We start from the raw sequence: 72,089 nt of genomic DNA on the forward strand, positions 1-72,089 counted from the left end.
ACCAGTTTTGAAGATAAAACTAATCACATTAGGTTTTCACCAATCTCCATCCCCTTCCACAGTTATATTTATATCTTCAAAAGGTCTAATCTACTTGCAGCAAGCAGGCTAAGACGTATGTAATCAGTTTGATTCCCAAAGGCAAATCCAAAGAGAACGGTATGTTTAGTAAACTTATGACTGCTGTCAAAGCCAAAATTAAAAGCACAAATAACAGATAGGAATGGACCAAGATACTAGATAAATTGACTTCACAATTAGATTTACGTGTTGGATCATCAAAATTTTCCCTGGCCTAACCCTTAATTTATGAAAGCCGTCTTCACTCGGGGCCAGCTCATCCCTTCTTATTGCTCTCAGCCTTCTCCACTGAAGTGCCTTGACTGTCCTGACACATAAATCCTCTTCCAACAATAACATAATAAATAGTAAAACAAAATTTATTGTATTTCTTCTGCTAAATTTTTGCTCTGCTGTGTTCCTGTCCCATCTTCCTAAACTTGATGCTGTGAGTGATAAAAAGAGTAAGTCTCAAGCCGATTACATTTATAACTATCTCATTTATAGCAGGCAGGATACAACAATGTATTTGTAAAAGTGACCAGCAAAGTGCAGTATTACACTTGATAGATTTACTTTTTTATTTAAATTTATTTTTCATTTTACATACCAACCTCAATTCCCCTTTCCTCCCCTCCTCCCACTCCCCCCCCCACCCCATCCACTCTTCAGAGAGGGTAGGGCCTCCCATGGTAAGTCAACCAAATCTGGCATATCAAGATGAGGTAGGACCAAGCCCCTCCCCCCTGCATCAAGGCTGAGCAAGGTATCCCACCATAGGAAATGGGCTCTAAAATGCCAGTTCATGTACCTGGGATAAATCCTGGTCCCACTTCCAGAGGCCCTACAAAAAGACCAAGCCACACAACTGTCACCTATATTCAGAGGGCCTAGTTTGGTCCCATGCAGGCTCCTCAGCTGTCAGTCCAGAGTCTCTGAGCTCCCACTAACTCGAGTCAGCTGTCTCTGTGGGTTTCCCCATCATGTTCTTAACCTCCCTTGCTCATAGAATCCCTCCTCCCTCTCTTCAACTGGACTCCAGGAACTCAGCACAGAGCTTGGCTGTGGATCTCTGCATCTTCTTCCATCAGTTACTGGATGAAGGTTCTATGATGACAATTAGGGTAGTCACCAATCTGATTATAGGAGAAGGCCACTTCAGGCACCCTCTCCACTTGCTAGGAGTCTTAGCTGGGGTCATCCTTGTGGATTTCTTGAAATTTCCCTAACACCAGATTTCTCCCTAATCCCATAATGTCTTCCTCTATGAAGATATCTCTTTCATTGCGCTCTCTCTCTCTCTCTCTCTCTCTCTCTCTCTCTCTCTCTCTCTCTCTCTCTCTCTCTTTCTCTCTCTTTCTCTCTCTCTCTTTCTCTCTCCATCCCTCCCCGAACTTGTCCATCCCCTTCCCTCATGTTCTTATCCCCCATGCCCTCCCCTTCCTCCCTGCCCCACCTCCAGTTTACTCAGGAGATTTTATCTATTTCCCCTCCCTAGGGTAATCCATGTGCCCTTCTTAGGGTCCTCCTTGCTACCTAGCTTCTCTGGGGCTATGGATTGTAGCCTAGTTTTCCTTTGCTTTACATCTAATATCCACTTATGAGTGGGTACATATCATGTGTCTTTCTTGATCTGGATTACTTCACTCGAGATTTTTTTTTTCTAGTTCCATCCATTTGCCTGCAAATATCATGATATCATTGTTTTGTTTTTAACTGCTGAGTAATTAATACTCCGTTGTGTATATGTATCATATTTTCTTTATGCATTCTTCAGTTGAGGGGCAGCTAGGTTGTTTCCAGGTTCTGGCTATTACAAATAATGCTGCTATAAACATAGTTGAGCAAGTGTCCTTGTTGTATGATTGAGCATCCTTTGGGTATATGCCAAGTGTGGTATTGATGGGTCTTGAGGTGGATTGACTCTCAGTTTTCTGAGAAATCACCCTACTTATTTCCAAAGTGGCTGTACAAGTTTGCACTTCCACCAACAGTTGGAGAGTGTTCCCCTTGCTCCACATCCTCTCCAACATAAGCTATCATTAGTGTTCTTGATTTTAGCCATTCTGACAAGTGTAAGATGGAATCTGAGTCATTTTGAGTTGCATTTCCTATGGTGGTATTCTATTTGTACTGAAATGTGATTTTAATTGTATGTTAATAAATAAAGTTGCCCAGGGGTCAGAGCTATTAGAGCCATAGAAAGAGCATGGCAGTGGTGGCGCATGCCTTTAATCCCATAGATCTCTGTGTGTTCAGGGATACAGCCAGCATTGGAGACATATGCCTTTAAGACCTGGAGGGCTGTACTTACAGGCAGTGACGAGGCAGTCATGTGTTTGGGTTTATAACCAATGAGAAGGCAGAACAGAAAGACTAGTTAAAGACATACACACAGGAAGTAGGTCTCTTTGGGAGAGGTAGGACCACTGCAGGAGGAAGGGAAAGATTTTAGCTCTGAACTCTGACCTCTTGGCTTTCTCTTTTACATTGGTTCTGTGTTTCTTATTTTAATAAGACGGTTGGTTACATCTACAATTTCCCTAATAAGTAAGGATGTTGAACAATTCCTTAAATGTCCTTTAGCCATTTGAGATTCTTTAGCTGAGAATTCTCTTTAGATCTGTAGGCCATTTTCAATTGGATTATTTGGTATTTTGATGTCTAATTTCTTGAGTTCTTTATATATTTTGGAGATTAGACCTCTGTCAGATGTGGGGTTGGTGAAGATGTTTTCTAATTTTGTGGGCTGCCATTTTATCTTACTTACAGTGTCCTTTGCCTTACAGAGGCTTTTCAGTTTCAGGAGTTACCATTTATTAATTGTTGCTATCAGTGTCTATACTACTGATGTTATATTTAGGAAGTGGTCTCCTGGCCAATGCATTCAGGGCTACTTACCATGTAACTGGATTTATGTGGAGGTCTTTGATCCACTTGGATTTGAGTTTTGTGCATGGTGATAGATATGGGTCTATGTTCATTCTTCTATGTGTCAACATCCAATTATGCCAGCATCATTTGTTGAAAAAGCTTTCTTTTTTCCATTGTGCCATTTTGGCCTCTTTGTCATAAATCAAGTATTCATAGATGTATAGATTAATGTCAGGTTCTTCAATTCAATTCCATTGATCCACATGTCTATTTTTATGCCAATACCAAGCTGTTTATATTATTACAGCTCTGTAGAACAGCTTGAAGTCAGGAATGGTGATGCCTCTTGAAGTTCCTTTATTGTATAAGATTGTATTGGCTATCCTGGGTAATTGTTTTTCCACATTAAGTTAAATATTGTTCTTCTGAGATCTGTTAAGAATTGTGTTGGGATTTTGATGGGGATTACATTGAATCTGTAGATTGTTTTTGGTAATATTTCCATTTTTAGTATGTTGATCCTACCTATCCAAGAGCATGGAATGTTATTACCTTTTTTTTAATTAACTACAGTGACTGCTCCTTAAGCAACAACTATTCTAGTCAGAGATTTCAACTCTGCTGCTACCAGCAGTGATTTGGCCTCAAGGTCCACAACCTGAGGGTATTCTGTTCCCACAATGTAACATGTATCCTGGTTTCCGTTCTGAGTTTAAGTCATCTTTAAAATATATAGGTTGATTTAATTCATCAGTTTTTTTTTTTCTATTATCCAATGTCTCCCTACAGCTGTTGTTCCTTTTTCATCAGCATTTAAGAAATTTAAAGTTAATGATGCATTGTGTAATCTCTTCCTGGTTGTTTTTGTTATCCCCTTCAGTGCATTAATCATTTATTTTAAAGTTTGGTTAGACCTTTCTATAACTGCTTGTCATGTGGGGTTGTATGGTATACCTGTTATATACTTTATGTTACAATATTTAAAAAAAAAAACTGTTTCATTTTATTAGACACATATGCTGGACCACTATCAGCCTTAATTTGTACAGATATCCCCATAATGGCCAATACTCCTAATAGATGTGTAATTACAGAGTCAGCCTTTTCAGGACTCAAAGCAATCACTCATTGATATCCTGAATTGTATCTATGGTATGATGTTTGAATTTTAATTTCCAAAATTCTGCAAAATGGTGCACATCTATTTGCCAAATTTCATTTTTTTTGAGTTCCCTTTAGAGTACTTCTTGCAGGTAGTAGAGTTTGGTTATACAAGGAGCAAGTAGGACATTTTCTTATTATTTCCTTGGCTTGTTGCCAAGTAATGGAAAATTCCTTTTGTAAACATTTGTTATTGACATGATTTTTTATGAAGATCTGAGACTTCCAGCACATTTCCTATTAATAACTGAGCAATTTCATCGTTATCTGGCAGACCTATATGAGATTTGATATGTTATATATATGGGATGATTCCTATCCCTGATTATTTCCTATAATTGTATAAATAATGAAGTTAATTCTGACTTATCAGAAATAAGTTCAGTGGTTTTAATACATAAGACAACTCTTTGTAAGTATTGAGAGTCAGTAATTATGTTAAGGGTTCTGAAAAATTGAATAATAGTATGAGAATAGCTATAATTCTGATTTCTGAACTGAATCATAAGGACTTTAATCCACTTTACTTATTTAACCTGCCTTTCCTGATTTATTTGCATCAGTATAGAATGTAGGGGCTTGAGAAATTGGGGTACCTTTTATGTGAGGTAAAATACAACTTTTTTTATAAACTGTAATCTCTCACTTTTTGAATAATTGCTACTTATCTCTCCCAAAAAATTACTGCAAGCTCTTTGCCAGTTTTCACTTTTTGTCCATAATGCATCAATTTCGGCATTAGTAAAAGGTAAATTTTTAGTTTTTAGTAAATTAGTAAAAGGTAAAACTAAAATTTCTGCTGGGTCCATTCCTGTCAATTGACAAAGTCTTAATTTTCCTTTTAAAATCAACTCAGAAACCTCTTCCACATATATCTTTAATTTTTCACTCTGTTTGTGTGGTAAAAATATCCACTCTAAAATAGTATTTTCCCTCTGCATTAAAATCTTGATAGGGAAATACATAGAGGGTAAAATAACCAGAATGCAATCAAGCTCCACATCCAAACAATCCACGTGAGCACCCTGTAATTTCTTTTCCACCAAAGCCAATTCTTTCTCAGTTTCAGCTGATAATTCTCTCGGGGTATTTAAATTCTTGTCACCTTTTAAGATTGGAAACAATTACTCAGTTCTTGATTTGTTACTCTAATAGTGGTCTGTAGATGGGCAATGTCTCCCAACACTTTTTGAAAGTCATTAAGAGTCCACAATTAATCTCTCCTAATTTGTGTGTTTTGGGGTTGAATTTTTTAACATATTTTATATCCTAAGTAATTATGGAATCTTCTTGTATTTTTTCAGACGCAATTTGTAACAACCAGCAAGGCAAATTTTTCGTTACCTCACCAAACATTTTCTCTAAGGTATCTACATTTGAATAATTTAGTAAAATATTATCCATATAATGGTAAATTATAGATTGAAGAAATTGCACAAGAATTATTTTCAATGGCTTTCTAACAAAATAGTGGCACAGGGTATAGCTGTTTAACATCCCTTGTGGGAGAACCTTCCATTAATATCTCTTTTGTTTGTTTGTTTTTGTTTTTTGAGACAGTGTTTCTATGTGTAGTTTTGATGCCTTTAGTGGGTCTCACTCTGTAGACCAGGCTGGCCTCAAACTCACAGAGATCCTCCTGGCTCTGCCTCCAGAGTGCTGGGATTAAAGGTGTGTGCCACTGTCACCCGGCTCCATTGGTATCTCTTGACTGACTGAGAATTATTATACGTAGTCTCTGTGAAGGAAAATTTTTCTCTATTCTTTTCTTGTACAGATACAATGAAATAACAGTCTTATAAATCAATATCTATAATTGTCCATCCTTTGGTTAATAGAGAAGGCAGGGAAATTCCAGACTATAAAGAGCCCATTGGATGAATCACCTTATTAATAGGTCTTAGGTCTGTTATCAGGCTCTATTTTCCAGATTTATTTTTTTTTAATTTTTTAATTTTTTTTTTTTTTGGTTTTTCGAGACAGGGTTTTTCTGTGTAGCTTTGCGCCTTTCCTGGAGCTCACTTGGTAGCCCAGGCTGGCCTTGAACTCACAGAGATCTGCCTGGCTCTGCCTCCCGAGTGCTGGGATTAAAGGCGTGCGCCACCAACGCCCGGCTCCAGATTTATTTTTAATAGCCAAATACAGGAGAATTCCAAGGACTGGTTGATTCTTCAATTTATTGAGCATTTAGCTGGTGCTGTACCAGCTGTTCTAAGGCCTGTAGTTTTTCTGTTGTTAAAGGCCATGGTTCCACTCAGACAGGTTTGTCAGTCACCCATTTTAAAGGTAGAGTAGTTGATACGTTTGAATTACCAACAGTTGTGGTATCCTGCTTATATTCAGCTTGAATGGTCTGTGACTGTCCTTGATAGTACCTTTTGATATTTCTTTCAGCAGCATTCTTTATTTCATAGTTTGTTTCTGAGATTGGGAGGATGTTATCCTGAGTATTCTATTGCTGTAGTAAATCATGTCCCCATAAATTCATTGCTCTTTTAGCCACATATGGTTTTATTTTTTCTCTCTGTTCCTCTGGGCCTTATAAACCCAACCCATCTTGCACTTTGTTTTCCTGGAAACAAACTTCCAGTTCATAAAACCTCAACATTTACTTCCTGAAGAGGCCAATCTGAATGCCATGATTTTGGTGCAATTATTGTTACATCTGCACCTATGTCTACCAAACCCTCTATTTCTGTGCCATTTATTTGTATTTTTAACTTTGATCTTTGATCATTTGTAGAAGTTTGCCAAAATATTTGCCTTATGATTTCTCCTGAAAATTTTGTTTTATCTTCTAAAGTTGTTCTGGCATCTAGATCAGTATGGTTTTTAACACCTGGCATTAAATCACTTAATTATTTTGTGGAGGATTTTCCCCAATGCTGGCAGGAAATGATTGAATTACATTTGATATTGGGGTCTGCAAGAAGCCCCACAGGGCATTTCCAAGTGGCAAAGAGTTACTCTGCTTTTCCCTTGTTGATCTACATTCATTAGTCCAATGCCGGCCTTTGCCACACCTTCTGCATACTCCAGAATTGTTTGAATTATTTCTAAAATAAACATTGTTTCTAGGAGTACCTTACCTGCACTCCCTTTTCAGATGACCTTGTCTACTACAATTAAAACACCTAATATTTGATTGTTTCTTCATATTTTTAGAAAGCAGTGCTCCTATCCAAGTATCATCATTCGAAGTATAGGAGCCAATATCAACTGTATTTCTGATCCATTCTTCTATGAATGCTGATCTTGCCCTTAGAGGCCTAATCACCCTTTTACATTATTAGCATTTTCCAAAGCCAAAGTGTCAATCTGGATCAGCTATCATTTTATTTACAGCTGATGTTAATCTGTATAAAAAATTAGTGAAAGCTTCTTTTAGACCTTGTATAATCTTAGTGAATGATTCAGTCCTCTTTCCTGATCCCTCAACCCTGTCCCAAGCATTCAAAGCTGCTATTTGACTTAGAATCAGAATGTTGTCATCTAACATTCCCTGTCTTTGCAAATTAGCATATTGACCCTCACCAAGAATTTGGTCTTGGGAAAATCTCATAACCTCTATCCTTACCTCATTGTTTCAAGGTCCTGGCTTCCTCTCTCCACCAAGTTCTTCATTGTAATTGAGGACCATCTTCTAAGACTGCTGAAACTAAATCCTTCCAGTCTTGTGGAATAATTTTAATCCCAGTTGCCCAGGATTTTAACATCTGTCTTACAAAAGGTGAATGCATACTATGTGAAACTACTGCTTCCTTAAGTCTCTTAAAGCCAAACATATCTCTAGGATTTCAATTAACTTATGAATAGCCTTGTAGATATGTATCATCTGGTGGTTGTTGCTGAACAGTACTTGAATGTCTGAAAGTTGGTGATTATCTCAAAATTTTCTCAGGGACACTAAAGATAACCTCATCTACAGATAGCAGGAAGCAGTATGGAGAAAACTATGTCTACATTCCCAAGAGTTGGGGATTGTGGGTTGTCTTTGGTTATTTGGTGTGCTATGAATCTTTGTTGTAATTTAGGGGAATATAGGATAAAAATACAACTATTAACTTCAGATATTTTGCCTTGGCATGTATTTTGGAATATTGACACAAATTTGAGGCTAATTTTTGTTACACTGTATATATGTTTCTACTCCTGCTTTAAATGAATTTTTGTATATTGATACAAAACTAAGGTTATTTTTGTTATAACATACTTATATATGTTTCTACTCTTGTTTAAAGGATTTTTATATATCGGTACAAACTTAAGTTGAGGGCCAATTGTTGTTATCTGTCTTTTTTACAGTAGCTGCTCCTTAAGAGATGGCTACCCTAGACAGAAATTGCAACTCTGCCACTACCAGCAGCAGTTTGGCCACAAGAGCTGCATGCAGCCTGAGGGGATTCCGTTCCCCCAGTCACCGACTCTTTCAAAGCTAGTAAGGGAAACTTTACCTAAATCTAAAAAACTCACGATTCAACAGTTTAGGTGAAATTCTGCTCATTCAGAGAGGCTGAATAGCAAGTAGCTAACCTTCTCCCTTTGCCGGTGTCTTCCAAAAAACCTAGCCCCCTTTTCTCAGCCCTCACTTAAAGAACCCTTGTGGTTCCTCCTTACTACTTCCTATAAGCTACATGCTGACTCAGCCTTCTGCTCACAGGTTAATTTTATTTAATCAAACACATCTTTGAATTGTTAACAAAAGCACTAGGAAACAAATGCAATATGCTTTAAAATAATATACCTCAACAATGGGAAATCTTTCCATTTTCTGGTATCTTCTTCAATTTCTTTCTTCAAAACTTAAAGTTCTTGTCATGCAGGTCTTTCACTAGTTTGGTTAGAGTTAACCCAAGATATTTTATGTTATTTGTGGCTACTGTAAAGGGTGATGTTTCTCTGATTTCTTTCACAGCCCATTTATCAGTGGTATATAGGAGGGTTACTGATTTTTTTTTTTAGTTAATTCTTATCCCTCCATATTATTGGAGGTGTTTATCAGCTGTAGGAGTTTCCTGGTAGAATTTTTGGGGTCACTTATGTATACTCTCTTATCATCTGCAAATAGTGAAAGTTTGAATTTCCAATTTCTGTCTCCTTGGTCTACTTTTGTTGTCTTACTGCTCTAGCTAGAACTTCAAGTACTATATAGAATAGATATGGAGAGAGTGGACAGCCTTGTCTTGTTCCTGATTTTAGTGGAATCTCTTTGAATTTCTCTCCACTTAGTTTGATGTTGGCTGTAGGCTTGCTGTATATTGCCTTTATTATGTTTGGGTATGTTTCTTGTATTCCTGGTCTCGCCAAGACGTTTATCACAAAGGGGTGTTGGATTTTGTCAATGGCTTTTTTTTCAGTATCTAATGAGATGAACATGTGGTTTCTTTCTTCAGTTTGTTTATATGGTGGATTATGTTGACAGATTTTTGTATGTTGAACCATCTCTGCATCTCTGAGATGAGGCCTACTTGGTCATGGTGGATGATTTTTTTAATGTGTTCTTGGATTCAGTTAGCCAGTACTTCATTGAGTATTTTTGCATCAATGTTCATGAGGAAAATTGGTCTGTAATTCTCTTTCTTTGTTGCATCTTAGTGTGGTTTGAGTATCAAGATAACTGTAGTCTCATAAATGAGCTTGGCAATGTTCCTTCTCTTCCTATTACATGCAACAATTTGAGGAGTATTGGTACTAGCTCTTCTTTGAAATTCTCATAGAATTCTGCTCAGAAACCATCTGGCCCTGGGCTTTTTTTAGTTGGGAGACTTATAATGACTGCTTCTATTTCCTTAGGCGTAATAGGTCTATTTAAATTGTTTATCTGGTCTTGATTTAATTTTGGTATGTGGTATCTATCCAGGAAATCATCCATTCCTTTTAGCTTTTTCAATTTTGTGGAATGCAGTTGTTTGAAATATGACCTACCGATTCTCTGGTAGTGTCTGTTGTTATATCCCCTTTTTCATTTTTCATTTTGTTAATTTGGATATTTTCTCTCTGCCATTTGGTTAGTTTAGATAAGGGTTTGCCTATCTTGTTGATGTTCTCAAAAAAACCAACTCTTTGTTTCATCAATTCTTTGTATTGTTCTCTTTGTTTCTATTTTATTGATTTTAGCCCTCAGTTTGATTATTTCCTATCCTCTACTCCTCCTGGGTGACTTTGCTTCTTTTTGTTCTAGAGCTTTAAGGTGTGTTGTTAAGTCGAGAATGTGATATTTCTCTAAATTCTTTATGTACTTAGTGCTATGAACTTTTCTCTTAGCACTGCTTAGTGTCCCATAATTTTGAGTATGTTCTGTATTCATTTTAATTGAATTCTAGAAAGTCTTTAATTTCTTTCTCAACCAAGCAGTGATTTGGTGAGCATTATTCAGTTTCCATGAGTTTGTAGGCTTTCTACAATTTGTGTTTTTGTTTTTGTTCTAACGTTAAGCCATGGTGATCAGATAAGATACAGGGGGTTATTCCAACTTTTTTGTATCTTTTGAAATTTTCTTTATTACCAAGTGTGTGGTCAATTTTAGAGAATGTTCCATGAGGTCCTGAGAAGGTATATTCTTCTTTGTTTGGGTGGAATGTTCTATAGATGTCTTTTAAGCCCATTTGAGTCATAGCATCTGTTATGTTTCTTATTTCTCTGTTAAGTTTCTGTCTGTCAGAGTTGTCCATTGGTGAGAGTAGAGTGTTGAAGTCTCCCACTATTTGTGTGTGGGGTTTGATATATAATTTACGCTTTAGTAATGTTTCTTTTACAAATGTGGGTGCCCTTGTATTTGGACCATAAATGTTCAGAATTTAGACTTCATCTTGATGGATTTTTTTGCAATGAATGTAAACTGTCCTTCTACATCTCTTTTGATTAATTTTAGTTTGAAGTCTATTTTGTTAGACATTAGGATAGCTACACCAGCTTGTTTCTTAGGTCCATTTGACTGGAAAATCTTTTCCCAATCTTTTACTCTGAGAAACGTCTGTCTTTGAAGCTGAGGTGTGTTTCTTACATGCAGCAGAAGGACAGATTCTATTTTTGTATCCATTCTGTTAGCCTGTGTCTTTTTTATATGAAAATTGAGTCCATTGATATTATGGGATATTAATGATCAGTTGTGGTGATATTTAGTTTGTGATCTAAAAAATAAAGCTTGCCTGGAGATCAGATTGCAGAGCTAGCACTGGTCAACAGGTAGTAGTGGCACACACCTTTAATCCTAGCACTTAGAAGGAGGAATCAGGAAGATCAGGAGTTCGAGGCCTCCCTGGGCTATACTAGGTTGATCCAGTCTAAAAGAAAAACAGAGCCGTTGATGGAGACTCACACCTTCAATCTCAGCACTAGGGAGGATCATGCCTTTGATCCCAGCATATGGGAAGCTCATTCCTTTAATCCCAGTACTAGATAGGTAGAGACAGTAATATAAGGAAGGAGGAGACAGTAGCTCAGCTCCCTTTGGTCTAAGGATTCAGTAGAGGTAAGAAGTCTCTCTAGTAGCTGGCTCCTTTACTTCTCTGATCTTGCAGCATTTACTCTGATATCTGACTCCAGGTTTTTATTATTAAGACCAATTAGAATTTGAGCTACAATCAGTAATTGTTAATTCCTGCTAATATTTGGTTTTGGTGGTGGTGGTGGTGGTAGTGTGTGTGTGTGTGTGTGTGTGTGTGTGTGTGTGTGTGTGTGTATTTCCATTCTTTGGGATTTGCTGACATGATATCTATTGCCTTTGTTTTTGTGGGTGCATCTAACTTTATTGTGCTGGAATTTTCCTTCTAGTACTTTCTAAAGGGCTGTATTTGTGAATAGGTATTGTTTAAATCTGGTTTTGTCATGGAATTACTTGCTTTCTTTGTCTTTGGTGATGAAAGCTTTGCTGGGTATAGCAGTCTAGGCTGGTATCTGTGGTCTCTTAGTGTCTGCAAAACGTCTGTCCAGGCCCTTCTGGCTTTCATGGTCTCCATTGAGAAGTCAGATTTTATTCTGATAGGTCTGCCTTAATATGTTACTTGGCCTTTTTCCTTTGCAGCTCTTAATATTCTTTCTTTATTCTGTATGTTTAGTGTTTTGATTAGTATGTGGTGAGGGGACTTTTTTTTCTGGTCAAGTCTATTTTGGTGGTCTTTAAGCTTCTTGCATCTTCATAGGCACGTCCTTCTTTAGATTGGGAAGGTTTTCTTGTATGGTTTTGTTGACTATATTTTCTATGCCTTTGAGCTGGTATTCTTCTCCTTCTATTCGACAAAGTCTTAACACAAAACATCCAGGAAATTTAGTCAGGTGGTGTCTGTGCCTCCACGGGCCTCTGATATGTGAGGGATTGTTGGTGGAGGTGGGGTAGGATGATAGGTTCTGTAGGATTTGGAGGCAGAGTGGGACTTGTAGGTTACAGGGTCCAATGGGTGGCAGAGGTGGTGGAGTGACCTGGCCACAGGAGTCTTAGCTGCACTTGATGGATTTATAACTTTGGTATTAACTTTGTTAGCAAGTTTACCTTATCTTCATGTATGAAGCCATGTTTTTGTTTACAAAAGTGCTTCCGATGATGAGTAAAATTTAAATCCTTTAGCAGTCAACTGTAGAAAATGTCATGTTTTCATTGGAATCCATATCAGTTAATCTGTTTTTTATATTTGTTCTTCATCAATGTGGACTTTTTGTAGCTCTTTTACTGCTCTCTGTCCTGTATTTCATACAAACATGGCTGTTCAATTTCCTGAGTTTCTTCATTACTGTGATTTTTTTTGTATAATTAATAAATAATACCCTTATTCTTTAAGTTCATACAAGTGATATGCAATGTAAAAAACATCTCTCAGTGTACTGTAGTTACTATCAATTCACATATCCTTGTAGGGCATTGTGCCCCATAATTGACATTGACTACAATATTTTGGTAACATAAATTTGTTTTCTATCCTCATTTTTTGCTTACCTACTTTTTAAATTACATTATTTTTCTTATTTTTCTAGCTTTGTGCTTAGTTTGCTCCATGTGTTCTATTTTCAGTATATTATGTGATTTTTGCAATTCCTTATTAAGTAATTAATTTTTTTCATGTGATTGTTTTTGGTTGCTTTAAGTATATACTGCCTAATTTCCACATATTTCCAATTTATGTTATCTTTATACTACTGACATCTACATTAACTCCATAGTGGTTGAAGAAATTACATTTGGATGATTTCACTTACAAGATTTTTTAGAATTAGCTTATGTTTTAACATAAAGTCTATGCTAGATAATTGTATACTAGCCTTTTATAGATTAGATGGAAAAATATAAGCTACATAATGTCATTCAAATCCTTCAATTATTTATCTCTTTTTTTCTTTCACTATTGAATGAAAGATGTTGAAGTCTGTAGCTATTATGGTAAAAGTGTCCATTTTGCTAAGTGGTGGTTGTACATGTCTTAATCCTGACACTCAGTAGTCAGAGGCCTGTGACTTCAGGTCCAGCCTGGTACACAAAGTGAGTTCCAGGTTCCAGGACAGCCAGAGCCTTTACACAGAGAAACCCTGCCTCAAAAACCCCTCCCTCAAAAATGTTCATTTCGTCCCTTGGCTTTGTATATTTCTTGAATTATATATTTAGAACTCCAGTATTAGATCTGTATATTTGTAATTAGTTTATCTTCTTGAGGATTTGGGTCTTTTCTCTCTTATCTAAAAATACAGTGCTCCTTTCTGTCTCTTCTAATTTCTTTTTATTTAAAATACACTTTCTCTTATGTAAGTAAAGCTACCCCAGTCTAATTTCACTTGCCAATTTCTTAAAATACTTTTTTCATTCTTTCACTTTTTGAGTATTTATGTCTGCAGGTCTAATGTGGATCTCCCATATACAGCATACAACTGGGCATGTTATTTTGCCAGTTCACCCAGTCTCTAGGTTTTATTTGGAGAGTTTGGTAAGTTTACATTCAAAATCAGGACTCTTAAGAATGTACTTCTGCAACACTTTTACTACTGGTTTGTGGATTTTGTCATTTATCTTTATGGTTCCTTAGTTCCACTATTAGCATATTATATTTAATTTAATTTTTGACATATTTAGCATTGAGATGTATTGTTTCTGCCTCATTTCCTTGTATATACCTATTTTCTTTTCTTTATTGTTATTATTATTACTCTGTGTGTGTGTGTGTGTGTGCATTTGTGTGTACGTGCGCGTGTGTGCGCACATGAGTTCAGATAGTGGAGCTCAGGTCACATTGCACTACACTCATGGAGAGGTCAGAAGAAAACTCTGAGAAGTTTATTCTCTCCTTAAAACTTGGTATTTGTTCCAAGGATGGCACTCAGGTTCTCAGTCTTGTTTAAAAAGCACTTTTATCCTGTGAGTCACCTTATCAAACCTGCATATCTCTCTTAGATAATTGGCGTGGGGGGGGGGGCGGGGGGCTACACGTAGATTTTTTCTTTGTTTTTAATTCTATGATTCAAAAGCATTCCCAGTATCTTATATGATTCAATATTAAAGAGATAAATGGTAAGATGATAAAGGAGCAACAATTTATTTAGTTACTACATTAAAAATCATTAATAATTATTTATAAACTCAATGATTTCATTTCTGTTTCTGATTTTCATTTACAGATATAAAACCATTTATAACTCTGATTTAAAAAAAAACTCTATGCAAAGAAAACCTGTTTCAGGAGAAGTTGAATCAGAATTAAAACTGTGGTTATATATAACTCTGTTGGTAAATTGGAGATTGATGACACATAAATAAATTAATGTTATATATAGACTTCCACACTCTCTGTCTTTGACCCTACATTTTCATACTGTAAGTCTAAAGTAGTGCACAAAAGTAGTGGGAATGAAGAGTTGCTCATACCACAGGAAAGAGATTGCTGGGGAGAACATGTGAGCTCTTCTCAAGAGAAAGACATTTCCATTACTCCATTATTTCACTCAAACATAAAGACTTTTACTCCAATTTTGTCCTTGAATTTCTACTTAAATACATTGGAAAGCTGACCATAAACTACTACTGTCACGGAGGGTAAAGAGTAAACATATAGATTGGTGGGCAAATGAGTCAGTATGGGCCAAGGAAATAATGTGTTGACAATTAGCAGTTGAAAGTGTCAAAAAGCTATTAATATCTCTTTGGTTCCTGAAATACAATCTCTGTACAGAAAAAAAATTAAAGCAGCAAATGCTGTTCCATGTGTAACTAGCTTGGAACTAGGAACACTCTGATGCTTAATATAATTACAATGTTGAATGTATCTTGTTGTGATTTTATCATTAATTCCATATACTTTCTCTCAAATAAAAATAAATTTAGCTTTGCTCCTTAAACTGCTTTGAAAAAACTTATAAACTGACCAACTTACATAAAACAATATGTAATGGTATTATTAGAAACTAAATACTATACATTTGTTAAAGAATTAAAGCTTCCTAGCTGTAAAATAAAGTATCTTGATTTGAAAGGTAGGAGTGAAATTGTAAAAACAATCTGCATAGGGAAAGAAGACTCATTCTAGTGCTACATTACAATGAAGTGTAAGTTTCTACATAACCATTATCTGTGTATGTCTGTCTCTATCTTATTTCTTTATAAAAAGTAATTTTACATGTATTGAGTTCTTTCCATGAGTTAGAGACTATGGTGATATAATAACACTAACAGGCAACCTATTTCAACAACACAAGCAAATAATATTGCGAATAATTCATTTTAAATGTTTGAATTTAACCTTTGGTTCTTGAGTATTTTGTAAAAACACTTAAAATCTTGATATTTTCTAGTGCCTTCTTTCCTCCAAGGGTTTCCAAGAAAAACAATATTCTTTAGAAACAGCCTGATGCTAGCTATTGTTTCCATGATGGTCCTGGATGGTACTGGATGGTACATGATGGTACACAATGGCACATAATGGTACATGATGACACATGATGTTACACAATGGTGCCTGATGACACATAATGGTACATGATGGTACACAATGGCACACAATGGTACTGGATAGCATATGATGGTGCTGATGGTACTGGATGGCCCATGATGGCACATGACAGTACTGATGGCACAGGATGCCTGATCTCAGAGTCCCAGTTATGTCTACACCAGAATAAAATCCTCTTCTCTTGAAGTGGGCTCCAGATAGAAATGAAGAAATACAAAAACTAATGGAAAACTCTAGGTAGTTATTAAGATAATCTTTCAAGGACTTTTAAATATTTCCTTTTTGTTGTTTCTATTTAATGTCTCTACTGGTCTTGTCCACTCCCATCCCTCCACTTTTTTTTTTTTGCTTTATGTATATCCTTCCTTCCTTTACTTCTCACTGGACATCAGAATGCTTGAATTCTTGTCCTCCTAAGTTGATTTAATGTAGTATAACATGTGACAAAACAGAATTCTATTTATCCATTTATAGGGTATCATGAAAATAGATGATATCTAATGTTACTTTTAGATCTAAGATTTGTGACTCAAGGACATAAGAAAGGCCACTTGGCATTGTAAAGCATCGGTATAATAAGTTTGTTTTCTATTGTTGCAATAAAATAACTGACAAAAACTTAAGAAAAGAAGTGTTTGTTTTGGTGTACATGCTAATGAGCTCTTTCTGTCTCATCAAGAGAGGTATGTTACTGGGGTGGGAGGCAGCAATGGACACTGCCATCTTCAATCAGGAAGAAGGGAGGAAGGAATGCCTGTGTCCAATTTGCTGTCTCTCATCCATCAGGATGAGATTTGAAGGACTTCACTCTTGGACTCTGAGCTGAACATTCTTGGTGCTCCAACACTGGTACAACATGAGCCCGTGCCACATCGAATCTTCTTCCTAACATGCTCCATCCCTGTTTGAGAGTGTGCTCTATGTACACAGGTTTGGATTAACTAGGGCTTAATCCACTTTCAAGAAATTATCTTATCTCTGATATTCATTATCAGACATCAGTGTGTTTTCTCTTATTGCATATTAATGATAGTGTAGTTAATAAGTCTAGATCATCTCTTCAAACTGAGGTTTTAGAAGAAACTAATTTTCCCCAGTTAATGTGGTCCAAAAAGAGAAAGGGAGAGAAGGAAGAAGGGGAGGAAAGGAAAGAGGGGGATGAGGAGGACAAGGACAAGGAGGGTGAGGAGACAAGATCTCTTTAAGGCACCCCATTCAGCAAAGTATGTGTGTTGCCTACTTCAATTTGTAATAGCTATAGCCCATGCAGATAACATTAAAGTTATTTAACACACCATTATTTAAGTGTAATATTACAAACAACAAAAGGTTGCAGTCATTACTGATGAGCCACTTACATTAAGTGAAAGACTACATTAATGTAACTAAGAGTAAAAATGAGAATGCACTTTGGTAGTTGGTAGAAATTTAATGTTTCTTCAATTTACAAAACTTGTAGATAAATCCTTAACTAAGGCAACTACTTAAGGAAATAAAAATGACAAAATAAAATTCCTACATCTCTTTGCTAGTTATATGTCATTAGCATAAATCCTCCATGGCTTATGTCAAGGCAAAGGTTAATCATAGCATTTCAGCTGGTGACTTTTCAAAGTTATGTGTTCAAAATTATTCATCTGCTTATTATTTTCCTTTACACTTTATGGTAAAGTACAAATTCAAAATTACGAATCTCTAAGTTTTAATTAATAGAAGAGGATAGACATGTTTGAAGAGAAATAGAGTTTATGTATTCTTGGGTTCATATCTTAGAGGTGACAGCTAGTTCAATATTTTCCTGTCAATAACAAAGATTTGTAAAGCATGTTCAAATAGCTACTTACAATAATTGTTTCATGAAAATATTTTGTTTATAAATGGATCCATTTAACTCGTATGAGACAATAACCAATTTTATACCCCATAAAGTATATACTATACCAGCAAAAGCTAAAATTGAGCTTGAATTTATAACCTATCTAACTAAGGGACTTTTTAGTATACACACTGTATAAAGACATGTATTATTCATCTAAACTGCTAACTCATTTGCATTTTCATTAAACTGTAAAGACTATGTTACTGTAATGTGAGTAGAATTTTAACTTAATTCTGCTTCATATATGAACACTTAAATTTCTTGAGGTTAGTAATCAAAGTGTTTATTCATAAACATCTACTTCTATATGCCTAGGTATACATTCAGTGTGCCTACATGTACACAATTGAAGAAAATAGCATGAGAATAAAACACTTAAACCTAGCTTTTCTGTTCTAATTTGAAATAACTTTTTTCCATGTAAGTAAATTTTCCAAATAAAATAAATATTCCCTTAAACACCAAATTCCTTTAAAAACTATTTTTTAAAATATGTTATAACTTCCTCCTTTTAGAATCAATTACATCAAATATATTTGCATTATTAATTAACCAAACACAAATTTTCATTAAAACCATAAGTACCTTTTCAAAAATAATAATAATATCTAAGAAATGAGATAGATGGTAGGTAGGCAGCAAAGCAGACTGACTGATAAACATCTTAGTGAGCTCTTCCTAACAGCCATGGTGAAGGAGCAGAGGAAAACAGCCATGTAAAGAAGCAGAGCCATGTTTGAAGGTTTCCCTCTGTAGTTTTAGTTTACTTATAAAATTTTGTTGAGTTTAATGACTAGGTATTTAAAATATTTAGATGGAAAAATATAGATTTCTTAGGGCAAAAGATAAAAGAAATAGTGAACACTAAAGTGAATAAAGATTTTTTTGACCTAAATAGTAGTTGTTTTATGCTGTTGCAAAAATAATAACATTTAAATGTAGAACACTCTTGATATGCCAAATACTCTTTTTTAGGTGGTTTCTGAATTCATGTGTTTCTCCAAAGAAAGTTTAAAGTTTCATTACTCTCAGTTACTCATAAAGACAATGAGGAGCATTGTCCTCTAACTTGCTAGTTCCCAATGAATTAATGCTGGGAATAGTTTATGCAAAGTCTTGCCAACTCCAAAACCTGACCATAAAAGTTAGAGAGAAAGAAATCCATTTCATTATTGAATAAGCACTAGACTAAACTATGATGCCCACTACAGGCAAAATGTTAAGAGACTTCAAGGATTATTACCCTTACGTACATCTAAGCAGATTTATTATACACATACACTCAAGAGGAACAATACTTAGTCCCCCAGAAAGAGGACTAGACAGCACCACTCATCATACACTATTGTCTTAGTTCATTAATGATTGTGGTGGCAATTTGTGTATTTGTGAAAGAAAAAGTAAAGTGAAGTTTTAATGACAGGTAATAGATTTTCAACTTGGAGGTGAACACCTGTCAAAATTAAGTCTCTGGTTTCTCATAGGAACTCTGCTGTAGGATGGCATGACACCTTCTTTGATGCTTACAATCCAAAGTGAAGGCTCAAAATTCTTGAGAAAGACATTTCTTGGGGTGTTAAGTTGACAAGATATGCCATTTAGTGTAGAAAAGATTTATGTGTTATTTTAAAGGGTCAGAAAGGTTATGTAGTTAGAAAATTTCTAAAGTGAATTCTTTCATGAAATGAAGTTATTTGCTTTACATTCACAAATCAATCTTTGTTATTTTCATTTGTGCTTGATTGCAAATGATCAAATGAATTAAGATTTTAGTTTTGGAAATTGGATCAAGCCCACACCTTAACCATGGCCTACATATATTCTGCTATGGATGTTCTTGACATTAAAATAACTGTTTTATTTGATATCTATATCATGAAAAAATATAGTCATATAGACTCCAAGGAAAGAATATTCTAAGTAAATTAAACAATAAATTAAAGAGTGTTAAGATAAAAGACAGTTTGAAGTTTTGATGGAACAAAATAAAAACTAGTGTAGTTGGATATTCTAGAAGAAGATCCTCAAGCTTGAATAGTTATGTTGGAATAAAAGATTGCAGTGATTGTAGGTCATAATGAAAGGAGTTTTAGATTTTATTTAGTGGTCATGGAGAGCTTTTGGAAATCTTTTTAAATCAAAGAATGGCTAAAATATTACTTTTGATTTGATTTACAATTTTTTTTTATTTTGTTAGGTAAAGACATTTTGATTTGGGGGGGAACTAAGATGGAGTCAAAATAGTAAATAAGAGATGACTGTCATAGTCAGGGTCCTTAATACAATAATAAACATTTAAGTTTATTTCCTATTTATTTATTGTGTACTTGTTTTATATTTAATTTTTATCAGAGGTCATTGACAAGAGTCTTTGCTAAACTTTTGAATGTGAAATGAGAAAAAAAGATTTAAAATAATTGCAAGAGTTTCATTTTACATTAAAGTAGTTATTTCATTACTGGTAGGGGGAGACTTTACATCTTTAACAGATCCAGGAATGGAAAGAGAAGTTAATAATACATATTTACTTTTTCAATTTGTGATTGTAAATATTGGTTCTCAACATTACAGAATTTCAAATCACAGAAAAGAAGGCCTTCAGAAACACCTATGAGGAATTTCACAGGTAGAATTAATTGATGTGGGAAGATGCTTTTTAAATGTGTGTGATGCCATTCCATTGGCTGGGGTCCTGAACTATTTAAGATTAAAAAAAAAAAAACCTATTTGAACAACAGCATTCATGTTTTTCTGCTTCCTGACTGTGATGGTTTGAAGTAAAATGCCTCCCCCCCACAAAGCAAGTGGCACTATTAGGAGGTGTGGCCTTGTTGGAGTAGGTGTGGCCTTATTGCACGAAGTGTGTCACTGTGGAGGCAGGCTTTGAGGTCTCATATATCCTCAATCCACACCCAATGAGACAGATGACATCCTATTGCCTGCATATCAAGATGTTGGTCTCAGCTATTTTATCAGCACCACGTCTGCCTGCATGCCACCATGTCACACCATGATTAGAATGGACTAAACCTCTAAAAATGTAAGCCACCTCAATTAAATGTTTTTCCCTTAGAGAGTTGCCATGGTCATGGTGTCTCTTTACAGCACAGGAATTCTAGCTGAAACACTGACTGCAGATGCAATATGACCAGCTGCCTCAGGTGTATGCCTTCATGACTTCCCCACTCTGATGAACTATACTCTCAAACTGTGTGCCAAAATAAGCCTTCTCTTCCTTAAGTTGCTTTGTCTGGTATTTTGTCACAATATACAATGTAACTAACATAGGTTCCTCTTACATGTAGATCGAAATGGAGAGCTCAAATTAACAGATGTAGGGGTTAGCGTTTGTGGTTAAGCTATGTTTCTACAGAGGCAACTTAGAGCATTTTGAATATGAACAGAACACAAATAACTATGTATTCAGAATTGCATAAAGTAACTATCTTGTGAGGATAGAGAGAGGAGAAGTCTGGAAATACAAAACTTTTTGGATGCATGTATCAACTATAATAACAAGCTTAAGCATTCAGACAGCATTTTGGCCAAGAGTTAATTATATGGAACTTGAAGGAAATATATCTGTATAATGATATAAAAAGACTGGAATAAATCCAGAAAGCCAAGATACACTATTGTTATAGTGCAGAAGTGAAGGTAGATGATACAACCCATAGAAACATCAAATTTGATAAGCATGAACCATTTTCAATGAGTTTAAAAAACAAAACATATTGAATGCTTTCTATATTTCATTTATCTAAGTACTTTGTGTTTATTTTGTAACTTAGTCTTCTTAACAACTTTCCTTCCTCAGAGGTAGAACTAACTGGTATCAAAATTTTAGAGATAATTGATTTGTTCTTGTTAAAAGAAAATTTTAGATAACACCATTTTGAGAGTTTAGTCAATGTAACATGAATCATAAACGGTCTTATTAATAAAACAAAAAACAAAAAACCCTGAGCCAGATATTGGGGTGAAAGTTGAAAGATCAGAGAAACAGAACAAGTCAGCCAAGTTCTTACCTCTTCAAAATCCTCAGCCTCAAGAGAGCCGGTTCCTGTTTCCTCACACCTTATATACCTTTCTGTGTTGTTGGAGCCCACTAGGTTTCCTAGAGGCTGTAGCCAGCAGGACTGTATAAAAGGTTGATTGGACCACAGGCTTGGGTACCCGGTGTTTGTAAGGGTCTAACTAGTAAGGTGGAAGTATTTTGCTCCACCTCTTGGCATCATTATAAATTGTCCTTTAGAATAAATTCTAGGCCAGTGGATAAGGATCCAGGCCCACCTGAGTCTATCCTGTGTTTTCTCTCTGTTTGTCTCTCCCCTATTTCTAACTAAGTCTTTTATCCCTCATTCCTCAAGAGTTCCTGGGGTAAATAATGTGGGGGCTGGTCCCCCACACTGTGTCCTGCCATATTACTTCCTAGGATGAAAGGCATGTGTCCTCCCCAAGCAAATGAGATCTCAAGTGCTGGGATTAAAGGTGTGTGCTACCATTGCCTGACCCCTATGTCTAATTTAGAGGCTGGCTTTGTCCCCTGATCCCCAGGAAAGCTTTATTGGGGCACACAATATATCACCACAAGTCAAATTTTAAAGTACTCTTGAATTAGACATCACTAGTGATAAGGCATTCAGACAGCCCAGCGCAACAGTGATGGCAGGGAGCCTTTACCCTCAAAGTAAGATCAAGAAAACACGTTTGATTAGTAAAAGTGGAAAATTTTTCCTTAAAATACAAATGATTATTTTCTATTGATGAAGTCTCTAGTTTGTGGTTATTTTAGTGATTCCTGATTGGCAGTTCTTAACTTTATTTTATTGTTTATATTTATATTCAGTTAGGTAACATAGAATTCTAAGATACTAAAGCCATTTCCCAGTGACCTACCAATTTAATTATTTTAATTAAAGATCCCTAATTTTTAAGCGATATAGTCAGATTTATGCTCAGAGAACAGGACTCTAGATCCTCACTTTTTATTATTTTCATTAGTTATTTTTTTAAAGTGATTATATTAGAAAAGTAGAAGAATTTGCTATTTTCCCTTTGTGGGAAACTCTTCCCCAATATCCCCACAATACACCTCCTTAGTATATTTATACAATGTTGTCTTATCAGAGATCTTTTCCCTAACACTCAACCCAGTCCCTTTCTCTTTATTCAAGTTAAACTTACTTTTTGTAGAAGTTGCCAACTCTTTAAATTACTACTATTATTTTTAGAAAGCCAGTCTATAAAAGCAGAATTTAATTTTTTTTCACCATCACATAAGCAATGTCTAGTATAAGGTTATGCCTTAATAAAGATTTATTGACCAAACGAACAATTGGGAATTCATGGGGAAATGGATGAGCAAGTGGAACATTGTTTCTGATATGAGTGTTTAGCTTACTTTAAAGACTCCAGTTCTGTGGTGTCACTAATCCTGAGATCTGTGTGATTTTCTTCAAAAGATCATTATTATTACCAGAGAAAATTACTGTGGAACCGAGTCATAGTAGAAGCAGCCTAAGAAGAGAGTGGAATTTTGTTTTTCACTTATCTATCTATCTGTCTGTCTTGCTGTCTGTCTATTTGTGTGCATATGCATGTGTGTGTGTGTGTGTGTGTGTGTGTGTGTGTGTGTGTGTGTGTGTGTGTGTCACATGTGTATGTGGTTGTCAGAGGATAACTTGCTGAGGTTGGTTCTTTACTTTCACATGTGTCTCCCAGCCATCCAGCCTAGGTGCCAGGGCTGGTGGAAAGGCCCTTTACCCATCTTGTCATTTCTCAGGCTCCAGGATTAAGACAATTTTATAAAAGGGATGATAACAGTTCAAAGTGGTTTTTAATGCATATGGAAGATAGGGGTTATGCAAGAGCATCAGTAAGCAATTATATTAGGGAAAATGTCTCAGATCAAAGCATGACAGAAATTTGAGAAGAAATCTGGGTGAGGAAGGGACTGTTAAGAGCTAAGAGAATGGAAGGTTGCAGTCAGATTGTGGAAGGTAAGAGTTTTATATTTTTGTTAATTGTTATCCATAATTATACTAACATAAAAATAATATAGACATATGAAAATGTCAAGTATTTCAGAATTTCCTAACAACATCTTGGCTAATAAAATTTTAATTGTATCCATTGTCTCTAAGCCTGTTGTGTTAATATATATCTCCAATCCTAGCACTTAGGAGTTAAGAGCATGGGTATCAGGGTTCTGAATGCAGCCTTGACTGCATCAAAAGAAGTCATCCCTCAGAAAACCACATGAGACCCAATCAAAGAACAGCAAAAATTCTTTCTGTAGGAAAGCAATAATAGTCAATTTTAGTAAATATTTTCTATTTTTAACTAAGTATGCATGGGCACAGGTAATATTATTTACAACTCATAACTTTAGTGTCTTGGTGTTTAAAAAATTTTTCAACATCTGAGTTATTCCAAAACCCTTGTTCACTATATATCTTTCTTATCAACCGGCTTATTTTATCAGCTAGTTAAACATATAGATAAAATTTGTGTTATTAATAGCCACCTTTCCCCATGTGAATCTAAATTGGCCTTTCTGAAAAGTACCAACTAGCAGAAAGCAGAATAAAACAAATAAATGTTATATGCTTTAGTATAAATGTAAACAACTAGTAACTGCAGGTGTCTACATTAGGTCTGAGACACACATACCATTCCTTGCTTTTTATGTAACTTCAAAAGAATTAATACAGCTGTATTTGATAGAAGGACTTAGAGACATTATAAGAAAAACACCCTGTGTTCAGTGGCCCTGGAAATATTTAATTTGTACATTGAAAAATACATATTTTTCAATGATATTTTTATACAACAGGAAAAGCGGCAAAAGTTATCTTCATTTTCACAAATTGAGAGGTCCATTTAATAGCAATTTTACAATGTTAATAAATAGGAAAACCTATTAAGATCTGATTTATTGGCATGTTCAGGATTCGTAGCATGGTTTATTGCAGTTCACTTAGCACATAAGGCATGCATATTGTGTTCAATTTTCTTGTACTCCCAGCTGAGTATAAAACTATTCTAAGTAGCATATTACTAACAATAATAGAGAAAAAGCTAGAGGGGTTTCTGAGATATCTTAAAAAATTTATTTCTACATTTATTTCACAACCACTCAAGGCACACAGTTCTTAATGTGCCACTTAGAGACTTCAAGGATCATTTAAAATCAAATATAAAACAATAAAACATTATCATTATTGTAGAACAAAAAATCCTGTTAAAAATCTCGATTCCTGTCTATATTTAAACATTCATATGTCACTTTCCTTCCTCAGCTACACCATTTCCTCTTTTTTATCAAATGGGAATGCTTAATTAAAACCAGAAGAAATTCCTAGTTAAGTCCATTATTGTGATTTTATAGTTCAATTATTTTTAAAGGTTTTAATTCAACAGTGTTCAAGTTCAAATTGAATCTTAAAAGAGCAGTGGTCTAAGAGCTTTATTCCTATATTAAAAGAGGATTTGGTGACTGCTTATCCCATCTGTCTGACATCTGTTCTTTCCACATCCTCACGTATATCTATGGGAGACAGTGCACCAGCAGATGTGGCAGGGGGTCATGAGAGGAAAGATTATGCAATCTTGATTGTCACAGAATAATATGAGGACTAGGTAGTTTACTTAGGTTATCCCTGATACATGTTTTGTAACCATTAATCCTTGAGGAGGAAATAAAATAACATAAAGTACTTTGAGGGTCAAGATTAATAAGCAATTGAAGCTTTTATTTACTCAGCAACATGTTTTTCCTGGTTTCTGTTAAAGACAAGGAGTAGATTGGGCCCAGTGGTCTTAGACAGTCCTGGTAACTGCTCCCTTCACCCCATTACAAAGATCATACAAATACAGAGCTGGAAACAAATATAAAGTCTCTGTGTCTATTGATCCTCATGGAGGAAGCTGATTTTTCTAAAGAAGAGATTATTCTAAATGACAGTCTGAATGGTTACTAAGGATTTTACTTTGGAATGATATCATGATGCTTCAGAGGAACTGTGCAAATGATTCAAAATAACACTAGCAAAGTAGCAATGATAATAAAGTCAGGACAGCAGAGAGAGAGAGAGAGAGAGAGAGAGAGAGAGAGAGAGAGAGAGAGAGAGAGAGAGAGAGAGAGAGTTTCATTCTATAAGTTCTGTGCCTCTAGAGAACAGTAAACAGATCAACAGTATAGAAATTGGAAAGGAACAATTCAAGGTATCTTTATTTGAAGTTGATATGATAGTACATGTAAGTGATCCTAAACATTCCAGTGGGAAGCTCCTATATCTTATAAATAATTTCAGCACTGTTGCAGGATGCAAAATTAAGAGACAAAAATCAATACTATACAAGCAGGAAATGGATTGAGAATGCAATCAGTGAAACAATTTCTTTCATAATAACCTCAAATTGTATAAAATATCTTGGTGTAACTCTAATTAAGCAAGTGAAAGGCTTGTACAACAGCAACTTTTAAGACATTTAAGAAATTGAAGAAGATATCAGAAGATGGAAATATCTCCCATGCGCATAGATCACTAGGATTAACATAGTAAAAATGCCCATCCTATCAAAAGCAATCTACAGATTCAATGAATTCACCATCAAAATTCCAAAAGAGTTCTTTGCAAGTCTTCAAAAAACAATTTTCAGCTTCCATATGGAATCACACACACACACACACACACACACACACACACACACAACCAAACAAACAAAAAAATAAAACCACCAAACAAACAAACAAATCAAAAACAAGATAGCTAAAACACTTCTGAATGATAAAAGAACTGCAGGTGGTATCACCATCCACAATCTCAAATTGTACTACAAAACTATAGTAATAAAAACAACATGGTATTGGCACAAAATAGACACATTGAAGACCCAGAAATAAGTCCACACACAATGTACACCTGAGTTTTGATAGAGAAGCCTGAAATATACACTGGAAATAAAATGGCTTCTTCAACAAATACTGTTCCTTAAACTGGATGGCTGCATGTAGAAGAATGTTAGTAGCTCAATAGTTACTCTGCTAAAAACTCAACTCCAAATAGATCAAATAACTCAACATAATATCAGATACACTGAAGCTCATATGGGGAGAAAATGAAGGGTAGTCTTGAACTCTTTGGCACAGGAAAAGACTTTCTGAACACAGGAACAAAGAACAAAAATTAATAAAGGACACCTCAAGAAACTGAAAAGCTTCTGTATTCAAATGGCACCATCATTTGGATAAATCCTCAGTCTACAGAATGGGAAAGATATTATCAGCTACATATTCAACAGAGGGCTAATATCTAAAAATACTGGACAGCAAGAGAGCAAATAACCCAATTTAAAATGAGGTACAGATCTAAACAGAATTTTCAAAAGAGGAAACAAAAATATCTGAGAAATAATTAAGAAATGTTCAATGTCCTTATTCATCAGGGAAATGTCAATCAAAAATACTTTAAGATTTCATTTTATACAACCCAAAATGGCCAAGATAAAAAACAAACAAACAAACAACAACAACAACAACAACTAAAACAAGCTACAATTTATGCTGGCCAGGTATGTGGAGTAGAAGGAGGACTCACCCATTTTTGTACAAACTTGTTCAACCATTGTAGAAATAAAAAATCAGTGTGTTGTTTCTCAAGAAGCTGAGAATTGATATATGCCCAGATCCAGCTATATAACCTTGGGTATTTTCCCAAAGGATTCTTTATCCTATAGAAAGACACTAGCTCAACCATCATCATTTACTTACAGGCTGCAGTCCAACAACCCCTGGTTATGAATGGAAAGTCCAAGAATCCAGTAGTTGCTCAATCCCATGAGCCTTAACCAAGAATAGAAACATATGTATGGTATAACAAAAATAACTTTAAATTTGTATCAATATACAAAAATCCATAGCAATGTAAAATATTTTAGATGAATAGTTGTCTTTTTATCCTGGATCTCTATATCCCCATTAGATGATGAGAAACATCTACAACCCACCAAATAGCCAAAGACACGCATCCTACCTCTTGGGAATGTGGGCATTGTGTTCTCCAGATTGCTTCCTGTTGTCTGGGTGCGATGTCATCCCCAAGGGACCCTGAGAAAATTTAGATAATTGTCAAGTCTGAATAAAACTACCTATAACATTTGTTGTCCAGTCTTTGTGTAATGGGGAAAGTGCAAGGCTTATCTGAAGTCCCAGAAAGAATAATCTGTGAGGCTGGACCATCTCAGCTAGCAGCCTTGAAGTTGCTCTGAATGCATAAATCTGAGATGACTATAACGCTGAAAATCTGGATTACCTGGGCCACCCATTTTCATTGGTGTCTTGTCTTTTTACTTTGAAAACAAACAAACTTTTAAAGGTAACATACATATCTGTATTAATAAAATATGGACTATGCATTTTACACACACCAGCAAAAGACAACTTTTTGTTTTATAGTTGAGTAGGTAAAAGACATCTGGCAACTTTATGTTTGTTTGGACTGTATAAACAAACCTTTATCCATGCTACATGGAAAGATGGCATGTAATAATAAGTCATGACAATTCTGTAACCAACATGATTTATCTTGTCTCTCCCAGTCTCAGAGCTATTCTCATGTCAAGAGATCAGCATATACATCACCTGTCTTATAGTTTTTCTAGTTATATTTCTTTACTGCCATAGCCAAGATTTTCAGGGTATCTCTCCAAATCAAATCTGTTCTCTATTAATTTTGAAGGAATACACAGTCTTTCATTTCCTATGGAAACAAAAGCATAAACTCTCCCGAACACAATATATTTTCTGAATTCAATTTTAATGTTAAGACATCCCTAAAATATCTAGGCTAGCTTAATTCAGCAATTCCTTTTACAGTCCCATGTTTCTCAGCAGCTGTTGTTTTCTCATTAGCATTAAAAAAAATTCAAAGTCAACAAAACACTATGCAGGATCCAGACTCCCTGTGTATTTCTCATCTTTATGTAGCTTATTTTTTTTTAAATATTACTTTACTCTTTCTTTAAAGACTGGCCAAGAGCTGCATTTAACTGGGAGTTGCACTTAACCAAGAGCTGCACTTAACTGCCACTGCTCTAGGAAGGTGATGCCCACACTATGGCAGGAGTTTTTACTTAGCGTGCTGTTTCTACTTGTGTGCCAGCTGCTCAAGTGCTCTGTTGCACAGCAATGCCTCTTAAAGAGACCATATCCTTTTTTCTTTTTTTTTTTTTTTTCAGAGTTCTCAGACCTTATGTGGAAATTTGGGTTCCACATTGGGCACCATAAGTAGTTGGAATTTTCTTTGGAGACTTGTTATTAATTATGAATGCTCAGCCTTAGCTTAGGCTTGTCCCACCAGCTCTTTTAACTTAATCTATTTTTAATTCATCTATGTTTTCCTTCAGGGCTTTTTACTTTTCTTCCATTCTGTACATCTACTTTCCTGCTTCCTCTATGTCTGTCTGTCTGGCCCCAGTGTCTCTTTATCATCTCTTTTTTCTCTTTCTAAACCTAAATTCCTCCTCCTACTTATTCTTCCTGCACGGAAGCTCTGCCTATACCTCCTCCCTCACTATTGGACATTCAACTTTTATTAGACCAGTCAGGTGCTTTAGGTAGGCAAGATAAAACAGCAGCACATCTTCACATACTTAAACAAATGTAACACATTTTTACATTGTTGAAAAATATTCTACAACAATCTATTGGTGAAAGTGGGATACAGAATTACCCACTATCAGTGTGTAAGGGTCAATATGTGATTCAGGTATTTCTTTTGTGGACTTGGATGCCCTGGTGCTTGGTACATAGATATTTATAATTTCATTATCCCTTTGACTGATTTCTCCTTTGATGAATATGTACTGTCATTCCTATCTGTTCTGATTAATTTTTGGTTTAAAATCTATTTTGTAAGATATTAAAATGACCAAACCAGATTGATTCTTAGGTCCATTTGCTTAGAATATCTTTTTCATCTTTTTACCAGGGGATGTGTATTCTTGATGTTAATTTCTTGGATGCAGTAGAAGTGTGGTTCCTGTTTTTGAGTTGATTCTGTTAGACTATGTCTTTTTTACTTTTATTTTTTATTTATTCTTCTCTCATATATTACATCCCTTCCACAATTTCCCCTCCTTTTTCTCTTCCCAGTCCCTTCCCCCATCTTCCCACATCCACTCCTCCTCCTGCCCTTCAGAAATGGGCAGGCCTCTCATGGATATCAAACAAATGTGGAATATCAAATTTCAATAAGACTAGGTACCTAGGAGGAAAGGGTCCCAAAAGCACCTGTTCCCATGTTAGGAGTCACATAAAAAGACAAAGAACTCTTAAACCAGTGACTATTACATCATTGGAATCCTAGTTTGTATTGGAAAAGAACCAAGGATGCATTCAATAACAGTGTACTAGAATCACATAGCTATTGGATGAGTCTGTTGTGATATTTTATTTGTGTTCTAACAAATAAAGCTTGCCTGAAGACCAGAGGGGAGACCTAGCCACTGGTTAACCATAGAGGTCTAGAGGTCTGTACAGACAGGAGACAGGAAGTGACATGGCTGGGCAGAGAGAGGAAGAGATAAGGTGGGATAAAGAGGAGCTGCGCCCTTTTCAGTCTGAGGAGTCAGTTAGTTAAGAGGTGACTGTGGCTGCTCCTTTACTTCTCTCTAATCTTTCATTTTTCATCCTGATATCTGACTTGGGTTTTTATTATTAAGACTAATTAGGATCACACATTCATCTGGCATCCAACTTTTGAGGCATGAATCCATGAAAATGTCACTTGCCTGTGGCTTTGCAGCCACCAACAGAGGCCAGAGCTGCATGTGGCCAGAGTCACCACCCTGCTGGCTAGATTTCCCTTTTCTTTTTCCCAAACCCTCTGAGCAAGTCTGGGATTTTTTTCTGTTGCAGCCCCTCTGCAGCAAACTGCACAGGCTCTTGGGCTCCAAATGCTGCTGGAGTTAGCCCCTTACCACCAGCCAGCTCTGCCTTTAGACAGCTCTCACCTAAAGTACTTCTTTCCCACAAAACCCTGTGTGCCTTTTCCAGACAATGGGCTCCCTCTCCTAGTGGGTTATGGGTTTTCTCTGGACCTGCTTTTTGGGCTGCTGCCAAACTAGGTAGCTGCCTTGAAAACCTGCTCAGGATTCTACTGTTCTGTGCAGCAGCAATCAGCCTCACATCTCCACCATCATTTTTAGCAGATTTGGTGAGACAGTTGAGATTTCTTAAATGGGTGAATTAGTTTTAAAAAAAGACACAGAGTTTTTTCCCATGTTAAAAAATGGGAACACTATTATGATGGAAGTAGTTATGTCTCTGTTTAATTACATAATGGATGGTTTAAAAATGGAACAATTAAATGAGAGAATAATTAACTTAGATGGGATTTACATAATTTCAACTATAAACATTATCGATTTGATCATTCTTGTTTTATCCCTAAAAAAGTTAGTCAATATGAGTGCCAAGATACAAGTTTTAGAAAAACTTATTACAGCAGATCATAGAGATATTCAGACTGAGACAGAGTAAATTTAAAGAAGAACAAATATCAGCATTGCATTATAAGGTTAGAGAGGAACAGCCTAAGATTTTCAAACAACCAACAATAATTTAGCCAGCCACCTTACAAGAATTGCCAAATGACAGTTATACACAAGGCTATGCAAGAGCTGAATGAACTCCCGTGGAAATGTTAGATTTGAGATTTAAGTCTCATATGGTATGCATTCACCTATTATGAAGCAGATGTTAAACTTGTGGTCAACTTGTAACAGAATTATCCCACAAGACTAGAGATACTTGATTAAAGTAATATTCAAGTCTGGTCCTCAACTACAGTGGAGGACCTGGTGGAAAGACAAGGCTAGGACCATTGAATAATGAAGTAGAGCTAGTGGTATTGAAATCTTCCAAGACCAACTTGGAGATGGCAATTATGCAGATGTACAGAGACAGTCATAACATGATGACCACACCCTCCTGGCTCTATGATGTGCAGCAACTTTGAATTCTGGGGACAGAATTAAAGAATTTGGAAAGAGGACTGAGTCATTTACTAAAGTTATACAGGGTCCAAAAGAAACCTTCACTGATTTTTTACAAAGATTGACTTCAGCAGTGAATAGAATGATACCAAATTCAGAAACTAGACAAATAATAATTGAGTCTCTGGCTTTTGAAAAGGCTAATTCACAAAGCAGAAGGGTAATTAGGTCATTGAGACAAGATTAGCCCCCATAGAAGAATGGATCCAAGATATAGTCAATACTGAATCTTATAATCATGATGATCCTTGCACAGGAGGGGTGATTTCTAGAGCCTGGAAGAAAAACAAAACTTTCAAGTGTTTTAATTATGGTAAACAAGGTCACCTAAAAAAGGATTGTTGGCAGGGTGTTAAAAGCAATGTTTGTTGTTGTTGTTGCTTTGTTTTGTTTAGTTTTTGCTTTGTTTTGTTTTGTTTTTAATAATTCAAACAGAACACCCCTCCATTCTGGATTATGCAGAAGGTGTGGCAAAGGCCGACATTAAACCAATGAATGTAAATCAACAAGGGACAGACAAGGTAACCCTTTGCCACCAAGAAACACCTTGGAGAGCCTCTGGCAGGCCCCCTTGTCAAATTCAGTTCAGTCATTTCCTGTCATCACGGAGGACACTCCTTCCCAGGGCAATTAAAGGATCTAATGTTTATTTAAAAAACAAAACAAAAACAACAACAAAAAAAACATACTGCTCTGGATGATAGAACACTTTAGAAAATAAAACAAAAATTTCAGGAGAAACCGTAAAACAAATACTATAAAGATTAGATTTTAACAAGAGAGACCTCATGTTGAAAAGAGGTAATAATTCATCAGCCAGAGTGACCATCCAATCTAAACTAACTTATAAAACTAACAAAATCTTTTCATTTGATCAGATATAACTTACCAAAAGGGAACCTCCCCAAAATTAGGGTTGGAGCAGGGTTTTGATTTTGTCTTTTCAGAAGAATGAATGTATCCAACTAAGGAATCTGAGGCCCACTGAACAGATGAGATATGTGAAGAAAAAGGACAAATCATCTAGAAAAAAAGTCCCGAGAAAAAGAGTAAATTGGCCTATTAGTATATCACATCTCCAGCAGGATAAAATTTCATAAGTCTTCCCAAATGTTTCTTTTTGTTGTTCTCTACAGACATTTAATGTAAACGGTCTTTTTGTAATCCAAGTTCAATTGAAGATTAATGCTGGTTATGGAATTGGAGTGTCGCTCTCTCCTTCTCTAGAGCCAAGCATGCTTGTTAAAGTAAAATCAAAAATCTCTGTCTCTGATCACCAGAGTAGGTCAGTTTCAGGCTGTCTCTCGACCATTGGCAGTAGTCTATTGTGGAGGTATTTTTGTGGATTTCTGGTGACCTTTCTAGCACTTTGATTCTTGCTATTCCCATGGGATCTTCATTTATCTTGGTATCTCTTTTCTTGTTCTCCCTCTCTGTTCTTGATTCAGCTGGGATCTCCCACTTCCCAAAGCTCTCTTTCCCCCGACCATTGCCCTTCATTATCCCACACACACATCCAGTTTGCCCATGTAGATCTCATTCATTTCTCTGTCGTTGGGCGATCCCTGTGTCTTTCTTAGGGTCCTCTTTACTAAGTAGCCTCCCTGGAGTTGTGAGTAGCAGTCTAGTCATCCTTTGCTTTACATCTAGTATCCACCTATGAGTAAGTACATACCATGTTTGTCTTTCTGAATCTGGGTTAACTCACTCAGGATGATTTTTTCTAGATCCATCCATTTGCCTGCAAACCTCATGATATCATTGTTTTTCTCTGCTGAGTAGTATTCCATTGTGTATATGTACCACATTTTATTTATCCACTCTTCAGTTGAAGGGCATCAAGGTTGTTTCTAGGTTCTGGCTATTACAAACAATGCTGCTATGAGCATAGCTGAGCATGTGCCCTTGTGGTATGTTTGAGCATTCCTTGGGTATATGCTCAAGAGTGGTATAGCTGGGTCTTGGCAGAGATTGATTCCCAATTTTCTAAGAAAGCACCATATTGATTTCCAAAGTGGCTGTACAAGCTTGAATTCCCACCAATAGTGTAGGAGTGTTCCCCTTGCTCCACATCCTCTCCAGCATAAGTTGTCTTCAGTGTTTTTGATCTTAGCAAACCCTAACTATCATGATAGAACTCTCATACAGTGACTAATGGAAGCAGATACAGAGATCCACAGCCAAGCCCCAGGTGGAGCTCCAGGAGTCCAATCAGCAAGAGAGAGGAGGGATTATATGAGCAAGAGATATTGAGACCATGATTGGAAAAAGCACAGGAACAAACAGCCAAACTAGTGGAAACACATAAACTATGAAACAATAGCTGAGGAGCCCCCATGGAACTGGATCAGGTCCTATGGATAAATGAGACAGTCAATTAGCTTGAACTCTTTAGGAGGCCTCCAGCCAGTAGGACCAGAACCTGTCCTTAGTGGATGAGGTGGCTTTATGGAACCTAGGGCCTATTCTGGGACACTTTGCTCAGCCTAGGTGAAGGGAGGAGGGACTGGACCTGCCTCAAGTGAATCTACCAGGCTGAGCTGAATCCCTAGGGGAGTCTTTGCCTTAGAGGAGGTGGGAATGGGAGGTAGATTGGGGGGAGGGTGGGGGTGGGGTGGGAGGAGGAAGGACAGGGGAATCTGTGGCTGATATGTAAAATTAAATTAATTATAAAATTAAAAAAATAAAAACAAAATGCATACTTAGAAAAAAATCTCTGTCTCATATCAGAAAAGCAATCTGATTCAAGACAGAAGAAAAACTAAAATTTAGGGACTATTTTATTGCCACTATTCTCATAATCCTTTGGTTTTATTTTGACTCTTCAACACTTTTCTTAAGGTATAAATAGTATCTCTAAATGTATAAGATCAATGTGCACACAATGCACCCATACAAACACACACACACACACACACACACACACACACACACACACAACACACATATTAAATTTTTTGACATGATATTGATGGTCATAGAGATTACTAATTCTAGAAAAAGGCTTCTTCTAGCTACCTCCTATACATGATCTTGTGTTTTAGTCTCTCAGGCAACTAGGAATTAAGTTTTTGTACTCTGGATGTATATAACCAATATTGGTCCTTTAACCTTTTTGAGATCTGCTGCATATGACATTTAAAATGTGTAAGTTTTCTGTAGTGAGCCAAGACCATGCCTAACGGTGACCTTTGAAGTCTCCAAAGGGAGGATGGGGCCCCACAATGACCATTCCACCTTGACTGTGGTAACTCCACTAATCTATCAAACACCAACTAGAGATGGGCTTTGGACTATAAACTGCTCGGGACAATTTCAAGGTGGCTGGCTGAGATGGTCCAGCCTCACAGACTACTCTAGTTAAGACTTGAGATAAGCCCTGCATTTTGCCATTACACAGAGACTGGACAACAAATAATATAGCTAGCTCTCCCAGAACTTTATAATTATCCCAGTTTTGTTTTCAAGGTCCCCTAAAGATGCCATCACCCCCACACACAGCAAGAAGTAATTTTAAGAAAATGATACCCAAATTCCCAAGAGGTGGGGTGGGTGACTTTTGTAATTTAGTGGGTTATGGATATTTGTCATTATTTAGAGTGGTTGGTTACAAGTTATTATTGGAAATGGTCAGGAAAAATGCTGAACAGAGGAGATTATATTAAGGGTTTTGTTTTTTTAAGAAAAAAGGAGGATATATAAATGATAGGATAAAAGGGTAGATTATTGAATCTACTCTGAAAATAAAATGGGGGGATATAGATATGATAGGATAAAAGGGTAAATTATTGAATTTACTTTTGAACCAAAAAAGCAACTGCTAATTATAAATATTTTAAATTTAGTTGGATTTTTGGATATTGATATAAAATTGAGTTTATTTTTGTTATTTTGTACACATATTGAGAAAGGATGGATACTACTTTTAAACCAAAAAGAAGCTGCTAGTTTTAAATATTTTATAGTAGTATAGATTTTTGTATTTTGATACAAATTTGAAATTATTTTTGTTAGAACATACTGTACATACATTTCTAATCTTGTTCAAGGTATTTTTACCTATACAGTTTATTTAACAATATAATGTAAATCCAGTCTTTGAATGTTTTTATTACAAACTATCTAGGGTAATAAGAAAATGCAAGATAGTAGTTAGTTACCTACTGCAATTAAACTTTTAGTCATGTTAGGTATGTTTTCAAGGTGAAACAGATATACGTTAGGCAGATGGTCTTCAAACATTTCAGAGATCTATAGAATATGGCATATAAGATGTTTTAATAACATAGTTTTTTGAGTTTTTTTATGAAAATGAGACATGTCTGCTCCTGGTAGCACCAATATACTTCAGAGAAGATGATGAGTATTGAAGAAACTTCATATGGAGTTACTTCCTTGTGGCAAAAGTTAGACACTGGGCAAGAAACTGACTGCCTAGACTGCTGAGAGTATGCTGTCCAAATTGGACAAGCAGGGCACAAAAGAAAATGACTGCTGAGCTTTGCCAAGACAAGATAGACCTTCAGAATATCCTTCTTCACAGAAAAGTCTGTCAGTATTTCTAGACCTGCCAAGTGAAGATGGATGTCCCAATGTTACAGAGGAAGCTTGGGTGACTGTCCAGGAAGTCAGCTGTTTCTGTCTTGTCTCACATTCTTTGGGAGCTGCTTCCTTGCACTTCTTACTTACTCAGGTAATATTATTTCCTTCTTGGGTCTCTGAGGGAGTTGAAGACTAGATAGTTATAACTTTCCTTGTTAACAAATCCAGAAGAAAAAAAAAACCTTATTAAAGAGGTATGAAGTTTATAGGATTGAGAGACATCAAACGATAGTTTAGGGTTAGTAATGCAAATTAGGATAGAAGGTAAGTTAGGTACAACCCTTTGGACTCACCAAGATAGGATAGATAATGGAAAATTTTCTCTGAATTTGTCAAATGTTAATGTACTAGACATTGTTGATGGCAATCATTGCCTGTATTTAATTGTGCATAGTTATTGTATATAGTTTTTCTATGTTAGTTATAACCCCTTTTTATTTTAGACAAAAAAGGAGAAATGTTGTGATATATTGTTTGTGTTCTGACAAATAAGTTTGCCTGAAGATTAGGGGGTGGAGCTAGGCACTAGTTAACCTTAGAGGTCTGGAGGTCTGTACAGACAGGAGACAGGAAGTGATATGGCTGGGCAGAGACAGCCTTCCTTTTCAGTCTGAAGAGTTAGAGAGGTCAGAGGTGACTGTGGCTGTTCTTTTACTTCTCTAATCTTTTAGCTTTTACCCCGATATCTGAATCCAGGTTTTATTATTAAGACTAATTGGGATCTTGCATCATGAGTCTATTACTATAATGTTTCTAGGGGGAAAACAACAACACACTTTTATGAACAAGTGAAAAACAAAATAGTCATTGACAGGCTTTGGTACTGAAAAGAGCCAATGTGAAGGAATTTAGGAGTGATAGCAGTATATTTTGAATACAGTGGCACATAAACAGTTGCATTTATTTGTGTAAACTTATGGAACTAAATATGAAGAGTGAATTTAAAAAAATGCAAATGTGAATGAAATCACTAAGTCATATAAAATCACAAATGATTAAAATAATTTGACTTTTTCAGTTTTTCCTTTTACAGATAAATTAAGTTTTAAAGTGGGACCGAGATAAAAGAAAGAGATGGCATGATGGTTAACATCAGTTGTCAATATTATAGAATCTAAAATGATTTGGGAGCAAGACTCCGGGCATGTCTGCAGTGGTTTATAATTAAAGTTGGTAGAGGTGGAAAGACAAACCTTCATTCATGGGCAGAGGTCCTAGAGAGAATACAAAGAAAACAGTCATTGAGCACCAGTGTTCATCTCCCTCTTCACTGACTGAGCTTGAGGGTGCTATTTCCTCAAACTCCTGCTGCTTTAGCCTCCCTGTGAAGATGGACTGTAACTTAGAACTGTCATCCAAACATACCCTTCTTTTCTTATGTTTCTTCTTGTCTGGTACTTTGTTACCACGTAAGTAAAGATAAGATACAAAAATTAATAGCGCTGTGCTAAGTTTGCTAGTGTAGTTTTGATGCAATTCATCCTGATTCTCAGAGGGAGGATTATGGAAGAGTTTGGAGATGCTTCAATCAAGTAAAGCCCCTAAAAACTGTAATCAGAGCCTAAAGAGACTTTCTGTTGGGAACCCATAAGATAAGACTCCTGGCAGACAGGTAGACAGTGAGGCCTGGCTCATGAAGTTTGAGAAGGGAATAAGTACTCTATGAGGAACTAACCAAGGGAAGTTGGTGTGATGTTCTTGCAAAGAGTCTGGCTGTGAACTTCCCATGTTTTGAAAATTTGACACTGAGTGCAAGAGCAATAAATTAATTTCTCTTTAGTGTAGGGAATTTCAATATAACAAACCTTCAGCATGGCTACTGCTCACTTTTCTTACTCAAATCTACAATAAAAAAATAAAAATACCTTTAAAGTGTGGAATTTAGCAAAGAGTTGTGTGAACAGGTTTAAAGTTGTAGGCAAGAGTACAGAGGAAAAACATCAATAATTGTGAAGGAGAAACCTCATTCTCTTCATAGAGATGATAAGACAGGGCCCCATGACAATACCTCATCTGCCATGGTCCACAACTTGTGACAAAACAGATTCATTTCAAAGGACAAAACTCTAACAGAAAATGCTGCCAAAGGGGTTACCTGTTGGAAAACAACAGCCCAGGTCAGCAGTTTTGCAGATTTTTCCACCAAGACACACAGAAGCTGCTACAGCTGTGGTCCAAGGGGACCAGGCCACTGTTAATCCCAAAAATCGGTGGAGAAAGATCACCAACCTCAATCGTTACTGTCAAACTAGTTAAAGGAAGCAATTAATTAAAACAAGCTTTTTTATTCCTGTACATGGGCTGCCTCCCCTAAGTTGGGGTTCAAGAGGTCAGCCTTGGATGAGAGGAAATCAAGGCTTTTATAGAGCTCAGGGTTAGGGGTTTCTAAGTGGGGGGGAAACAGGTGGAGTTGCAGGAGCAGAGCATAACAGGTGGTGAAAATAAGGAGAGATTATCTAGATTAAGTTAGTTGAGTTGGGAAAACTCACCTTACCTCTGGGCAGCATGATTCCATGATTGGGGTACTGGACTGAATGAGAAGGAGAATGTGAGCTGAGTCCTAGCCTTCAAACCACTCTCAATGAGAAGGAGAAAGTGAGCTGAGTCCTAGCCTTCAAACTGCTCTCAATGAGAAGGAGAAAGTGAGCTGAGTCCTAGCCTTCAAACTGCTCTCAATGAGAAGGAGAAAGTGAGCTGAGTCCTAGCCTTCAAACCGCTCTCAGCTTCCTGACATGACTGACTTCCTCAAGCTTTTGCCCCATTTTCCCACCATGATATACTCCATCTTTAAACTGTGAGTGAGAGAATGCCCTTCCTAGTGTCGTCTGTCATACAGCTTGTTACAGCGATAAGAAGAGTGACTCATTAGCTCACAAACATCTAAGTACTCCATTGCCATGATAATAAGAAATGGTATATACATTTCAAGTTTCATCTAGTGCCCACACTTTAGTCCCTCCTTTACCTAGAACTCTCCAAAACAGTGAAATGACTTCCATCCCTCAATACATTAATAATGTTTTTATGCCCTTATTTTTAAATTTATTTACTTGACTATAATATGTATATGAGTATTTTGCCTGTATAAATACCTGTGACGGCCTAATACTGGCAGAGATCAGAAAATGGTATCAGGTCACCTGAGACTGGAATTACAAATAGTTGTGAGCTACCATATGGGTGCTGGGAATTGAACCTGGATCCTCTACAAGAGAGACAATTTCTTTTAACCACTGAACCAAATCTCCAGATCACATGGCCCTTATTTGTAATGTGATTCTCTCTTATACCTACTTGAAGCCAATAGCCTTTAAGCCAAATACTGCTGCTTTTTCTTCATAAATCTCTTGGCAGTATCTTCAGTTAAATCAGGACTATCATTTATCTGGGATTGAATGGCAGCATTAATTCACAGCTTTTAGTTACAATTTGGTATTTGTTACATAGATTATAAATATAAACTTACTGCCTGATTTATAACAATCACAGTCTACAGTAACATCATTAAAAATAGCATGCTATTCCCTTTATAAGAAGACATTAAATAGTAGTTCTTATTTTATTCTTTTTCAATTGACAAAAGTTAAATGTTTATTATGTGCAATCTGAGAACTTGAATATGTATCCACTAAAGAATGGTTCAATTGTACTAATCTAACATGTATATATGGCAGCTCTTTATCATTCCCCAAATCAGGCATAATGCTTAGACAGTTTACATTCTAAAAATAGGTATAATATTCATTTAGAAGTATAAATGCCTTTTGTTATGATGATGACCTATTAGCCATTTCCATATAAGCCAACAAAATTGAATGAAATATTTGACACTGTGATTTCTAAATATTGAAAAACAGACATAAAAATGACTTGTGAGGAAGGAGAAAACTACCCTCTGCTTGTATAATATATTGACCTTAGAATAGTAGGCTGTATCCAAGGCAGGTGAGAATCAGCCCACTGAGTGACAGGTACAGGGGCATGCAAATGGAAAAGTACAATGCACAGGATGAGGAAATGTAGAAAAGACTTTGTGGACATGCTAGGCATGTATCACATCAGACATCTCAATGGAGGTCTTCTGTAAGAACTTGAGTAGGAAATGGGTTCCTGAGAATACCTAAAACAACAAGCCTACAAGATGTGTCACACAACTTGATTACTCAAGAGAGAGAGTTAAACAGAACTTCAAGTAGGTTATGGAAGCAGAGATTTCTGGTCTAATAAAGTAAAAAATGTTTAGAGAGTCATAGTTCAGACATTCACACATTAAATGCTTGCATCTCTGGGCTGAGTTTGATAATATTTTTTTTTTAAGATTCTGACTTTGATGAAACAGACTTTAGAAGAATCTGTGTGTTTATTTTCATCTGCAGTTTTTTCAGCATAATAATCAAATCCTGGTTCTGATTGTCAGTTATCAGCCCTGTCATCTATGTGAGCCATTAGGTTTTCCTTACTCTGTTAAGCTACCAACTGGGATATTTAGTGCATTTATATTTATTTAACTTATGTTGGGTTTTATATCTCTGATGTATGCTTTTACTAGTTTTTTAAATAATAATTTATATATTTATGTAATATTACAGTGTAAATCCCTAACAAAATATTTTAGTAGTCATATCCCTTGTTATTTCAATAGTTTGCACTGTAACCTATAAAAATTACATGATTTATTTAGTACTGCTACAATAGTAGCATATTCTGAACTTAATTTTGTCTTTGATTTTTATCACTGAGCTTTGAACTTTGATACTTCATTTCTAACTGGCATCTCTTCCTTTAGTAAATAAGTCGTTTTAGCCTTTCTTGTAAGATAAATGTGGTGGAGATGAATAATGAAGTCCTATAGTCAGAAGGTTTCTCTGGTCCTACCCAGCCCTGTGATTCCACAGTCACTTATAAAATAAACACTCAGAGGCTTAATATTATTTATAAACTGTATCGGCTATGGCAAGCCTCTTGCTACATAGCTCTTATATCTTAAATTAACCCATTTCTATTAATCTATGTTTTGTCATGTGCTCTGTGGCTTACTAGTCTAAGGCATGTTGTTCCTTGGGAGGCAGCTGGTGTCTCTCCAGACTCCACCTTTCTCTTTCCTGTCTCTCTCCTTTGATTTTCTGTCTGCCTCTAAGCTGCCTTGCCATAGGCCAAATCAGCTTATTTATTAACCAATAGGAACAATATATATTCACAGCATACAGAAAGAAATACCCCAGCAAATTCCTTTGGATTCTCTTTATCTAGAAAAGCCTTTATCAAGATTTCATTTATAAAGGACAGCTTTTCTGGTACATTACCTGTGTTTATCACTTTTGTTTTTCTAATCCAGATTTTTTAGTATAGAATCCTTTTCTCTCCTAGCTTGTGATGGGTCTGTAGAGAAAGATGCTGCTTTGCTTACTATGATTCTTTTATGTGTGATTTACATTTTTCACTGTTGCTATACAAAGACCTCACTTTGTCTTTAATTTTCTAAGTAGATTATGTTTCATGATAGCCTTCAATTAAATGATTATTCTTGTTTCTAGATATTTGTATTTTCCAAAGATTTAAAGGTTTTTTTTTTCTGTTTATACTTTTCACTTTCTATATCTCTGAATGAGGTGGCAGGTGAAGGATTTTCCTTGAGGTAGGGGGACAAAAGAAATAAACAAATGTCTGTAAAGACTCCAGTGAGTCCCTTCTCCAAAGATACAGACACCAGTGCATACACACATGGTCAGAAAGAAGTAAGGCAACAGGATATCACAAAGAAGCAGTACAAAGACCAGTGTCTGATGCCAGAGAACTGCAGATACATTAAATGCTTGACAATTCTAAGGGTACTCAGTGAATTTCAAATATACAGAAAGAAGCAATTCAATAAAATCAGAAAAATAACATTGTTCAGGCTGAAATATTTATCAGAGATCCTTTTTTTAAATTAATGTAAAGGAAATGAAAAATTCAAAAACTGAGTAAGCAAAATAAAGAATTCATGGACTCAAAGATAGTTTAACTGAAAACATCTAGGAAGAGAAAACAAAGGAAAATATGTAAGTAAATTAAGAAATCTTCAGAGATTTATTGGCCATTTATTGGCAGATTCAATAATCTACTCTTTCATTCTATCATATCTATACTATCATCCCTTTTCTTCTTTAAAAAGAGATTTCATTTATAATCAACCTTCTTTAAATAAAATAAGCATTCATAAATAATATTTTGGGAATTTGGGCATAGCTTCTCATACTTCTTCCTACTGATTATCTTATGAAGATCCTGAGAAAATTAAGAATTATGGTCAAATCTTGACTGGAATAGTCTGTGATGCTGTATTCTCTGAACCAGTTGCCTTCAAGTTGTTCTAGATGTTGGCTCATCTGGAGACCTCTCAAGGCATCTTGGCTGATCAAACCATATTGGCCTAGATGTAATCCACAGGTTCTCATCTTCTGTGAAAACAAAAACAAAACTTCTTTTCCAAAGCAACGTATCCTTAGACACAAATTTTGAAGTCAAGATACCTTTAAAATATACATATTGGTTTAACTTAGTAGCTTTTACGATCAAACGTCTCTCTGCATTTAAAAATCCCAAAGACAATATAATCCAGACTCTGTATGATTTCCATCTTCATGTGGTTTGTTTGTTTATTTATTTATTTATTTATTTATTTATTTATTTATTTATTTATTTATTTATTTATTTTTCAAGACAGGGTTTCTCTGTGTAGTTTTGGTGCCTGTCCTGGCGTTCACTCTGTAGACCAGGTTGGCCTCAAACTCACAGAGATCCACCTGGCTCTGCCTCCTGAGTGCTAGGATTAAAGGCATGTGCCACAACTACCCAGCCACATGATTTATTTTTTGTATTATTTTTACTGTCTCTTTAAAGACTTTATTTTTTGAAACTATTTCTTTATATAACTGTCTATATTCATTTTTCTCTCTCTTCCAAGCCTACGTACATTCTCACCCACATTGTAAACCATTTAAAGTCTTATTACATCTGAATCTGACTTATTGTGAGTCTATAATCTTTCTCTGATCAGGAGAGATTTTTAAACTGCTAAACTGCATTTTTAGGACTGAAGCAGCAGCCTTGGCTGCTGACTCCACCCATTTCAGCTTTTCAACATGCCAGAGGTAATTTACCTCCAGTTCTGGGAGTCATGTTCTTCATTGCCTCTGGGAGACAATGGGTCCATGCCTCCATCCAGCAGCGTGTAGCCCAGAATCCTTTTTTTTCCTCTACTAGCAAAAGCTAAATCCAGCACACTGCATACTGTACAGCTTGGAGACGCCTTTGTGTACTGTGGTAGGAATCTGTTATGCTGCAAGTCAAGACCTCATGCTGCTGTGAACCCGCCATACTGTAGTTCAAGGCTTGCCTGAGAAACACAAGTAGGAAGCTGTTTTTAGCTCCATTTTAGAATTTTTTTAAAGCTTTCTCAGGTTTTAGGTGGAAACTCTTGCCCCACATTGGGCAATCACACACATGCTCAATTTTATATTAAAATCAACAAACATGCAATATTTCAGGAGTGGAGAATCAGAGACTGTACTGTAGTTCTTCATGGACTATGATGGCCACCTTTCTGTCATTATAATAAAATGACTTAGTTCACAGACTTTATTAAGGAAAAGGTTTATTTTGTTTAGAAACTTGAGAGTTCAAAATTCAAACAGTGTAACAGTCAGCAACCACTTACCCTTGGACTGATCACCTCAAGGGACAAGGCAGATATCACTTTTAGAAATATGATTTAAGAGACCATGATTACATCTGAATATAGAAGAGAGAGATTATAGAAATTTCCCTGGATCACGTTCAGAGTCATGCATCAGTGACCAAAAATTTATCCACAAAGGCCCTAATGACTCACAGCATTTCTCTTGTACCACCCAAGGAACCAACTTCTAGCATGTAGACCTTGGGAGACACTAACCATATTTAAATTGCAGTATATTTATAACAATGTACATAAAACAGGCAAAGAAGAAATACTGAGAGACAATAAAATCAGTTTCTCTACCAGAATAATATACATAATTTTATTTAATCCACTTAGACCTTTCTTGATCTAAAGCCTAAATAATTTCTCATGGTCTTTCTTTATCCCCCACATTAATGATAATTCAGTTAACAGCAACTAATACAAATTTAATAAAAGACAAGTATAAACTATATTTTGTGTATCTAGAATAGTTGGTTAAATAGTATTCATAAAAAAGTGCATTTATACAGCTGGAAAGGTGTCTCAGTGTTAAAAACACATACTGTTCTTCCAGGGAAACCAAATTTGGTCAGTTCTGGGTACCCATGCCAGGCCCCTAACACCTGTCTTAACTCCAGCTTCAGAAGATCCATCACCCATTTTTGTCCTCTGAGGGCACCTGCACTTATATGCATATACCTCCACACATACATGGATAGACAAAAATTAAAGTTGAAAATAAAATTTTTAAAAATTACATTTTTTTATTTAGAATTCTGGAGCTAAATATCCCAGGAAACCTCAAATAATTTAACCTGTAATGATGTTATAAAGCACAGGTTGTTTCTATAGTAAATAAACTGATAAATGTTCTGAAATACCAATTCAACTTACAAATTGAAAAACAAAATTAGATGATAGGGTGCAACAATTGTACTTGGGATTAAGACAACTGGGATTCCTAAGACTCTTTTCTATATTAACTGTCATTTTACTTGTTAGTATAACTTGTTCTTACCCTATGGCTGTCAAACAATCTTAAAGGGAATATTTGTAGAAGAATTGTATGGCCTTAATGTTGACCTTATAACCTATACCTGAAATTATTTTGTAGTAATGGAGAGTTTTCCATTTGATATGACTTTTATTTTAATCATAACCAGCATATCTGTTAAGGGATGGAAGCAGAAGACTGTTGAGAATTATTTTATCTGTAAGCATTTTTTGTTTGTAGATACATTAATATTTTTTAAAAGACTGCAATGTTAAGGATAAACTAAGGAATTTTGACTCCAGACATACTGTTTGCAGATATTCTCTGGCTAATTGTGTTTCTTGTATTTTTGGAGTGAATTTCAATTGCTTCTGGATCAGAAATTATGGTGCTCACATTCTCCTACTAAATATCTCCCTGAAGAACTTAAAGATAGTATACTTTTCTACTTGTCTTTCCCTTTAAACCATATCGAATTCTAATAGTATATATCTAGGAAATATTTGGATATAGATATTCATATGATCTCAATTGATAAGAGGACAATAAGCTATTAAATCATAGTACCTTTAGTATTTAGAATATTTTAGAAGAAACTTAAGGTAAACCCTTTCTCTTTGTAAAACTTGTGCTGTTTACTCTGAGAATAAATATTTAAAACTGGTTTAGTGTGACATTTCCCCATTGCTACCCTTGAGCTGTTTCTGGACAAAGACATTATGTATGAAGCAGATAAAGTTCTTTACATCTACTTGGTGGCCCTGGAGATGTACAGATCAGATGGAAGAATAAAATGTAAGTTTAGAAAGATGAATTTGACACTCATGGTCAAGAGATAATCTGTTCATTCAGTTTCTCCTGAATAATGAATGTTAATAGTTTCTAAGAGATGAACGTTAGGCTTTTATTAAGATCCTTGACATATTCTTGATTATTTGGACTTTAAAATGTAATGACACGATTGAGCTAAATTTCAGCTTAAATGTCCTCAACTCTAATTTGACCTTCATCACAAAAGTAAAGAACTCATGATGCTCTGAAGGTCTAGAAACCTGTACCTAGGAGGGCAGATTTCAATTTTAAAAGATTATGCTCCCCAAATGCCAGAGCTGCCAGCAGCTATCTATGGGAAGCTGTTTTGGGACCCTGTTCCTAAAATTATTGCTTCTAGCAGATGGCTTATCCACAGTGAGAGTGATTCAGTACTTAAAGTGATGAAAAAGATGGGACTTTGGGAGGGGGTGGTAAAAGACAGTCACAACACCCAGCTTCTTAAAAACCTTCCACTGATATATAATATCTCAGCAGTGGTGTCACTCGCGTGAAATGTGTCTCTTCCTCACCACAAATGATTTTTTTCCTCCTCTCAAGTCTGGCATACATCACCAATCATTGAGGACATTGTGAGCCAGGATTGAAATCATTTTCTAAGTTTTTATCAAATGCTACACTTTCTGTTCTCATATGAGTACCAATTTATTAATTTCCTGTTGTAATAGATTCCATGACAAATGATTTTGGATAATGGCTTGCTCCCTGCCGACTGGGCAGGTTATTGAGACAGAATCACCCTAATTAAAATGCACCTAGGAAAGTCTCGCTGTGACCAGGGCTTCAAAGACGGTTAAGACAAATTAATATTGTTGAACCCAGGAGATACATTATGAATTCCTCTTTATGCTTCCTTTCTTCCTTTCAAGGACAATTTACTCCCTAAAGACTGAAAAGGTCTCTGAAGTTTCTTACAGTCTCCTCCTGAAAGGAATTGTAACCCCTTGTTTCACAACTTCACATTCATTTTTTGATATTTTAATTTCTGAACTCAATCAAAAGAAAATAACCCAAATTTTGAGAAATTATGTTGAGAATTAGAAATGAGAGCTAATGAGGTAAATTTTATTTTAGAAAGAAAAAGTGTAACAAGGTAACAATAATTATGACTTCTAATAATTACATTTGATAAATGCTTTAAAAAATAAATTGTTTGCAACATTTTCCTTGTATTAGAAATTCTCATTTGAAGGAATAACTCTGGGCAGAGAGCAAAGTGAGGTTAAGGATATGGGATTATTTTCCATAGTCTTGAACTGCTTTTATGTTTACTATAGTTAGGAAGAGCTCATAAAGTTTTGAATACTCATTCTTTTTTGGAAAAAAAGCACAGTTTAAAATAAAACAAAGAAACAGAAATAAAACATGTGTTTCCTAATTTCATAGCTTACCATGAAGGGTAGTTCATGCCCCCATATTTAAAGACAATATAGAAATGAGAAAGAAAAAAGAGTAATTTAGGAATTGGTTTATGAAAAGCATATTTGAGTTATTAAAGTGCCAGTGTCGTCTAGTAGTTTTGGGGGCGTGGGAATCACAGTGTCTTGTTCTCTCTATCAAAAGTCAGTTCGGATCACTGAATTCTACTTGACTGTGATAAACCATCTCTCAGCTCTGGTTTATTTGTTCTTATCAGAAACTTAATTTTGGAAGTTTTCATTGAGCAAACTGAAGGTCAAAGTTATAAAACTATGAATACCTTGAAGACTAAGCCTTTTACTCTCCTTTTCATATAAGGTAGACTATAGATCTGTTAACAATGAACTGCTCCCCGGAAGTGTTTTATTACAACTGGGAACTTGCTGTACAAGAAGGAATTGACAGGAGAAGCTTGAGTAGCTTGAGGGGCTCATCTGTAGCCTTGGCAGGGCTGGTTTTTGAAACTTTCCATGGGGATGTTTGTGTGCCTGTGAATTCTGTTGTCACACCTGTTTACAATACATACAGACAATGTAATTGATGGTGAACACTTTTCTTCCGGGAGTCAGTAGTTCTTACGAGTGCCTGGTAACCTAGCAGAGTATACATGGATGGCTAGCCCTCAGAAAACAACTAACTGCTAAAATAATAAAAAGCCCACTTATTTTCTTCGTTTCAGTTTGGTAAATCTAAGCAGAAATACTGCTCACTGCTGGTAAGGAGCAGTATATACAAAGTGGGTTTTGTTGTTTGTTTTTATTTATATATTTTTTCCTAGCTGACTTGTACAATAAACTGTACTTATGAGTAGGTATGATGACCACAGAGTACTAAGAATCCTTTTAGATGATTACTGATACTGTATTTGGGTCATAGGGATCTTCAAATGTATGTCCTCAAATATATTAGATAAAATAGCAAGTAGTTGGAGTGTATGTTGAATTTTACAGGATAGAATAATGACTTGTTGCTTATTATGAGGAAGTTTTTCCAAGCCTGCCACAAGGACAGGTAGATGGAGACTGAGTGACTATGGGTCATAGAGTTCAAAGAGGGACATGTTTATTCTTCTATCATGAGTTTTTCAACAGGGCAGTCATGTTTAGAAATGGCTTGTAGCTATAATGCCAAGCAATAAAAATCTACAATGCTTGATACAAATAAGGTTTTGCTATTGATTTAGCAGATAACCTCATGTCTAAATCTTTTGTAAGTAAAAACATTTGCACTAATTTTAGAGCAGTGTTATACAACTTTGTGTTTTGAAGCACTGTGATCAGTAAATCATTTAGCATGACACTTGGTCCCCAGTTGACAGCACTTTTGGGAATCTTTAGGGGGTGGAACCTTGTTGACCCTACTTGCTCTTCTCTTTGGGCTCCCTGAGTGCAAATGCAATCCATTAGTCACTTCCTGCTCCAGCTGCCCTGCATACCACTGCCTGTTACCATGTCTTTCCTACTATGACAGACTACATCCCTCTGGAACTGTAAGCCAAAATAAAATTCTCTCTCTCCTTTTAGTCACGGTATTTTGTCACAGCAGCAAAAGAAGAAACTAATACACATATATTGCTGAATTAATGATATAAAAATCATATTAAAAGATAATTTTAAAGTGTTGGGAATCTCCGCTCCAGCCCCACTCCTCCCATTCCAGACCCTGCCCGTCTGAAAGCCGGGCCAAGGTTTGGCTCCTCCCCCAGACATGCTCAAGACTACACCTACAGGGTATTTAAGATGTAGTCCCTAGACCTGCCACTTCTCTCCTGCATACTTCCCCTGAGAATCACCCAGGGGTGGTTTACTCATTAAACCTGTACTTTTAATTTGGCCTGATCTGGTTTATTGCATCATCTGAGAAACCTAATATCGGGTATGGAAACCTTTCATAAAGAACAAGTAAAAATAAGAATAATTTGTAGAATTCTTGCTTACATTTCAGTTCTTGCTTGAATACCACTTATCTGGAATATGAACCCAAATTTGAAAAACCTTTTTCTCAATCTCATTCTCTCCTGAAAAGAATTAAGTATTCTTTTCAGAAATATATGTTTGATTCTGGTGCTGCAAGGAAAATGAAAGGTGATCTAGCATCATGTTTTGGTATCAGAAAATAAGAACATACTGAAGAATGTTGCTGACCTACCCTAATGTTTATAAAGGAGTTGGTTTGAGAAGATTCCTTCCAAGTCTAGGAAACATTGAATCATAAAATAAATATTCATCTCTTAAGTTTAAATCGTTTCATCAAAATAGGCTACCGGGAGCCCAGACATCTACAAATTAATAATCTCAAAAATCTTCTCAAAAGAAAATCTCAAAATATCTCTATGTAAAATAACTTTTACACATTGGTTATCAAGTATAAGAGTCATTATTAATTTTTAAGTGGGAAACTTGACAGATAGCATCTTAATTTAGTAACAAAATTTAATACTAGCAATGAGACATAGCAGCATCAGATATTCTCTGAGGTGATGTGATTAGAACAACATAACTTAATTTCTTTGTTTTTCCTGCTTAAAAAAGGAAATAATCTCTTCATGAAGAAAAATATAAGAAACCCTAAAATTAGAACTTTCTACAAATTTGCAAACCTGCATTCAATAAAAACATGAAAATCATTGCTGTGATTTAGATGTGTCCTCCAAAATTTCATGATTTAAAAATTGAGCCCCAGATATTCATTAATGGAATTTGGACATGGGATCTTTGGATGGCAATTAAAATTAAATGAGACTGTGAGGGTAGGCACCTCAGGGTGGCATTAGTGGCTATGTTTTTTTTTTGTGGGCGGGGGAGGGATGTCTCACTGTGTAGCCCTGGCTGACCTGGAGCTCATACAGTTCTGCTTCCCAAGTGCTGGGTTCAAAGACGTGTGCCATCATGTATGACACACATCATGTATGACACACATCATGTATGACACACATCATGTATGACACCTTAGTGCCTTTTAGTAAGAGGAAGATAAATCCAACATATCATGCTTGCTCTATCTCACCATTTTAAGATGCAGCAAGCAGACCCTATAAGATGCCAATCATATGCTAATATAATGTTCTTGGACTTGCAGCATCCTGATCTGTAAGCTTAATGTCTTCATATATGGACTGGCCTCAAGTGTTCTGTTACAATAAGAAGTAGATTAAGGTGGTCAAAAAAGGAAAAAACAAAAACAAACAAACAAAAAATGTGACTGAGGAGATGATCCATGGCTGAGGAAACTGGAGGTGTATCATAGGTCAGTAAGGTCTTCGCTGGTACCTAGGTAAAGAAGAAATGAATCTTGTTAAGTAATAATTTAACATGAGAAGAGCTTGTTTTTGTGAACATGATGGGAGTGAGCTCAATGATAGATCCTTTCTCAAGAAGCTCCTGGCTGAAGTGTTGGTGTTTGTGCTCTCCATAGGAAAGGTGTTTAAATGTTTTTAACATGTTAGACTTCCTCTATGAGTACTGCAAACAATTAAACACACACATATGATTTTGTAGTCAAGAGTATCTTTTGATATAAGTTCTTAAAATTAGGAGATCAAATCCTATTTAGTCACATTTTGTAGAGGTAAAGGTCTACTCTCAAAAATATAACATGTTGATTAAGTACATAGCTAGGTAGGTAGATGGTAGACATACAAAGTAAATTGAAAGGAATAAATATAGTCTACATTCATGAGCTCTGTGCATTCAAGTGTCAGGAGTGACTCACTGTGGTCACAACCCTCATGTATTCTCTTCCCTCAGATCAGGGTGATTCTTGGCTCTCCCTTATTCAGATGTGAATATGTCCTCACACGTCTGTTGTGTGATTCTAACTGGTTTAACTGAAAGAAAATTACTCTATCGTCCTTCTATTTGGAAGTGCACAGTTCAATTTGCATGTTATATTTTTCCTGCTGTCCCAAACAATAACAATTCTAAGCCAGGTCATTTGCAATCCTACTCATCATCAGTTCTTTACTGACTGAGCCATTTCCTCAGTGCCAATATTTTGATTTTTTTTAAGTGTGCTATGGATGTGCAGTGATCGTGCCATAACATTTACCATTTCAAAGTATACTGTTCACTGGTTTTTGTAGTATTTTCACTGGTGTGTGTAATCATGATAATACCTTGTTTAGGGGCTGAATTCTTCACTCCCAAAGAAGCCTTACACCTTCTTCTATGCTACTTTCAATCGCAACTGTAGATTGGAGAAACCACAAATTTTACCAGACTTCTATTCTCTTTTAGGTTCTTATAATCTGGTCATCTTCTATAAGTAGAATTATGCAAAGTATAGTCTTTTGATACTTTTCACTTAGTATAATGTTTTCAAGGTTTATCCATACTTCAGTATCTACTTATGCTTCATTTCTTTTTATTGCAGAGTAATATATCATTATATGCATATGTCACATTTTATTATTCATCCATGAGTGGGCAGCTAGTAAATTTTTTGTACCTTTATTGGGAACAGGCAAAAACACTTTGTCCTAAGTACTGCCATTTTGACTTCAGACTACATTGTACCTGTAAGGTGAAACAAAGTTCAGGTTCCCAAGCCCTAGGAGAGCTGAGAACCTTCCAATAGCAGAACCAGCTCATTCCTCACTGTAGAAATAGTCGTTATGTGTCTTTAGTTCTCTAGAAGCATTATGGCTGTATCTAACAACAGAAAAAACAAATGAATCTGATAGGCTGGACTGAAAAGTTTGCATTATACATCAATTTATAATAATGGAACATTCAAGGAAGCCCCTAATCTCTAGATCCTGATTGGTGAAAACTATAACTATAACTTGACAACAAATGTTTGTGATTTTTGTGCTTAAATACTTGCTTCAGTGACATTTGGGATCACAGTTGAGCTCCAGAGTCTGTCCAGTGGCCCTGATTAATCATCCATCTCCCTCTTCCCCCCTTCTTTTGTGCTGCCCTGCATTAAATCTTGCCTTGCAGAAATTTCTTGTGTTTTCTTGGGTTGATTCTGAGCCTTGGACCACACACCTTTTGCTACTACAATGAATTAACATTTGTGTTCATGTTTTTGTGGTTTCATTTTCTAGAGCCCTTGTGCTAGGTCTTAGAGTATCTCTCCATTCAATACTTGAAGAACTGCTAAATCATTTTCCAAACTCTTTACTCACTTTACATCACTACCAGGAAGGTTCTGGTTCTCCACATTACCACTGATTGGTGTTACAAGCTTTTTCTTTTACATGTTGTAGTAGATATCAAAAGATCTCATGATTTTGATTTATGTTTTCCAATAAGTAATGATATTAAACCCTTTTCTAGTTTTAATGCATTTGTATATTTTCAATAGAGGGATGCCTATTCAAATTCTTCTTCATTTGCAAGTTCTATTGTATTTGTATTTATTGAGACATAAAAATGATTTATCTGTTATGAATGTGAGAGCTTTCAAATATTTTCTGGAGTTTTGCACATGCCATTGCCCTACTTTAAGTATGCCTGTGGTGATGGTTAGTCCTACCTGTCAACCCAACTGGATCTGGAATCAACTAAACGATAAGCACCTGGGCATACCTGTGAGCGATTTTTCTTAATCAGATTATTTGAAGCATGAAGATCCACTTCAAAAGTGAGTAGTGCCATCCAGCAGCACCCCAGCCAAAAGGAAGTGGGAGACAGAAGCTTTGCTTTGGCCTCCATGCTTTGAGTCTCGCTGGCAAGTTCATTTCCCTGTTTCTGTTGCAGTCTCAGCTGATGTCAGAGCCCAGCTTCTCTGGGCTTCTATTGTGGCCTGAGCATCAGTAGCTCTTCAGGTTCCTCTAGGCTTTCAGAGTCATCTCTGGTAATGCCAACACTCCCAGTCTTGTGGACTGAGAAACTACCAGATTCTCAGAACTCTCTAGTGTAAAACAGCCTTTGTTGGAGTGCCCAGACCATATTGTGTAAGCAAATTTAACAAATTCCTTTTTATTATATCAGTTCTGTTCTCCTCTCCAGAAACATGACAATATAATTGTAAGGCATAAAAGGACTTTGGTCAGTAACGTACTACTGAGCCTATTCATTTTCTTTCTTTTCTTTTATTTATACCTATCTACCCATACTTGTGGGGTGTGTGTGTGTGTGTGTGTGTGTGTGTGTGTGTGTGTGTGTGTGTAAATCAATGCTCACCTGATTTTGTATATAGACATCTAGTTCCCAAGTATCTCAAATAGATATTTAATTACAACCTAATTATAACAATTATGCATAATCATGCATGTTCCCCTATAATGAACATGTAATTATCGAACATTTATCAAATACTCTTTTTTTTTCTTTTTCTCTGATCTAATCTTCCCCAATCTTGTTTCTATTGTGGTTTGGAGACTTAGTCTCACTCTGTAACCTAGATGGGCTTGAAATCTTGATCCTCCTTCCAGGCTCAGTGATGCCAGGGCTAAAATTATAGTCATGCACCATCATGCCTCAGTCATTTGAGCAACTCTTACTATTATTCCTCTCAAATATTTTTGTTGGCTTTCCTGTGACAAGGACCATCTAAGAGCAAATGTTTTCAGGGAGTATATTTTGAGAATATACTAGTCAAACATCTTAAGGAAGTCTTCTGCAGTGTAGAATCCTTTTCCTTAAGTTAGCTGACAACACTAAATGCTAAGTGGTAATACTTGAAAGTCATATTTTAGTTTCAGCCCTGGACAAATTCCCAGACTTTAAAGATTTTAACATTTCCTTAGTGAAACTCTATTGATTTAAGTTATTTGAACTGAATCAAGGATTCTGTGAACTCTTAGGACCATATACTTCATTGTAGTTTCAAGCACTTATAGGTCGTAAGGGACTGCTTATTGTTAATCTATTTATTTACATAAATATCAATAAAGGGGCTGCCGTGTGTGTGTGTGTGTGTGTGTGTGTGTGTGTGTGTGTGTGTAGTTCTGACCCAGATGTTCTTTATACTTTTCTTTCCAATGCTCACAAAGTGAACTCGAAATTTAACTTTTATATTTTATAATCTAAATCTAAAGTTAATACAAGTACATGAATTCCAGAGTTTTCCCTTTAATATTCAATGTGTAAAAATAAGAGAGTATGAAATTACAAAGATGTGTGCACTCTAAAATGTTATCAGCACTCTTAGAAAGGTGTCTAGAACTCTCCCCTCACACTGTCATTGCCAAGTGTGATTTGCTTTGGCACAGATTTTAGTGTGCGATATGAACTAGAATGTTCTATGCAGTTGTGCCTTATTCTAGTTTGCCTATGTTTTATTCAATCACAAATATATCAGGCAGGGATCTTAGAGAATGAATAATTGGGCTAATATTGGGAGAAACAAAAAGGTATAAAAAGTTATGTGGAATTATGAGCAGTTATTGAAATCTCTGAGATACCTAAACAGCAGAGATTTTGGTTTCAATCTAATCAGCAAGAAAGAACTCCCAAATTTATTATAACTAAAAACTTCATGACCAGGCTTCTCCCCATAGTGACTCTACTTCTTGGAACACATTTTCTGTATTAGTTACTATGGAATATTTCTTTACACTGTGTGAATATCTGTCACTATGATTGAATACAAGCTGATTGGCCAATAGCCAAACAGGATAAAGTTAAGCAGGAGAGTCAAACTGAGAATGCTGGGAGGAAGGTGGGTGGAGTCAAACAGACACAGGGAGAAGGAAGATGGGCATGTTGTACTGAGAAAAGGCACCAAGCCACATGGAAAAGCATAGATAAGAAATATGGGTTAATTTAAATGTAATAGTTTAGCTAGTAACAAGCCTGAACTATTGGATGAGCATTTATAATTAATATAAGCCTTAGTGTGTTTATTTGGGAGCTGCTGGTGGGACAGAAAAACTTTACCTACAAGTTACTTTCTTGCTGAGACAAAATACTGAAAAAAAGTAGTGTAAAGGACCAAGGTTTTATCCTGTTTCTTAGTTGTTGGGACATTCTATCATGGCAAAGAAGGCCTGGCCATGGGAATGTGAGCCCTCTGGTCACATTACGTGTGTAGCCAGAAGTACCCAGCAATGGAGGTTTTTGCTCCACTTCTTTTCTCTTTTGTATTCAGTCTGGGTGTGTTCCCCTTATCGGTTAGGCCTCTCTGGAAGCACTGTCATGGGTGTAGCAAGAAGTGTGTCCCCTAGAGGATTCTAAATCCCATCAAGTTATCAAGACTGATCATCCCAGAATGATTTACTATTCCCACACCAGAAAATCACTGTGGCCTTTAGGTGGAACAAGTTTTGATGTGGAGGATAATCTTCACATATCGTTATGAGACAGTTTAAAAGAGTATTGAATCTTGGAATTCTGATTTCTAAACTTAATGAATCATCTAATAAACACTGAAACCTCCTCATGATCTGAACTATTAAATGTGACTGAATATAGCCTGGGGCATCCATCACTTTGTTCTTTCATCATGCAGTTAGAATCTTCTAAACATATTCTTTAATATATCCAATAATGAAAATAAAAGTTAAAATAAGAAATATTTGCCTGGTGGTGGTGGCCCATGCCTTTTATCCCAGCACATGGCAGGCAGGGGCAGGAAGACCTCTGTGAGTTCAAGGCTAGCCTGGTCTTCAGAGCGAGTACCAGGACAGGTTCCAAAGCTACACAGAGCAACTCTGTCTCGAAAACAAAAAACCAAACAAAAAGAAATATTTAAGCTTTATTGTTTAGCTTTTCCCTTACTTCATCTGTTCCCACGTGCAGGCTCATACAGATTCATGTATAGGTGCACACTCACAACCCCAGAAGAAGGTCCTCAGAAGTGTGAAATCTTTATTTTCCTGTCAATTCTCTCACATTTAATTTAATTTTTCAAGTCAGTCTTTAAAATAAAATAAGTCCCCAAATAACCTGATTGCTTGGCTGAGATCAGGTCCAGAGGAGTAGATAGGTGAGTTTGTAATGATTTTTAATCAGTTTTATCACTAACCAATCTAATTATAAGAAAAACAATATGCGGCAAAGAGGTAATGGATGGGTAGTGGAGAGCAGGCAACAGAAAGCAATAAACTTGTCAACTGGTATAATTTATTGTTTTATTGGGCTTTAAGAAACCATTTTAGGATCTATTGTGATAAATAAGTTATTGACTCTGACCTCTTTAAAATTTAGTCCAAACATTTTATTTTATTTGTGCTGGCATTCCTCTTGCCTGTAAGGCATGTATAATCTGAAATAATACTGACAGCTGCATCTAGAGGATACAGAAATAACAGAATAAAACATAGTTAATAGCAAGAGTACCATACACTTTATATCATACTAACCCACACTCTCCCACCTGGCTCATGCATTTCTAACCTCTAGTACAGCTTTCTTGCTGTGGTCTGCTCTTACTAAGAGGAAAAGAGCATTGTATCATAGCACTAATAGATTTCTTTTTGAGTTTTAAGGAAATAAACACGAATAGGTAGCCATAGAATTTAGAATTTATTTTCCATATTCTGAAAGAATATATTTTGTCATTGATAGAATTCCCATCATCTTCGCATTCTTGCAGATCATACTGAAAAGGTTGTGTTGTTCTATGAATGTGTATGAGGTAGTTATTGGTTATTGTCAAGTTGACCAGATCTAGAATTACTTAGGAAGCAGCTCTAGGCACAAGTGTGAGGGATTATTTAATCTCTGTGCATGCCTGTGAAGGAATATCTGGATTAGGTGGGAATAAGAGACGCTGTTCCCTGAGCTTAGTCCTGGGTCATATCAAGTGAAAAGCTAACTGATCGCAAGCATCTGTTGTTCTTCTCCCTGACCATGTGTCGTTTTGCCAACTTAACTAAGAAAATGTGCAATCTTGGATTAATAGCTATTAACACAGTAAAACCTATGAAAGGACTGCATCTGACCCTTTATTTTGCTCCTGTATCAAGTATCTTAGATAAGTAAGGTAGAAGGAAGTATTGATTTTGGCTCATGATTTCGGATGTTTCAGGCTGTGACTATCTAGTTCCATTTCTTTAGGCTTTTTATTAGGCAGAGCACCCCAGTCAAAAGGCATGGTGGAGTAGAGCTTTTTATATCATGGTAGCTAGAAGAAGACCGAGTAACACAGGGAGGGATCATGGACAAGATAAGCACATCTAGGCCATGCTCCTGGGAACTACTTCCTTAAACCAGACCTACATCCTATTTTCTTTGACCACCTAATAGTGTCATCACATTATCAGTTTATCAAGGAAGCAAAGCTCTAATGATCAATACCCTCCTTGTCCAACCACTCCCAATATCTAGATTCATCAGCTGCTGACTACCCCTTCAATAGATGGGCCGTGTGGGTGAGGAACTGTAACCATAATAATTAGATGTTCTTGATCAGGGAGGGCTACAAACCAATACAAGTGGATGTTATTGTGGTATCAATAATATTGTAGTAACAAATGATATTGTTTTTGGTAATAGAGATACCAATAGTTTACTATTCATTTGACAAATTAGTGTGGCTGCATGCCCTCCATAAATATCTAAGCTTCCTTTCAGTCATTGGCTGTGGAAAGCCTATGACCAAAAGAAACTTGGGAAGAAAAGAGTTTATTTGATTTATTGAGGTAATTATTGGGAGAAATCATGGCAAGAATTTAAAACAGGGCAGTAACTTGGAGGCAGGAACATGATTGAGCAGAGGCCTTGGAGGACTGCTGCTTACTAGTTTGCACCTCATAGTTTTCTCAGCCTGTTTTCTTATCAACCCAGGACCACCTGCCCAAGGGGTAGCACTACCCATAGTGGGGAGGGCCCTTCCACGTCAGTCATTAATAAAGAGAATGCTCCCACAGACTTGTCTACAGACCCATGTGATGGAAGCATTTTCCCAATTGACGCCCCCTCTTTTCAGACAGCTCTAGTTTGTGTCAAATTGACAGCTAACAAATAAAAATAAAAAAAAAAACAGGAAGGAGTGAAGGAAGGAAGGAAGGAAGGAAGGAAGGAAGGAAGGAAGGAAGGAAGGAAGGAAGGAAGGAAGGAAGGGAAACCAAACAAACAAAACTAACAGTGTCAAAACACACCCAACATTGAGTCAACCTAATGTAAACTGGGCTCTTCCCCTAGTGAAGCTCACAAATTAACTGGAGAGACAAGTTTTAAGAACTTAGTTACAACAGAAAGTTTGAGGCATTTCAAAGACGGCATTTTAATAGAAATTGCTCACTCAGAGTATAAAGATGTTCCTGGAAAGTAGGTTGGAAAGGGCAAATAATGCAATTAGAATGAGCAGTCTTTGTGCAAATAGGTGGCAGTACCTAAAAGGTGAGCGTGAAAAATGAGTTAGGTTATAGTGTCTGTGTAAATAGAATGCAGAAAATGGCTGACAGAAGCCAATTATTGTAAATTCTACATGGTCATACTGAAGACTTCATATTCTGTCTTAGTCAAACGAGCCACTATTACAGCCTCTATGCTATGAGCCGTTATGCATGTCATACATAGATCTGTCTTTAAAGAACCTCTCTCTACCATGAATGTTGGGGTACAGAGAAGAGGGGATTTAAGAGACTAGTTGGGAGGTATTTCAGTAAAATGTAGGCAGTAACAAAAATGTGTGGTAGTAGAACATGGTGTGTGGATGGTTCTTGTGAGCATAAGCAAAGGGGAATCAAATGTCTTCATTTATTGAACATGAGTCAAGCCTGTTCTCTTTTCTGCTAGTCTTCTATTAGATACAAACCTTGGTAGTGACATTTCATCTAAAATCTACAAGATAAAGTCGCTTCTGTGCCTCTTAATTTTCCCAGTCAATCATCACTAAACAATGAAGAGACAGATCAAGTGAGGAGCCAGGATTGTCCTTAATGGAGCAATAGAAGTGTGTGCTCTTTATATTCTTGTCACACAAGGTAACCCCTGGATTTCTCATTTCTTGAGCAAATGAATATATTGTATACCTATTGACTCTAAAGTTACACCAGTCTCATTTGAATTCTGAGCTGCTGACACTAGATGTTTGACTTTGGGCAAGTCAGGCAATTTTCCCTTCTCTGTGGAGTTATTAATAGCTACCACAGGGGGATGATGAAAGGATTACTTGGATAACACTAAAAAGGGTTTGGTGTGAATGACACATGCTAAGCTTGCAACAAAAGCTTGTTCCCTTTGAATAAGGCCCTGGTTTTTATAATAAAAATTGTTGTGATTGATTTCCATAGATGGATATTTGTTTAGTATATGAACCAAGCTGAGAATTTGTTCAGAGACCAGGTACTTTCATGTTTGACCTTTACGTGTGTAATGGTGATAGTATAAATTATTTTAAAAGGATAATACTCAAATAATAGAAAAATGTACAACAGATTTTTGGTAGATTGCTTATCATCATCCATATCTGATGCTGGATATTTTACAGAAGTATTTTTTCTTGTCTCATCACAATTCTTTATACTGACAATTCCTATGAACATTATTTCTGTTAATATCATGCATTGCTATTATTTAATCCTTTCAACTTTCCATAATGAAAAACTGCTTATGTGTCTACTGACTTTCACATCCTTTGTAACTATTTCTGAAAGTGAGTTCTATGAATGTGACTTCACCACTGAGATTATTCAAAACAATTTCAGTTGGTGTTTACTTTTGCTTCAAAGAAGACAGCTAACTAATTTTAGTGTCAGCCTGACCTAAACTAGTGCAATTTCAGGATGCTTTGTATTCATTACTTTATATACAAAAGCAAAACAACAGTGACATGCTGAGTCTAAAAAGAAGAAATCTTCAGGTTTTGAAAGCCATTTAACTTTGTTAAAAGTTATGTCCCCTAAATAAGCCGGTTACTAGAATGACTAATTCAGTATATAAAACAGATAATTGTTTAAAGTCAAGATGTGTGTAATTGTTAAGGAACCACATATAGTTTGTGCCAAGGTAACAACTCCAGATGTCATTCATTGGACAAGCAACAGGGTCAAATAGATTGATCAAATCAGTTTAGTACTTGCTTTGTTTGACATGAGTTGTGAGTGTCATTTCATAGAAGGATGAAGAAATTGAGTTATTAAAGAAGTAAAAACAACAAAAATAATCATATCTCAGAATAATTGTACCCCAGCAGGCATTTTTTTAAAATGGAAAGTCTCTAATCTTGGTTTTATTTTTTCCTTCCTTCCTCTCCTTCCTTCCTTCCTTCCTTCCTTCCTTCCTTCCTTCCTTCCTTCCTTCCTTCCTTCCTTCCTTCCTTCCTTCCTTCCTTCCTTCCGTCTGTCTGTCATTGTAATAAGGTTAAGGACCAAAAGAAGTTAATGCTACTATAGGCAGCCATCTGAAGGTGGGAAAGTGGAAAGGAAGCACATATAGGCATCTTACTTGCTCCATATGAACTGTACTCAAGGTTGTTTTAAAAGTAGACAGGACAAGGAGGATTTTTGAGAATCTATATGTTTATAAGCTTAGAGAGATGAAATAGAATAGTGCCTGAGTCACATAATGTGACTGACATTTGATGCTTAGCTGCAGAGGGAAAGGGGGATTAAACCCATTTCTGTTTGATATGAAGGTTCTCTTGACCTTTATGTAGTTTGTTCGTTTTGTACCCACAAGTAAGGAGTAATTAGAAAGAAAGAGAGGAAAAGGTTAGACAAGTCTGAGGGACAGAGAAGGTGGCACCGTCAGTCCTGAAGGGACCGAAAGGCAAAGCTACAGAAGAAATGTGAAAGGGAAAATTTACTCTCTCACGCTGTTCTTTCAGTTTATTCCTGTTGTTTTTCATTCTTGTCTTCAAAACTGGTATGTGGCCTATTTAATATGGAAGAAGCAAAATTAAACCTCACCTCAGCTTATGTATCTCATGCAGGATTTCATCTTAGGAAAACTGTCTGATATTTATGTAGCCTGAGTAAAATTATGATTTCTAAATAAGTTTCCTATCATCAGAAATGACCAATTTTAGTATTATTGCAATAGTATATATCATATTTTAAAACATTTGCAATTCCAAATTTCATTATTTCCACATTTCATTATCACATGACATTCAAATATAAGTGAATTTGACTTCTAGCTTTGAAAGAGCATTTTAACACACAAACTAAAGCAGAGATAACTCACTGCTGCCTAATTTCCACTTTGAGTTGTTACAGGTAGATTTTCAAGATGAAACAAAATTGTATGAGAAATTAGGTCTGTGTAAATGAATGGAGAAAACCAGAAAAAGAGTCTAGATGTGTATTAGTATAGATTATTTTTTTAAATTGAAATATTTTTTAAATTACTGGCAATTTATTGAAAAGAATTAATGTATTGTGATGTTAATAAAATACTTAATGAGGAAAGGGACATGAACACAGAAATAGGGCACATTTTATATTCTGATCATACTAGCAGAGTTGTAACATTACTTGAAAGTAGACTTGTAAGTTAAAAAAATCATATTTTAAAATATATGTTAAAATATATTTCTAGAGAAATTCCTTCAAAGAAGCAAAGATATAGATTGTGCCAACAATGAAGATTAACTTGAATTATAAGTTCTATAAAGTATTAATAGAAAAAAGTCTAAAGTATAAACAAAATACATACTAAGTAAAACTGAATTGTTATATCATTAGTTGGTTTAAATGTAAGAATACCATATTTTAAAAATAAAAGACATGTACAGTAGAACTAGAAAAAACTGTTAAACTTAGCTATAAGAAAGCACTTACTAAACAAAGAAATAAATAAGTTGAAATTTCAAAGCTGGAGTAATGTGTAGAATCAGCCCTTAGCCTAAGAAAATGAAGTTACTGTAATAGTGTGAAATAAATGTAGTTATTAAAACAGCATAAAATGAAAATAGACTTTATCATAAAGCTGAAGAGGGTGGAACATGCCTGTAATCCCAGTTAGTTGAAAAGCTAAGGTAGGAGAATGTGAGTTCAAGGTCAGCTTAGTCTGCATAGTGAAACCTAGTCTCAAAACTGAAATAAAAACAAATCAGAATAAGAAGTATGTGCTCGATAGTTTTATGTCAACTTGGCACAGACTAGAATCATCACATCAGAGAGGAAGGAGCCTCAATTAAGAAAGTTTCTCCAGGAGATTGGGCTATATACAAGCCTGTAGGGCATGTTCTTAATTAGTGATTGAAGTTGGAAGGCTCAGCCCATTGTAGACGGTGATATCCCTGGGCTGGTGATCCTGGGTTCTATAAGAAAGCAGGCTGAGCAAGCCAACAAGCAGCTGTGGACTCTGTGGACTCTGCATAATTAACTGTTACATGAACCTGTGAGTGAAATAAGTTTCTTTTGGTCATGGTGTTTCATCACAGCAATAGTGACCCTAACTAAGACAAAGTATTAACAGAGTTAGAGATGAGGGCTTTGTAAGGAGGTAGGAATCAATACGCCAAGATGATATATGATCGTAAATGTCACGCAGCAACAGGGCTCTAAAGTAAAAAACAAATAGAGCTGATAGAGGAAACAGACAGACAACATTTCCATACACCAGTTCTCCTCTCATTGTAATTGGTGGTTGTCTATTCTCCTTGTTTCCTAATAAAGAATTTTGCATAAATCCTAGAGTTAAAATTTATTGGGTGTTTCTCAGGATTAAATCAAAACATTAGTTGGGGTAGGAGAGTGGCAGGAGATCATCAAAGAGGCAAAACATCATTTTCATCATGTGGTGATATTGTGTCCCCCAATATATTGTGCACCTTAATAAACTTATCTGGGGTCAGAGAACAGAACAGCCGCTAGATAGACATAGAGGCCAGAAAACGGTGGCACACACACCTTTAATCCTATCATTCTGGAGGCAGAGATCCATCCATGCAGATCTCTGTGAATTCAAAGCCACACTGGAAACAGACAGTCATGGTGACACATGCCTTTAGTACCAGGAAGTGATGGCAGAAAGCAGAAAAGCATATAAGGCATGAAAACCAGGAACTATGTTGGTTAAGCTTTTAGGCTTTTAGTAGCAGTTCAGCTGAGATCCATTTGGATGAGAACACACAGGCTTCCAGTTTGAGGAAACAGGATCGGCTGAGAAGTTGGTGAGGTGAGGTTAGCTGTGGCCTGTTCTGTCTCTCTGATTTTTCAGCGTTCACCCCAATACCTGGCTCCAGATTTGTTTTTATTAATAAGTCCTTTTAAGATTCATGCTACATCACCATGTCAAAGATGTATATGGTATACTTCAGTTATAAAAATCAAAGCTTACCCCACTTCACCTTTCTCGAGCTAATGCTGGTGAGATCGCTTACTCTTTCCTCACTGGCCACATCAGTGCATCATTGTCTTGAGAAGGACTTTGCTTTCTGTTTTATATAATGTTCTCTATATACCTTTAAGATACTATACTATTTCATAGTATAAAAGTGATTTCTGAAAATAAATTTTCATTCAGGATAAAATACATTTTAAGTTTCTTGAGGTGTCATATTTGACTCATGTTATGTACGTGGATGCTATCTAATTTCCAACATTTGCTGAAATTCCAGATATATTTTATGTTGATTTCTAGTTTAATTCTACTATAGTTTGCAAACAAGATTTGCATGATTTTCACTCTTTAGAAATGTCAAGGTGAATTTTATATCCGAAAACACAGTTTATTCTAGACAGTTTCATGCGACCTTTAGAAGATACAGCTGATGTTGAAGAAAGAACGCTGTAGTGTCCATTGGATGGAGAAGAATGACAGTACTGGTCAAGCCCATCCCGTCCTTACTGATTTTCTGCCCACTTCCTACATTAGTTACAGATGAGGAGGATGTTAACCATCAGCTATGATTATGCTCTTCCCAATTCCTTCCTTGTAGCAGGTCTTTCTTTTGACCACCAGCTCCTGAATAATGACATGGAGACCTCTTCTTAAGTATGAAAATTAGGCCTTAGCTTAGGCTTGTTCCCAACTAGCTCTTATAACTTGAATTGACCTGTTTATATTAATCTACATTGTGCCATGTGGCTCATTACCTCTCCTCAGTACCATACATCCTACTTTCTTCATGACTGGCTGGCAAGTCCCCTAAGTTCCTCTCTCTCCCCTGAAATCCAGCCTATCCTCTCTTGCCTAGTTATTGGTAATGCAGTTATATGGCCATGATTTATTAAACCAATCAGAGGGTTCCTTAGGTAGGCGAGGAAGGACACAGTGTGATCAAATATCTCACAATACTCGCTTCTATCCTATGAGAATTTGGCCATGCATTTTTATTGAAAACCCAGTTGGTAGGCATAATACCCCACAGTCTTGCTGTGCTTCCTTGAATTGATTCCTTTAGCATCATGCTTTGTCTCATTTTATGATTTAATTTTACCTATTCTGAGGTCTGTTTTGTATGAGATTGATATTTTTCTTCCAGGTTTCTTTGGGTCTCTAGTCTGCTCCTGGATTTACATTGTATCACTAGAATCCTTATATTTAAAATGGTCTTATTTTAGATGGTAATGATTGGCTTTTGTTTTTATCTATTGTGAAAATCTCTGTATTGTAGTTGGTATTTTGTAATAATTCAATTTAAAATCATGATTAATAGAGTATAATTATTCTCTATCAAATTTCTTGTTCTTTTACTATTTCTTGTGAGGGGCTTCTTTTGCTAGCTTCTCTCATTTGGGGAAGTTTTAGCAATTACATTGTATTTATTAATAATATATTTTATAAGTACTATATTGCTTGCTTTAGAGTTTAGAAACTGGAATTTGGGTACATATAATTGATAACTAATTCCTTATTTTTGGTTATTTTGTTCAGCCACATGTAATAATTTCCCAACATTTTTCTTACTACTGTTGTTTTAAATAGGGGTAATCTGGGGATCAAAACTTAGAAAAGAAAATGAAAACATTTTAACTTCAGTTATTCTTCAGTGTTCCTTCCTTCCTTCTTTCCTACCTTCCTTCCTAAAATAAATCAATTCTTCTTGTAAGCAGATCAGTGGGTAACACTCTCATTATATGATTGTTATTATTATTAGTAGTAGTATCTGGAAAGACTTCTCTTTCAATGTGGTCTCTTGGACTTTGGTGTTAAACTGTTTATATATGAACATATCTATGTGTCATCATGAGTACGGATCAGTTTGATGGTCTCTGGTTTCTGATTTTGTAGTTTGATGCTCATGATTGATTATAGAAATTTCACACCTATATTGTTTTCAAACAATTTTAGATTTCTTATGCTCCATTCTCTCTTCTTTCAGCATTTTAAGTACTTGACTAGTCAATCTTTTGCAGTTTACTCAAAGGTCTTATTTTTTCAATTTTGTTTCTTGATTTCTTTATCTTTCACTCTCGGAAGTTTCTGTTGATTTTATTTTCTTTTTGTGGTGCTGAGATTGAACTCACAGACACACATGTAGTACTCAGTCGCTGTACTATAAATAGCCCCTGATCTGCATTGCTGAACTGTCACTTCAAGTCTACTGCTGAATTTTTCATAGTAGTCCTTCATATCAGGCTTTATTTATTTATAATATTTCCTTTTAATCTTCTATTTTTTTATACACCTGCATATATTTTCTGGTTTTCTTGCAGATTTTCTTTTTCTATTTTTTTCCATCAGAAACTTCTATGTTTTTATCACCATCATCTTATATTCCCTTCCTGTTACTGTTATTATGTTAGCATATCTTTAACTTTTTAGTGTTGTTGGAAGATTCACATGTTGCAGTGGGAATTAAGGAAAGCAGGCTCCTAGTGTTAGGATTTATATTAATGTAATTCTGTGTTTCACTGTTGTCTTAGTCAGTGTTTTATTGCTGTACAAAGACACCAAGACCACAGCAAGTCTTATAAAAGAAAGCATTTAAGTGGAGCTTGGTCACAGTTTCAGAGGTTTAGTCCATTATCATAACAGTGGGAAGCATGGCAGCATGCAGGCAGACATGGTGCTGGAGAAGCAGCTGAGAGTTCTAAGTCTGGATCTGCTGGCAGCAGGAAGAGAGACACTGGGCCTGACTTGGGCTTTTGAAACTTCATAGTCCACCCCAATGACACACTTTCTCCAACAAGGCCACACCTCCTCCAACGAGGCCACACCTCCTCCAACAAGGCCACACCTCCTCCAACGAGGCCACACCTCCTAATCCTCCTCAAATGGCACCACTTCCTGATGACTAGCCATTCAAATATATGAGCCTATGGAGACCATTCTTATTCAAACCACTGCATCTGTGATTACTTTACTTCTTGTGTGTGTTAACTTTTTCAAATAACTTCTAGAGTCTTTGCTTTTGCCTCTCAAGATTGCTGAGTTTTACTCTTCATAGATCACTTGTATGATACAGCTCTTCAATTAAAATCTACTTATTATATTGGAGCCGGTTGGTATGGCAATAAAGTATGAGGAATAGGAGGCATCTCATAATCCTTTTCTTGTAATTCCATTGTCAACCTCTCAGTTTAGTAAGACTTTGTGACTGGCCTATGACCTTCACAAGAATTTCTTACGTAAGTTCTAGTTAATGCTGCCTGTCCCCTTCCCTCCCCCATTATATTTCTTGTAAAACCTGCACAGGGAGCTGTGTTGCCTCCAAACAATCTAAACCTTAGTACACAGGGCAATATACAACAGAACTCTTTCTTATTTGTCAGGCACTAGAGTCAGCATCTCAGTTATTTCCTTGTTCTTCATATGGGCTTATGAAAGATGTTATAATAGCTGTAGCTCATAGTTGAGGAAAGAGAGAGGTGCCTTACACAGTTTGTTCAGGGTCAACTCTTAATAAGTGCCACACAAGGATTTGGTGGTTTACAAGATTACATTTTGTGTAATTAGTGGTTTGGGTGAATAAGTATTGGATAAATGAGGCTTTCTTTTCCAAATGGAAGCATGATTTTAGCTTGTTATCACTTCATCATGCCACCAGAACAGGAAATAGCCATATGGACACTGTGAACACTCAGTACATTGTTTACCACCTGTTTCTGTGATTGCTCCCCAATAGCAAGTCGATACTTATTACTTGAAAATGTTTTCATTTGTTTAGCCATTCCAAAATTTATGCTCCTCCAGTGTCAAAATTGTTGGGCTATAGTATAATACAAGCTTAGCTCTTAATGAATTAGCTGGATGAATCTGCAAATGATTCTGATAAAATTAGGTTCCATTTTCTGTTAAGTCTGGTGGAGGAAATCACAGCATTTAATTCAGTGTATTATTTGGACCCAGACCAAGTTTCATTGATTTATTCCATTAATGTTTGATTTTGAAAACAGAGTTACATTGATTGTATTTCTGACAAGCAGAAAAATATTGAAATTTCTCTGGTGTAATGGTGTCAAAAATTTTGCTTAGTACTTTTATAAGTTGTGGTGGTTTGTATGAAAATGGCCCGTATAGGCTCTCAGGGAGTGGCACTATTAGGAGGTGTGGCATTGTTGTAGTTTTGTGGGGGGCCCAAAACAGCTTGACCACACAGCTGCCATGACAGGCTTAGGGATCCAGACATAGCTTGTATGACAGGCTTAGTGGCAGGCAACACCCAGATCCAGGGAAAGCCACAAGCTGACTCCATGCAGTGATGGGCCAGGGACGGGAAAGTACCTGGCATTCCAAACATTCCAACCATTAGATAAGGTTAGATAAGATGGCCAGATGTCCTTGAGCCTAGCACACACCCATTTCCCTTTTACAGATACCCACTAAACAAATGTCAGCCAATCAGGGTCCTGATGCCTAGAAATCCTCTCACTCCAACCTCTGCTATGATAAAAACCCTACTCTACCTGGGCACAGGACTCTCTGCTCTCACCGTGGCATTGGACAGACAGAGAAACCAAGCTATGAGCTGGAAATAAAGGCTCTTTGCTTTTACATATGGAATTGGTCTCTGTGGTGTTTTTTTGTACGGGGGTCCCCACAATCTGGGCATAACAGTAATAAATTTGGTCTTGTTGGAAGAAGTGTGTCACTGGGGTCAAGTTTTGAGGTTTCAGATACTCAAGGTCGGTCCAGTGTTGCTTTTTCTTCCTGCTGCCTGCCAATCCAGATATTTAGAACCCTCAGCTACCTCTCCAGCACCATATCTGCCTGCATGTTGCCATGCTTCCCACCATGAGGATAATGAACTAAATCTCTGAAGTGCAAGCCAGCCCTATTAAATATTGTCCTGTGTAAGGGTTGCTGTGGTCATGATGTCTCTTCACAGGAATAGAAACCCAAACTAAGAAAAAAGTATTTTGAATAATACGTCAATTTAAAATTGTTTATATGTAAGTGCTTTGTATATTTATCAATGTAATCAATCATGCCTTATGTTTTATACTAAAGAAGTGCTGTGGATATCACTCTATATAAATAAAGCACTGATTGGCCAGTGACCAGGCAGGAAGTATAGGCGGGATAAGGGGAGAGAAGAATTGAGGAAGGAGGAAGGAAAGAGAAAACAGCCAGGAAAAGGAAGATGTAAAGTACCAGTAAACCACGAGCCATGTGGCAAGGTATAGATTTATAGAAATGGACTAATTTTAGATATAAGAACAGTTAGCAAGAAGCCTGCCACGGCCATACAGTTTGTAAGAAAAATAAGTCTCTGTGTTTACTTGGTTGGGTCTGAGCAGCTGTGGGACTGGCGGGTGAGAGAGATTTGTCCTGACTGTGGGCCAAGCAAGAAAACACAAGCTACAGAAGTTATATTACCAAGCTGCTAAACATTTTTTTCAGTGTACCCTCATAGTATTGCCCTTACTGTATAAATGCTAACATTTTACAGAATTTCACATGAAAAATAAACTAATGCTGAGAGACCATCAACAATGTGTTTCAATTTGGGCTGTAAAGGACTTCTCTTACTTCCAATAAAACTTAAATATGAGAATATTTTTTGTTTAAAGTATTTATAGCATCCTTTGTCATTACTTCATTAGTATATTCTCTATTTTCAATTTTCATTAAAAATAATGGCCAGGGGGTAGTGGTCCTCACCTTTAATCCCAGCACCCAGGAGATAGAGGCGTTGGATTTCTGAGTCCAAGACCAGCCTGATCTACACAGAGAGTTCCAGGATACCTAGGGATGCACAGAGAAACCCTGTCTTGAAACCTCTAAGACTAAAAACAAAACAAAACAAACAAACAAACAAACAAAAGACCTAAAATTTACAGTGATTTTAATGATAAAAGAACAATAAAGAAGAATACTAATGTTGCTATTTTATGTGGAAGGAAGATAGAATTAATGAAAACTTTTAGACTTTGCTGAAAAGTAGATAATTAGGATAACTTCTTTGCATGATTGCTGTTATATCCTTTCCAATGTGTATTTGGTGAATAAAAATATGTAATGAAAAAAGACATAAATAAGACAATAGAAAAACATCTCCACAACTCTTGACTCTGTGAGGTCATTCAGCAGCCAGGCATAAAAAATAAAATAAAATAAAATAAAATAACCACAATGAAAATATGGTATTACAGCCTTTATAGTGTGGCATGAATATAATTTCCTTTTTTTTGTTTGTTTGTTTTTGTTTTTGTTTTTTGAGACAGAGTTTCTCTGTGTAGTTTTGGTGTCTGTCCTGAATCTTGCTCTGTAGACCAGGTTGGCCTTGAACTCACAGAGATCCGCCTTGGCTCTGCCTCCCAAGTGCTGGGATTAAAGGCATGCAACACCGCCGCCGGGCTATTTTTACTCTTTTAAGACTGCTACTTTGCAGAAAATGTTTTAGTAAAATGATATTGGGTTTTAACGTGTTTATTTTTCTTACATTATAAAAATTATGTATAAAGGCACTTGCTTAGAAGTCAATGATAAAGGTATTATAATTGGCTAGCCTTTCTTCCTGGCTGCTGCAACCCCAGAGATTATATCTAGGCTGAAGATACTGTATGAGAATAAAGAAGACAGGGGTGCAGACAGTAGAAAGATGATCAGGATGAGTCAGGGGAGAGCCAGCATTGCCCTGGGCAGGGCTAAGGCCAGGGAATACTCCTCCATGAATCTGCAAACCCAGATGCTTGCCTACATATCTACTGCGGAAAGTGATGTCAATGAAAACCCAGGATTCCTACCTTTCTTAATCCCAGATGTCTTTCATACAGAAGCAGCATGTGATATGTCATGAAATAAGATTTGGGAATTTTCTTTCCACCCTACACAGCACAAATTCTCTTACCCAACTCTAGAAGATTACATTTCTCTCTGCTTTCCGTGATACCCTTAAGGTCAGCGTCTGCTCCTCTATTCAACAGCTTTGAGTCACATTCTAGCATCCGCTGCTTAACACACTTCATTCTAAAGAGGGGGGAGGTATCTCTTAAAATCCTATAGGTTTCCAATGATCCAAATTACTACTTTGAATTTTCTTCAACCTCTTAAAACCTTGTTATGCTTAAAAGTTAAATAAGCTACATATTCTGGCATTTCAATTGTTTTTTAATTAAGTTTTTAGATTTTTTTGATATTATAATATAATCACACATCATTTCTCCTTCCCTTTACTCCCTCCGCACCTACTCATGAATTTCTCCCCTTTGTTCTCTTTCGAATGTGTGGCCCTTTTTCCCCTTTAACTGTTGTTACATTTTGTGTGTGTGTGTGTGTGTGTGTGTGTGTGTGTGTGTGTGTGTGTGTGTGTGTTCCTAAAAACATAAATCAGGCCTGCTCTAGCTGTATAACGCTACTTGCATGCATGTGATTTCAGGGCTGTTTGATATTAGATAACCAATTGGTGTGCTCTTCCCTGGGAAGACTATTTCTCCTACACTCAGCATTCCTTAGTTTCCTGGAGTTCTTTGAGTAGAATTGAGCCTCTCTAGGCTTTCCTCACCAACATTAGCATGTTTTTACTGTCATAGTTCTTCAGGACATGTTTAGGCAGCCTTGCTAATAAGATTTCATGGGTGTAGCTTCTGACATTTCTAGGAGATACAACCTCACTAGAATGTCTTCCCTCATCTAGAATTCCTTTCTGTCCCCTTTGCCATTTCAGAGTTCACCAGGCAAATTATCACCATCTGTTTCAATTCATTCATTTGTTCTTTACGGGTCTTCTTCTAGAAGTAGCCTGTACAGGCACTTTTTCAGCTTCCTAGGCTAACTATGAACTGTTATCTGTTACGTAGACAAATGGTTACTGAACCATCGTAAAAGTTTTCTGTGAGGTGTGTAGACTGAAATAGGAAAAGATAAAATGTTCCTGTTCCTTTGCTATTTAGGATGGTCCATAGGAAAGATAATGCAGTCCTCTCAATCAGTCCTTCCTGTTCTTATGGTGTGTGTGTGTGATTGGATGCTTGACTTCAGCTCTACTTAGATCCATTTAGCTATATGTGAACAGGTAGAGTGCAGAAAGGTAGCTGAGAGGAAATCTGTTTCCTTAATACCACAGAAGTGGTGTGATCTGTTACAAATAAAGTTAATCATCATGATGTAATTATTATTCAAACCCCTATAAAACTGTTTACATTTTAATAGTGATGGAGTTAATAATAATTCTAAAGTTATTATTATTTGTGAAAGACATCACAGCTATAATGAGCTCAAATTAAACTGCCCGTTTGTTAACATCTTAGCCAAAAGTCACACTTGGATGTATTTGACTCTCTTTAATGAGCAGTAGATGATGGAACAAACCCTTTCAAAGATTATTTCTTAGCATAATTTAATGCAGAGCCTGTTATAAATCATTAGCAATGGTGCTGTGATTATAGCATTTGTTTTTATA

Source organism: Peromyscus maniculatus, chromosome 14 (genome assembly GCF_049852395.1).
Source record: "Peromyscus maniculatus bairdii isolate BWxNUB_F1_BW_parent chromosome 14, HU_Pman_BW_mat_3.1, whole genome shotgun sequence".
Taxonomy (NCBI): Eukaryota; Metazoa; Chordata; class Mammalia; order Rodentia; family Cricetidae; genus Peromyscus; species Peromyscus maniculatus.